Source organism: Hevea brasiliensis, chromosome 6 (genome assembly GCF_030052815.1).
Source record: "Hevea brasiliensis isolate MT/VB/25A 57/8 chromosome 6, ASM3005281v1, whole genome shotgun sequence".
Classification (NCBI taxonomy): Eukaryota; Viridiplantae; Streptophyta; class Magnoliopsida; order Malpighiales; family Euphorbiaceae; genus Hevea; species Hevea brasiliensis.
Window position 1 is genome coordinate 77,129,193 of NC_079498.1, and position 72,089 is coordinate 77,201,281.

At 34.3% G+C, this 72,089-nt stretch overlaps 1 protein-coding gene across 1 annotated transcript; it reads right to left on the reverse strand.

Moving 5' to 3' along the window:
- Positions 1-32,961: 32,961 nt before the first annotated feature.
- Positions 32,962-39,094, reverse strand: LOC110652194 (porphobilinogen deaminase, chloroplastic). The gene is made up of 5 exons (XM_021807749.2): positions 38,755-39,094; positions 35,066-35,471; positions 34,395-34,601; positions 33,383-33,560; positions 32,962-33,273 (listed from the first exon to the last, which is right to left on the reverse strand). The coding sequence occupies exons 1-5, from the start codon at positions 38,994-38,996 to the stop codon at positions 33,161-33,163; spliced, it is 1,146 nt and encodes a 381-aa protein (XP_021663441.2). The 5' UTR covers positions 38,997-39,094; the 3' UTR covers positions 32,962-33,160.
- Between the last annotated feature and the right edge of the window lie 32,995 nt (positions 39,095-72,089).

A 72,089-nucleotide genomic window follows, 5' to 3' on the forward strand; every position in this document is an offset into this window, starting at 1 on the left:
ATAAGATTTCTGTCTATCTGAGGCAACCTTCAGGTTAGCTTTGATTATCTTTACTTTCTCCTCAGTTTGTTTCACCAGGTCTGGTCCTACCAGCTTATCTTCGCCCAATTCAGTCCAACATACTGGGGTTCTACATTTCCTCCCATACAGTGCTTCATACGGGGCCATTTGGATGCTAGCTTGGTAGCTATTGTTGTATGCGAATTCTGCCAGTGTGAGGTATCTATCCCAACTCCCCTCAAACTCAATGACACAACTCCTTAGCATATCCTCTAGGATCTATCACATAATTCACATTGTTACTATCATTTCAATTTATTAATTGCAAAAATTCAATTAGTTCTTAGGTTTATCTGAATTACTCATTCTGACTGTCCATCCGTCTGAGGATGAAAAGCTGTGCTAAAACGGAGTTGTGTGCCCAAGGCTTCTTATAACTTTTTCCAGAATCTCGATGTAAACCTTGGGTCTCGGTCAGATATGATGGAAAGTGGGATTCCATGTAGTCTAACTATCTCACTGATATACAATTCTGCTAGATTCTCCAGTGAGTAGTCAGTCCTAACTGGCAGAAAATGTGCTGACTTTGTCAATCTATCCACTAGCACCCACACTGCATCGTGCTTCCTTTGGGTGAGAGGTAGACCACTAACAAAATCCATAGTGACACGGTCCTATTTCCATTCAGGTATGCTTATAGGCTGTAGCAATCCTGATGGAACTTGATGTTCTGCTTTAACTTGCTGACATGTCAGACACTTAGTCACATAGTCAGTTATATCCCTCTTCATACCAGGCCACCAATAATGAGGCTTCAAATCATTATACATTTTTGTGCTTCCCGGGTGCATAGCATAAATACTAGTGTGCGCTTCTTTCAGAATACTAGTCTTCAGTTCCCCATCATTTGGTACACACACTCTTCCTCTGTAGTACAGACACCCATCTGCTTTCACCTCATATTCAATTTCCTTCCCCGCAGGAATTTTACCCATAATGGCCATTAGTTTTTCATCTGCCATCTGCCCATCTTGTATCTGCTGTAGCAGGGTTGGCCTCACTTGCAACTCAGCCAAAATAGCTCCATCTTGAGCTAAGGACAGATAGGCATTGAGTGATCTTAAATCTGTGATGGACTTCCTGCTTAAAGCATCAGCAACTACATTTGCCTTCCCAGGATGATAATCAATCACACAATCATAGTCCTTCAGGAACTCAATCCATCGCCTCTGCCTGAGGTTGAGCTCATTCTGGGTTGGCAAGTATTTTAGGCTCTTGTGGTCCGTATAGATGTAGCATTTTTCACCATATAAATAATGCCTCCATATCTTCGGTGCGAAGATAATTGCTGCTAACTCCAGGTTATGAGTAGGGTAGTTCTGTTCATGTGGCCTTAACTGCCTGGAAGCATAGGCGACCACTTTCCCCTCTTGCATCAATACACACCCTAGCCCATTATGTGAGGCATCACTGTAGACCACAAAGTCTTTTCCCGACCTTTGGTGTGTGCTGCTGGTGTGCTTCAACATAGCCTTTAGCCTCTCAAAACTGGCTTGGCACTTGTCGTTCCAGCCAAATTTCACATTCTTGTGTAACAACTTAGTCATTGGAGCAGCTATAAGAGAGAACCCCTTCACAAATCTTCTGTAATACCCAGCTAGCCCCAAGAAACTTTTGACCTCAGTTGTATTTCTAGGAGGCTTCCATTCCATCACTGCTTCTATCCTTTTGGAATCCACTCTAATCCCCTTAGCTGATACTATGTGTCCAAGAAAAGAGATCTCACTCATCCAAAAGTCACACTTGGACAACTTAGCATACAACTTCTTTTCTCGCAGGGTTTGCAGAACAATCCTCAAATGTTCATCATGTTCTTCCCTGGTCTTAGAATACACCAGGATCATCTATAAAGACCACTACAAACCGATCTAAGTATGGATGGAAGATACGGTTCATAAGGTCCATAAATGCTGCTGGTGCATTTGTTAAACCAAATGGCATCACTAGAAATTCATAGTGTCCATACCGAGTTCTGAATGCAATTTTTGACACATCTGCGTCCTTTACCCTCAACTGATGATACCCTGATCTGAGATCAATTTTTGAAAATACACCGGCTCCTTTCAACTGATCAAACAGATCGTCAATTCTGGGCAACAAATATTTATTCTTCACAGTTACTTTGTTCAACTGCCGGTAATCAATACACAATCTCATAGTTCCATCTTTCTTCTTCACAAACAGCACCGGAGCTCCCCATGGTGACACACTGGGGCGTATGAACCCCTTATCCAGCAACTCTTGCAACTGAGTTTTCAACTCCCTCAATTCAGTGGGTGCCACCTATAAGGAGCAATAGAAATGGGTGCTGTACCCGGCATTACCTCAATAGCGAACTCGACTTCCCTTTCTGGTGGTAAACCAGGCAACTCTTCAGGAAACACATCTGGAAAGTCTCTTACTGTGGGTATGTCACCCAAGTTTGGCTTAGCCTGCCTAGTATCAACCACGTGTGCTAGGTGAGCTTCACAGCCTTTTCTCATCAATCTTCTTGCAACCGTAGTCGAGATAACATTGACAGAAATCTGTCCTTTCACCCACAACAGTAATCTCATTACCCTCAGAAGTTTTTAGAGAAATCCTCTTCAATTTGCAATCAACTATTGCCTGATGACGTGACAACCAATCCATTCCCAAAATCACGTCAAACTCGTGGAAGGGCAACTCAATTAGGTCTGCCGAGAATTCATACCCCTGAATCCTCAATGGGCAACCTTTATACACCTTATTCACTACCACACTGTGGCCTATTGGATTTGTGACCAAAATGTCTTGATCACACTCCTCTACTCGAACTCCCCTCTCTATGGGTAGTTTGATGCAAATGTAGGAATGAGTGGATCCTGGATCCACCAATGCATGTACAGAAGTGTTGTAGAGGGAAAACGTACCCCTAATGACATCCGGGGCATCTTGCTCCTCCTGAGCTCTAATGGCATAGGCCCTAGCTGGTATTCTAGTGTTTGGCCTCTCAGCTGACTCGGATGCAGGCCTCAGTGATGGACCAGCTGCCTCAGGTTTACCAGGTTTCCTACCCCTTTGTGGTACAGGAGCGGGTCTGTCAGTTTGTGTTGGAGCAACAGTAGTAGTCCTCTTTGGACAATTCTTGATCTGGTGTTCTGTCAATCCACACCGTAAGCATGCACCGGTCACTCGCCAACAATCCCCCTTATGCCACTTCTGACAGTACTGACAAGCAGAAAGATGCTGGGGCTGGTCCCCTAAACACCATCCCTAGAGAGCTGCCCATTGATGGTGTGGACTGGCCTCTCTTAGGTGTGAACTGCGGTCTGGGCCCCTGAGACTGGCCCTGACCATGTGGTGGTCCTGAACTCTGAGCAGGAGGACCCTTACTCTTCTTACTAGGAGCAGAAAATGCACTGGACTGACCAGGACCCCTCTTCTGCTGTCTTTCCCTTCTGTTTTGTTCATTGATTCTGACCCTTTCCACTTTTGATGCAACATCCACTAGCTTAGCAAAATCTGTGATCTCCAATGCTGTGATCATGACTTTGATGTTGTCATTGAGCCTTCTTCAAACCGTCTGCACCTCTCTGCCTCTGTAGGGACTATCTCCCTCCCATATCTGCTCAGTCTGACAAATTCACGCTCATACTCAGCCACTGACAACTATCTCTGTCTCAGACTGATAAATTTCCTTCTTCGCTCTTCTAAATACACTTTGCTAATATATTTCTTCCTGAACTCTATGAGGAAGAATTCCCAGGTGATCCGTTCAGGTTGCACCTCACTGGTTACTGTGTCCTACCATTGATATGCATCATCCTGAAGTAGGGACACAGCACCCACCAGGTTTTGCTCGAGGGTGCAATTTAACTATTTCAGCACTCTGATGGTTCTATCCAACCAATTTTCTACAGCCATGGGATCACCTTCCCTCTTCCCAAAAAAGTCTACAGCCCCATGCTTTCTCAATTTCTCCAGATGAGATTTCTGTGGTGCTGGTGGAGGTTGTGGCTGTGGTTGTGGTGGTGGAATTGCCCCCATCATTTGCCGGTAGAATTCAGTCATTTGTTGAAATAGTGTAAACTGAGGTTGGGCATGTGCCTCAGCTGCTGGTGGAGCAGATTCTCCCCTGCCCCTAGACTCAGCCCTTGATGGAGCATGACTCTCCACCTCTTCATCAACTGCTCTTTGCGAAGCAGGATCCATATCCTATTCAAAATAAGAAAAAAAACAGATCTGCATCAGTGTCACCTCAACACTTACAAATGCAATGCAATGGTATGTACTCTATCTAGGCCTAGAAACGCCTAAACCGATGCTCTGATACCACTAAATGTGACACCCCTTACCCGTCTACAGTGTAGCCGAGCAAGTTATGCCACTCAGTGTGCTGGAGCACCAATTTATGTTTCTATTACAATTTATCCCTTTATAATTCATTTATTTCCAATTTTGATAAATCTGAATTTAACCACAAATTTTATAGAAAATCCGGCAGGGTGCCGGCTGTAAATTGGAAAAACAGTTCTTCTGAACCTGTTTAAAAACACTTCCAAAATAATTTCCAAATCCAAACTCCATTATATATATTCAAGTCAATCTCAAAATCTCAATCTCAATCACACAATATTATTTTCAAAACTTTTCTGTTCACTTCATCATTTGAAGCATATTCACAAATAATTCTCAGCATTTCATTTATCAACATATATAATGCAGAAAATCTTAATAATATGAAATTTCATATATTTACATTAATACATAATTATAGGAGTTTATAGTTACAATCCAAATTAATACTAAATGCCAAAATACAAAATACTCCTAAAATCCTATGTCCTACCATATGCACTGCAGGTGTGAGGTGACTCGGGACTCCGGATGCAAATCTGAAGGCTCACCCGGTCTGATGTCTGCTGGGCTCACCAGCTAGGTCTCCAGTACTTGCGCGTGGCAAAAGCGACGCGCTAAGCAATTCTGCTTAGTGGTGACAATATAAAATAAAATAAAATGAAATAAAATAAAATAAAACAAAGATGCAGAATGTGTGTTTACAATTTTCGGTAGACTTAACTTCTGATACTATTTGCATTATTATTCAATTAAAATTTTGGTAAGGTTCTTTAACATTGCCCGAGTAACCCATACTAATTGGTGGATGGATAAACGGGTAACCGCACTTTGGGTACTAAGTACCTCGGACCATCACACCATCGGTCACATTGTGTCTCGATTGTGCAATGAGCGACTAATAAGTCGTAATAATGATCAGAGTTAAAACCCAAGTATATCAACTCAAATAACATAGCCAAAGGGTATTATTTCACAGAATGGCATGGGAAAGCCATGAAACACAGAATGGCATAAAGCTATATGCGATCGCTATGAGAACCTATTGGCATGCCAAGCTATCCAAACCAATCTTGTTAGGTATACTAGGGCATTTTACACTTTTGAGTTTTATAATTTTTGAATTTCAAGTTTTGGTGTTACTATTCACTTCATTAGTCAACCAAAATGTTGACTTTTGCATAGACAATAGGTACATTGGTTTTAATACTCCCAACATACCACATTTTGCATTCAAAATTTGTTGGTATTGGTTGCCCATACCATTTCTAAGCTTAATGCTAATTAAGCAGAAATTTCAGTTTTCTTGCTTCATTTTTACTGTTCTATTAGTCATTTTTGCAGTGGGAATTTGGAAAAATGATCAACAAGAAAGTTGTTCCTTATTTTGTCTAGTTAAATTTCCTTTTTTGAATCACTCCATTTGGAGTCTTGTAGCTCAAGTTATGGTCCAAAAACCACAACTGGCCGGATTGAAATTTTTCTGGGCTGACCATATCTACAGTGCAGTGAACAGTGACTGCAACTCACTTATTGGATAGGTTCTGGTCATAATTTGGGGTAGGTTTCTTCATGAAAGTTGTTGGTGTATATCTTAGCTTGTTGCTGGTAAAATTTCAGGTCAATTGAACCTTTCTACATTGAGTTATGGCCAAATGAATAATTAATCACTGTTCATTTGGTCATTCTGTAGAATCAGACTGCAGGTCACTGATTGCAACTCACTTATTGGATAGGTTCTGTTCATAATTTTGGGTAGGTTTCTTAATGAAAGTTGTTGGTCTATATCTCATCTTGTTGCTGGTAAAATTTCAGGTCAATTGGACCTTTCTACATTGAGTTATTGCCACTATTCATTTGGTCATTCTGCAGAAATAACCTGCAGGTCACCCGGATTTGAGCAAGCTTTTGGTCCACTTGGTTTGGTTTTATGGGCATGATTTCTTCATGAAAGTTGTTCCATTATGTTTCTAGTTTCATGTCCACTTGGCCTTGCACCAATTGAACCTCTACAATTCAAGTTATGGCTACCCAAACCTGCTGGACTCAAGTCCAATTCTGCAGGTCACTCCATTCTGCAGGTCCCTTTAATGGCAGCCACACCAAACCCAATCCTATCACTTAACACACTTCATTTTTAATTTAAACAGAACTAAATGATCACTAATTGACCATTAAAACTCACTTTCATCATTACATGCTCAAAGTCCCATATTTCCACCCCAAACCCTAACCCTAACATCTCGAATCATGCATTTAACTTGCATTTTATCTATCCACTTAGTAAATACATGCTGTGGGCAGCCATAATAGTCTTTTAATTTCATTAAACTCAACCCAATCAAACCCTAACTATGGCTGCCCAAAATCTAGGGTTTCCATCCAAATGGTATTCAATAATGTTTCTTTGCAATTTACACTTATTCAAGTCCCTAAACATGTATTCAAAGTAAAAATTTAGGGTTAGGTCACTAACCTTTGTTGGAGAGTTTCCCTAGCTTAGAAAACTTCTTGATTTTTCTTTCTTTTTGCTGCCCAAAGTGTCCTCAAGGTGCTAGGTTAATTTTTTTGTGAAGAAGGCTAGGGTTTTGGAGTGAGATTTGGTGAGGCTAGGAGCTTGGGTGAGCTTTAATGGAGTTTTTTCTTCCTCTCTCTCTCTCTCCACGTTTTTGGCTGCCCCAAAGATTGAAGAAGTCTGATTTTTTTGTTCCATTTCCAGCCCATTTGTCTCTTTTAAGTGAGCTTATGCCATGTGTCAACATTGGGTTGGTTGGGAGAATTTTAAATGACCTCATGGTGATGTCATAAATCTATTTTCTTTCATTTTTACTCCATTTCTTGTCTATTTAATTGCAATTAAATTTTTAACAACATTTAATCTATTTTATGTTATATAAATTATTTATTTAACTGAAAAAGTTGGCCAAAAAAATCATCTTTGAAGACGAAATGACCAAAATGTCCACTGTTTGGCTTAATGGGCCAAAATTGTCTTTACCGATTGAAAATTTTTTCTAAGTATTTTCTTGGCATTATAATGCCATAAGAACCTCAATAACCCTTCTCTGGAGTCCCAAAAATTATTTTATAATTTTTTTCCTAGGTCTAGGGCTCTTGGTTGCGAGAACCGCAACTTTTCACTAGGTTACCCATCGCTAGGGCACCGGTTCATTTAACTTGGTTGTATTTTATTTCTAAAATTTTTCCTAAATTTTTCTTATTAATATTTGAGTTAATTATGGTTCCTCACTTTAGTTTAAATATTTTTTTTTTCAGAACGTTCTAGCTATCCGGACCGACACTGGTCACCGGAACAGTAGACTGTACGGACTAGCTAAAATAAGGATGTTACAAATGATGAGGGACAGATGATAGCTGTTTGGCAAGTGAAACCAGTACTGATTGATCAGATGAAAAAAGCTGCACAAATTGATAAAAAGTATCAAAAATTAATGGAAGAAACTTGGATTGGCAAGAAACCAGGCTTTACAGTGAATGATGATGGCTTACTGCTATACCAGGGCAAAATGTGCATTCCAAATAATGTAGAATTACGACAAATCATTATAAAGAAAGCACATGAGCCTCCTTTTGTTATGCACCCTGGTGAAACCAAGATGTATAGAACCGTGAAAGAGCATTTGTCACACCCTACCCCTCTGTAAGGCATAACATGATCCCGTAGTATACCTAATGAATTACCAACTCCGTCTACTGATAATCCATTAAATACACTACAAGGGATTTTAAAAACTTTTCTTACTTCTTTTACAGTGGTGAGCACTATTTACAGGTGTGAAAGACTTTGGTGAACTGAAGTGAAACAACTAACTCATTTGATTTATTTGGAATATCTGTAAAAATTTTGGCAAGGTGCCATTTGTATTTTGGACAAAACAGTTCTTCAGAAAACCTGTAAAAAGCACTTCAATATATTTTCAAATCTCAACTCCAACATTTTTATCAACACAACACATTTCTCAAGTCAAATCTCTGATGATTTTCAAAGACTAAGATACAAAGATATAACACAATTTTTACAAGCCAAATAACTCATAATTATTTTACAACTTTACTGTACAACTTAAATTTACAACTGCTCAAAACCAAGAACAAAATATACATACAGTGAATATACATTCTGATTACAAAATGCCACATGTGGTATACTCACTATACCCAAAAATCTCTCATTGGCGATACTAGCGACCTAACTTTCTCACTGCTCTGTCTCTCTACCTGCGACAGCAATAAAAAGCTATCGCTGAGACAATGTCTCAGTGGTGCACAACATTTACCAAATACAAATTTTAAATCACAATTCATAAATCATATCAATAGTGGATACTTAAAACCATAGTTAAATTCAAGACAATAAATGTCAACAAGAATTTAAACTCCATTTGTTAATATCACAATAATTTTCAATAAGTCAGATCATGGTTGAATTCAATAGACAGTATATGTCAATAAGAGTTTAAATCAATTTCACAATCTCACAATACATAATAACACAATTCGATCAAATAACTGAAGAATACAGTGTTGCCAATCTATAACACAATTTAGGCCATGACACAATTTTTTCCATATATGCCGTGTTGTACACCACGACAAGACATGCTCACCCCAATAATCGAAATCAATGAAGGAGGAAGCTAGCTATATAATGAGAACTCATCCATACTCACCTCAGGTGGAAGTCAAAGAGGAGGAACATAATCATACTCACCCGGACTAATAAGTCAAAGAGGGAGGAATAATCACACTCACCCCATTAATGGAGGAGGAACATATTATCGATGTCATGCCAATTGTGAGTCAAAACAATTCCAAACATTTTATTCAAATGATCCGTAAGAATCCAATAAATTTCCAAAGTTATAATTTCATTCACAAAATGGCAACACAATTCGTAATTCACTTCAATTTCCACAAAAACCATTTCTGATGCTTTTCAATCAATAAGTATCCATCAAATACCATTCAAACAATTTTTCACGATTTCAAACCATTCACAATGTTTTTCAATCAATAAGTGTCCACCAAACACATTTCCACAATTTAAAACAATGATATGCAAATAGTCAATATTTATTTCCATTGAAAATAATTCAAAAGAAACAGTTGTTGTGCACAAACCTCTGATGACTGTCCCCCTGATCTGGACTCAGTGTTTCCTTCCCTTTTCCTGAGTCTTTGGTAACTGAGAAACACAATTTGAAGTGTTTCAGTACTAATTTAAACTGTCTCTATCGATGGTGTTTGGTAAATAATGCACTGAACTCAATTATTCACTTAATCACCTAATATACCGACCCTCGTTGCATTTTAGGTAAATTAGGTTTTAGTGTCGTTAATATGTCACATTTGATAGGGTTTTAGGTTTGGTATGTTTTACCAAAGTCATTTCCTTGCTTAGTGCATTTTAATGCAAATTGCTGGATTCCGGGACACTGGTTTGACCTAACCGGACGATCTAGTTCCCTCGATTTTCGGGTCTCGGTCAAAACTACAAACTTGTAGATCTAGGTCTTATTGCACGCGGGGCAAAATTTCAGGTCAATCCGAGTTAAGTAGACCAAGTTATGGTCATTACACTCTTGCTGGTCAAATGGTACCATTTTAGGTCAATTTTAGGTCAAATTGGTCAATTTTGGTTCGGCCAGTTTTTGGACCCGAACTTGTGCAAGTTGTTTGACTTGCTTATGGTCATTTCTGGGCTTTGGTGTCTTCATAAGACTTGTAGGTATGGGTCTTAACTATTCTTGGTCAAAATTTCAGGTCAATTGGACCTGGTTTGAGTGAGTTATGGCCTAAACACTCACTGCTGCCCAATTGGTCATTTTTCAGGTCCTATTTGCACCTAATCCGAATTGGTCATTTTCTTAGGTCACCTTGCAAGCAGAATTTTGGTATGTTTTCTCAATGAAAGTTGGCACATTTTGTGCCTAGTTTCACCTCAAATTGGTCTCATACCAATTGAGGTTACACATTTAAGGTTATAGGCTAAAATGTGTACTGCCCTCAATATGCTTTTCACACCCCATTCAAAACACATATTTACCTTGCAAAGTTTACTTCCATACCCTACCAAATCAGTTTTGGTACATTACCAAAAGCACTTTCTACTTTACATTAACATTATTTTGGGCAGATTCCAATCAGCCTCAACACACCAATATCATTCACAATTACAATTTCTAAGTACTATTACAAACACACCTAACCATTACAAATTTTACACACACTTTACAAGATCAATCTACATACATATCATCAATCCTTCTAGGTTAATATTCTGCATACATTTCCTTCAATATATACCATTACTCAAGTGTCCCCAAGCTGCCACAAACCATTCTTCAACATCAAAGTGCCGTCCATTTTACAATTTCCCATCCAAGTGCATAAATCACCACATAAACATGAAATAATTCACTAGGTTACTAATTCATCATGATCAACACCATTTCTCATCAATTATATGCACAAATATCTCATCAAAAACGTGACTCATGGCTGTCCAAAATGAAAACAACAATAACCCTTCAAACTCAAAATTTTCTTTCACCAAACTAACACCCATAACATGAACATAAACTTTAACAAAGAAATTCTCAAAAATGCAAACTTACCTTTAATTGTAACTTGCTAAACCTTCATCAAACTTCTCAAAATTAGTATCAATATCTTCCTTGTGATGTGTAGACAAAGTTTAATGAAGAACACTAAGAGGTTGGAGTTGAAAATGGAGAGTTAAGAAAGCTTGCATGAAAAATGGCTATGGAGTTTCCTTCACTCTTCAATTCGGCAATTTGAATGCAAATGAGGAAGATGACTTATTCAGCTGCATTTTAAGTGTACACATGTCCCACTATGTATTTAATTAATCCCCTTAGTGGTCCACTTAGTCACTTAATCATATAATAAAGTAATTATTCATTTATTCCACATTTAACCCATAATTTCCACTATTTATTTTAGGTACCACCAATTTAATTTTTCATTTTATTTTCTAAGTGTAATACTATTTATTTTTAATGAACATTTAGGTCAAAAGACACTTTGGGATGTCAAATGACCATAATGCCCCTGTTCGGGTGGCATTCCTGATTTTTCGGTATTACCGGGTTTTGTCTGTTTTTCGATTTCTCACTTTTCTTTGTACTAATTATTTAATTTTCTTTGATATTTCTAATGATATTTATTCTTCAACAAGGGTCTATTTATGTCCCAAAAATGTTTTCCAGGGTTCCCATGATCCGAGGCAGATCAATGGTCCACGCCGTGACTTCCCAGTGCGGTCACCCATCGTTAGGTTTCCCGGCTCGTTTAACTTGATCACATTTCTTTGCAATCATTTTTCCTTTGTTTTTCTTGTACTTTCTTTTCTTTTATTTCATTATTTTATGTCTCCTCACTCTCATTGAAGTGTGGTTCTAGGCATCCTAGCTGTCCGGACAACACAGGTCCATGGAGCACAAGAAAGCACTACCGAACTTAGGGGTGTTACAATTCTCCCCCCCTTAAATAAATTTCGTCCATGAAATTTTACCCAGTAATCATCTTACAATAGTCATACGTTTATTTTCTCCTTTCTATATGATCGTAAGACTTTTAACAATCTAATACAATGTTTACTTTGTTTGGATAACACCAATCTCCTCTTACTATTATGTTGTCTAATATTTCAGCTCACGTTCCTTCTTGAATGACCCTTGAGGTCATATTAGAATCATTCATCAGGCATTGGTCCTCTGACCATTCTAGTCCATAGTCTTCCTCACATTCGGAATATTTCTTTGTTACATATGAATCAACTGTTCAAGTCTCTACTTCCATAACTCTTTTTATCTGTCAATGTTCTATAACTTACTTCCTTTTGTACTGAACTATAACCTTTCGATATTTTAACTTTTGAGTTTTAGATCCCTAAGTAGGATTTTCAAACTTATTTCTAACAATTAAATTATGTCCTGGCATAACTATGCCAAAACAGATGCCGTTGGCAACTATTCTCATCTAGGTGTACTATCGGTTAGTACGTAGCTCTGCACAATAATCTCAAGTTAGTACTGTAATCTGCAGCTTACAGTATAAACATTAAGAACATTGCATAGTTACTACGATACATCCCAATAGATCAAACTTTGTTATCTTTTATTCTTTTTGAATTCACTGATATTCGAATCTTATTCTGATTACAATATCCATTAGCAATTTCTAACAGTAACCTCTTTGCCCTTATCAAGAGCAATTCCATTACTGCATCTTACTTTTACGTCCTCTTGCCTTACATTAAGTAGGCTCACTAATTAGCTTTATAATTTATGGTGTGTTAGAAAATACTTTTCGCCGATAAACTCTTTCAAAACTAATTTCACTTATTATCACAATCCTTATCTTAAGGGCTAATCACTAATGCGTCAAAATCTATTCCTCTGTAAACGAATAACAACAGAACATATAGTTCTAACACTAATGTAAAAATATGAAAATTCCAGGTCAAACAATACATATATATATCTCAGTTGCTAATTGAGAAAGTACCAGCAATGATGTCAAAAGTCTCAGTCTCTTTTCTGTCGTATAGCGTATACACTCGTTGAAGCATCACACTGTTTTTGCTGATTCACGATGAGTCGACTTCTAGGTGTACTACCCTACCTCTACCTTTGCCTCTACTAACGATGGTGAACTCTTTGGGGTAGAAACTTGGGTTGATCCCTTTGGTGTAGTAAATGATCGAGCGACACGGATTTACACAATCCTTAGCAAAATGACCAGTCTCTCCACAATTAAAGCATGCTCCTACGGCTCTATAACATACCCCACTATGTGGTTTACCACAAGTTTCACAAAGTCGATCTGACAGCGCATTTCTGGGTTTCTGTTGAGTTGGCTGATCGGATCGAGGTGGTTTCTGTCCAAAAGATCTATCTCTACCGGACTTCTTACTATCTCTGTCGTATCCCCCAAAGTTTTTCCTCTTTCCAGTAGGACCACTAGAACTCTGTTCTGCTGACTTTCCCTCTTTTTCTGCCTTCTCTGATTTCTTTTTCTCAAGAGCCGCTTCAGATTCAATTCTTTCTAATTCTAGTGCTTGAGAAATAAGTTCAGAGAAGTTGTTATGTTTGAATCCGACCACTTGTAATCTGATACTAGGCTTCAAGCCGGTTTCAAACCTCTTACATCTCTCCCTACTGGTAGAAAGTAGACTTACTGCATAATGGCTTAGGCGGGAGAATTCCCTTTCATACTCAGCCACTGATGCCCCTGCTTGTTTGGACTTAGGAATTCTTGCGACACGGTCTACATAAGCATCAGGGACATATTTTTGCCTGAATTCCCTGAGGAAGTCATTCCATGTTAGCACTGCAGGTTCTATCAGACTGTGGGGGATGGTTTTCCACCAGTCATAAGCATCCCCCTGTAGCAAAGATACTGAGTACTCAAATCTAAGCTCCTCTGTGCAATGCAGTTTCTTGAATACCCTATCCATCCTCTCTAACCATTGTTCTGCCTCTAGAGGATCTACTGTCCCCTTGAACTCAGAGCCCCATACTTCATCAATTTGTCATATTGTCTAGCGAAGACGTGGTTGTACCACCGGTGTCTGTATTGGGACTTGAGTAGGCACATTACCATCCATTTGTTGGAACATTGCAGCCGTCTGCTGAGCGAACTGAGCAGAGAACTGCGGTACTGCAGGGGCTGGTGCTACTGAACCACTGACATTATGTAGGCATGGGGCATCCCCTTGCACCTCAGCCTCAATAGATTGATCGATTGAACGATCACCCTCTTCCATAGTCAATGCGAGGATTTTAGATCTCCTAAACCAATAACACAAGGAGATTTCCTCCGTTAGTGCATATTTATAATGTAATGTCTTGTATGTATCAAACAATGATATTGAGCGGTTGTACTTGTGAAGAAAGAATATTCAAATAACGGTGAAAACAGAATTTAAAAACTTTGCTCGATACCACTAAAACATGTCACACCCTACCCCTCTGTAAGGCATAACATGATCCGTAGTATACCTAATGAATTACCAACTCCGTCATCGATAATCCATTAAATACACTACAAGGGATTTTAAAAACTTTTCTTACTTCTTTTACGATGGTGAGCACTATTTACAGTGTGAAAGACTTTGGTGAATCAAGTGAAACAACTAACTCATTTGATTTATTTGGAATATCTGTAAAAATTTTGGCAAGGTGCCATTTGTATTTTGGACAAAGCAGTTCTTGAAAAACTGTAAAAAGCACTTCAATATATTTTCAAATCTCAACTCCAACATTTTTATCAACACAACACATTTCTCAAGTCAAATCCACAGTGATTTTCAAAGACTAAGATACAAAGATATAACACAATTTTTACAAGCCAAATAACTCATAATTATTTTACAACTTTCTTGTACAACTTAAATTTACAATCGCTCAAAACCAAGAACAAAATATACATACAGTGAATATACATTCTGATACAAAATGCCACATGTGGTATACTCACTATACCCAAAAATCTCATTGGCGATACTAGCGACCTAACTGCTTTGCCACTGTCTGTCTCTACTGCGGCAATAAAAGCTATCATTGAGACAATGTCTCGATGGTGCACAACATTTACCAAATACAAATTTTAAATCACAATTCATAAATCATATCAATAGTGGATACTTAAAACCATAGTTAAATTCAAGACAATAAATGTCAACAAGAATTTAAACTCCATTTGTTAATATCACAATAATTTTCAATAAGTCAGATCATGGTTGAATTCAATAGACCGTATATGTCAATAAGAGTTTAAATCAATTTCACAATCTCACAATACATAATAACACAATTCGATCAAATAACTGAAGAATACAGTGTTGCCAATCTATAACACAATTTAGGCCATGACACAATTTTTCCATATATGCCGTGTTGTACACCACGACAAGACATGCTCACCCCAATAATCGAAATCAATGAAGGAGGAAGCTAGCTATATAATGAGAACTCATCCATACTCACCTCGGTGGGAAGTCAAAGAGGGAGGAACATAATCATACTCACCCGGACTAATAAGTCAAAGAGGGAGGAATAATCACACTCACCCCATTAATGGAGGAGGAACATATTATCAGTGTCATGCCAATTGTGAGTCAAAACAATTCCAAACATTTTATTCAAATGATCCGTAAGAATCCAATAAATTTCCAAAGTTATAATTTCATTCACAAAATGGCAACACAATTCGTAATTCACTTCAATTTCCACAAAACCATTTACTGATGCTTTTCAATCAATAAGTATCCATCAAATACCATTCAAACAATTTTTCACAGTTTCAAACCATTCACAATGTTTTTCAATCAATAAGTGTCCACCAAACACATTTCCACAATTTAAAACAATGATATGCAAATAGTCAATATTTATTTCCATTGAAAATAATTCAAAAGAAACAGTTGTTGTGCACAAACCTCTGATGACTGTCCCCCTGATCTGGACTCAGTGTTTCCTTCCCTTTTCGTGAGTCTTTGGTAACTGAGAAACACAATTTGAAGTGTTTCAGTACTAATTTAAACTGTCTCTATCGATGGTGTTTGGTAAATAATGCACTGAACTCAATTATTCACTTAATCACCTAATATACCGACCCTCGTTGCATTTTAGGTAAATTAGGTTTTAGTGTCGTTAATATGTCACATTTGATAGGGTTTTAGGTTTGGTATGTTTTACCAAAGTCATTTCCTTGCTTAGTGCATTTTAATGCAAATTCTTTGGATTAGGGACACTGGTTTGACCTAACCGGACGATCTAGTTCCCTCGATTTTCGGGTCTCGGTCAAAACTACAAACTTGTAGATCTAGGTCTTATTGCACGCGGGGCAAAATTTCAGGTCAATCCGAGTTAAGTAGACCAAGTTATGGTCATTACACTCTTGCTGGTCAAATGGTACCATTTTAGGTCAATTTTAGGTCAAATTGGTCAATTTTGGTTCGGCCAGTTTTTGGACCCGAACTTGTGCAAGTTGTTTGACTTGCTTATGGTCATTTCTGGGCTTTGGTGTCTTCATAAGACTTGTAGGTATGGGTCTTAACTATTCTTGGTCAAAATTTCAGGTCAATTGGACCTGGTTTGAGTGAGTTATGGCCTAAACACTCACTGCTGCCCAATTGGTCATTTTTCAGGTCCTATTTGCACCTAATCCGAATTGGTCATTTTCTTAGGTCACCTTGCAAGCAGAATTTTGGTATGTTTTCTCAATGAAAGTTGGCACATTTTGTGCCTAGTTTCACCTCAAATTGGTCTCATACCAATTGAGGTTACACATTTAAGGTTATAGGCTAAAATGTGTACTGCCCTCAATATGCTTTTCACACCCCATTCAAAACACATATTTACCTTGCAAAGTTTACTTCCATACCCTACCAAATCAGTTTTGGTACATTACCAAAAGCACTTTCTACTTTACATTAACATTATTTTGGGCAGATTCCAATCAGCCTCAACACACCAATATCATTCACAATTACAATTTCTAAGTACTATTACAAACACACCTAACCATTACAAATTTTACACACACTTTACAAGATCAATCTACATACATATCATCAATCCTTCTAGGTTAATATTCTGCATACATTTCCTTCAATATATACCATTACTCAAGTGTCCCCAAGCTGCCACAAACCATTCTTCAACATCAAAGTGCCGTCCATTTTACAATTTCCCATCCAAGTGCATAAATCACCACATAAACATGAAATAATTCACTAGGTTACTAATTCATCATGATCAACACCATTTCTCATCAATTATATGCACAAATATCTCATCAAAAACGTGACTCATGGCTGTCCAAAATGAAAACAACAATAACCCTTCAAACTCAAAATTTTCTTTCACCAAACTAACACCCATAACATGAACATAAACTTTAACAAAGAAATTCTCAAAAATGCAAACTTACCTTTAATTGTAACTTGCTAAACCTTCATCAAACTTCTCAAAATTAGTATCAATATCTTCCTTGTGATGTGTAGACAAAGTTTAATGAAGAACACTAAGAGGTTGGAGTTGAAAATGGAGAGTTAAGAAAGCTTGCATGAAAAATGGCTATGGAGTTTCCTTCACTCTTCAATTCGGCAATTTGAATGCAAATGAGGAAGATGACTTATTCAGCTGCATTTTAAGTGTACACATGTCCCACTATGTATTTAATTAATCCCCTTAGTGGTCCACTTAGTCACTTAATCATATAATAAAGTAATTATTCATTTATTCCACATTTAACCCATAATTTCCACTATTTATTTTAGGTACCACCAATTTAATTTTTCATTTTATTTTCTAAGTGTAATACTATTTATTTTTAATGAACATTTAGGTCAAAAGACACTTTGGGATGTCAAATGACCATAATGCCCCTGTTCGGGTGGCATTCCTGATTTTTCGGTATTACCGGGTTTTGTCTGTTTTTCGATTTCTCACTTTTCTTTGTACTAATTATTTAATTTTCTTTGATATTTCTAATGATATTTATTCTTCAACAAGGGTCTATTTATGTCCCAAAAATGTTTTCCAGGGTTCCCCGCAGTCCAGGGCCAGTCAATGGTCCACGCCGTGACTTCCCAGTGCGGTCACCCATCGTTAGGTTTCCCGGCTCGTTTAACTTGATCACATTTCTTTGCAATCATTTTTCCTTTGTTTTTCTTGTACTTTCTTTTCTTTTATTTCATTATTTTATGTCTCCTCACTCTCATTGAAGTGTGGTTCTAGGCATCCTAGCTGTCCGGACAACACTGGTCACTGGAGCAGCAGAACGCACTACCGAACTTAGGGGTGTTACAGCGTTATTGGTGGAGCGAGATCAAGAAAGATATAGCAGAGATTGTAGCCAAATGCTTAACTTGTCAGCAAGTGAAGGCAGAACATCAAGTGCCAGCTGGGTTATTGCACCCATTGCCAATACCTGAGTGGAAATGGGAAAGAATCATGATGGGCTTTGTGATGGGACTTTCGAGAATACAGAAAAACCATGATGTAGTGTGGGTTATTGTGGATAGATTAACCAACTCTGCTCACTTTTTGCCTATGAGAATGGATTATAGCTTGGATAGATTGGCTAAATTGTACCTGGATGAGATAGTGAGACTTCATGGGGTGATGATATCGATTATATCAGACAAAGATCCAAGGTTCACTTTTAGATTCTTGGGTAATTTGCAGAGAGCCCTAGGAACTAGATTGAACTTCAGTCCGGCATTCCAAACAGACGGCCAGTCTGAGAGGGTGATTAAGATATTGGAGGATATGCTACGGGCTTGTGTGATTGAATTTGAAGGTAGTTGGGACACACACTTACCTTTGATTGAGTTTTCTTACAACAATAGCTATCAATCAAGCATCGAGATACCTCCATATGAAGCCTTGTATGGTAAGAAGTGTTGAACTCCTCTGTGTTGGGATGAAGTGGGTGAAAGGAAGTTGATAGGCCCAGAGATTGTTCAGCAGACAGAGGAGAAGATTAAACTTATCAGAGATCGACTCAAGGCTACATCAGACCGACAGAAGTGCTATATTGATTTGAAGAGGAGAGATATTGAGTACACAGTGGCTGATAAAGTATTCTTCAAGTGTAACACCCCTAAGTTCGGTAGTGCGTTCTACTGTTCCGGTGACCAGTGTTGTCCGGACAGCTAGGATGCCTAGAACTACACTTCGATATGAGTGAGAAGACATAAAATAATGAAATACAAGAAAAGAAAATACAAGAAAAACAAAGGAAAAATAATAACAAAGAAATGTAACCAAGTTAAGCGAGCCGAGAACCCTAACAATGGGGGACTGCACCGGGAAGTCACAGCGTGGACCGTTGACTAGCCCTGGACTGCGGGGAACCCTGGAAAATATTTTTAGGACTTAAAGAGACCCTTATTGAAGAATAAATATCATTAGTAAGATCAAAGAAAAATTAAATAATTAGTACAAAGAAAAGTGCGAAATCGAAAAACAGACAAAACCCGGTGTTACCGAAAAATCAGGAATATAACCCGAACAGGGGCATTATGGTCATTTGACACCCCGAATTGTCTTTTGACCTAAATTTCCATTAAAAATAAATAATATTACGCTTAGAAAATAAAATGAAAAATTAATTTGGTGGTACCTAAAGTAAATAGCTAAAATTATGGGTTAATGTGGGATAAATGAACAATTAACATATTATATGATTTAATAAGTGGAAGTGGACCACTAAAGGAATAAACTAAGGATAATGGGGCAGGTGTACACCCATTATACCATCTACATTTCATCTTCCTCATTTGGATTCAAACTTGCCGAAATGGAGAGCTAAGGAAGAACTCCATGGGCGTTTTCATGCAAGCTCCATCTAACCCCTCACTTCACTTCCAATCACTTAGATTCCTTCATTAAAGTTTGTCTACACATCATAAGGAAGAGCTTGATACCAAAATCAAGAAGTTTAATCAAGGTTTAGCAAGTTCCAACCATAAGGTAAGTTTGTATTTTTGAAGATAGCTTTGTTAAACTTTGTGTACATGTTGTGGGTGTTGGATTTGTGAAGAAAATTTTTAAGTTTGAAGAGTTATTGAGATTTTCATTTTGGACAGCCATGGAGTTATGTATTTGATGAAATATTTGTACATATATTTGATGAGAAATGATATTGGTTATGGTGATTTAATATCCTAGTAAATTATTCCATATGTATATGGTGATTTTTGCACTTGAATGGAAATTGATGAATTGTAGGACACTTTGGTGTTGAAGAACATTTTCGGCAGCCTTGGGATTCTTGGATAAATGTATGTGTTCATGAAGGTGTTGGCAGAAATATTGACATTAAGGTTGATGGATATGTATATAGATTGATAGTGTAAAGTGTATGTAAGAACTAGTAAGGTTTAGGTGTATATGTGATTGTACTTAGACTTTGTAAATGTGAGTGTTAATTGGTGTATTAAGGATGTTTGTAATCTACCCAAAGGGATGTTAATGTAAAGTGGAATATGGTTTTGGTAATGAACCAAAACAGAATTGGTAAGGGAAGTGGACATATAGTAATGTAAGTGTGTAATTGATGTATGTTTAAGTAAGGTAGTTAAGGGCAGTATGCATTTTAGTCAATAACTTTAAATGTGTAACCTCAATTGGTATGAGACCAATTGGAGGTGAAACTAGGCACAAAATGTGCCAACTTTCATTGAGAAAGCATACCAAAATTCTGCTTGCAAGGTGGCATGAAAAATGACCAATTCGGATTAAGTGCAATTGAAACCTAAAAACTGACCAATTGGGCAGCAGTTAGTGTTTAGGCCATAACTCACTCAAAACAGGTCCAATTGACCTGAAATTTTAACCATGAATAGTTAACACCCATACCTACAAGTCTTATGAAGACACCAAAGCCCAAAAATGACCATAAGCAAGTCAAACAGCTTGCACAAGTTCGGGTCCAAAAACTGGCCGAACCAAAGTTGACCAAATTGACCTAAAATTGACCTAATTTGATGCCATTTGACCAGCAATAGTATAATGACCATAACTTGGTCTACTTAACTCGGATTGACCTAAAATTTTTCCCCGCATTCCATAAGACATAGATCTACAAGTTTGTAGTTTTAACCGAAACCCGAAAACCGAGGGAACTAGGTCGTCCGGCTAGGTCAAACTAGTATCCCGGAACCCAGCAACTTGCAAGAAAATGCACTAAACAAGGAAATGAGTTTGGTAAAACGTACCAACCCTAAAACCCTATCGAATGTGTCATATTAATGACACTAAAACCTAATTTACCTAAAACGCATCGAGGGTCGGTATATAAGGTGATTGAGCAAATAATAGCCTTCAGTGAATTAATTATCGAACATTATCGTTAGAGACAATTTAATTTAGTACTGAAACACTTCAAATTGTGTTTCTCAGTTACCAAAGACTCAGGAAAAGGGAAGGAAACACTGAGTCCAAACCAGGAGACAATTATCAGAGGTTTGTGCACAACTAGTTTTCAACTGATTTTACTCTGAATAAAATTTCATATGATTAATTGTATGTTATTGATTTAAATTGTGTTTGTGCACAATAGTATTTCTTTTGAAATTTTCAATTGAAATGAATTATGACTATTTGTATATTATTGTTTTAAATTGTGGAAATGTGTTTGAATGGATATTTATTGCTTGAAAAGCATTGTAAATGATTTGATGGATACTATTGATTGAAAAGCACTGTAAATGGTTTTTGTGAAAAATTAAAGATAATTATGAATTGTGTTGCCATTTTGTGAATGAAATTATAACTTTGGAAATTTATTGGATTCTCACGAATCATTTGAATAAAATGTTTGGAATTGATTTTGTGTTCACACTTAGCGTGACAGTATCATATCATTCCTTCTCCTTTTATGGGGTTGTGATCGTTTATTTTCCTTCTCCATTTATGGAGTCGTGATCGTTTATTTTTCTCCCTCTCTGGTTTACCAGTTGAGGTGATCGAATGAGTACTCATTATATAGCTAGCTCCCTTCCTCATTGATTTCGATTAGTGGGGTCGTGATTGCTTTGTCGTGGTGTACAACGCGGCATTGATCGGAAATTTGTGTCATGGCTTAAGTTGTGAATGAATTGGCAACACTGTATTCTTAACTTATTCGACTAAATTGTGTTGTTATGCGATTTGATAATTTGTGAAATGAAGTTTAAATTCTTATTGACATTTACTGTCTTTCGAATTTAACAATGTTTTGATTATTGAGATTTATTGTGATATTGTGTTAAATTCCTTATGACAGTATTGTCTTGAAATTAACTATGGTTTTTAAGTATCCACTATTTATTTGAATTATGAATTGTGATTTAAATTTGTATTTAGTTAATGTTGTGCACCACTGAGACATTGTCTCAGCGATAGCTTTATTCTTGTCGCAGTAGACAGACAGAGTCTGTGAGACTAAGAACTAGGCTGCTAGTACCTCCAACGAGAGACTACCGAGTATAATGAGTATACCAATATTTTGTATTTTGTAATGTAATGTATGTTCATTGTATGTACATATTGTTGCTGGTTTTGAGCAGTTGTAAATAAAAATTGTAGATTGAAGTTATAAGGTAAATTATGAGATATTTTGACTTGTAAAAATTGTATTATATTTCTTTATCTCAGTCCTTGAAAAATTACTGTGAATTTGACTTGAGAACTGTGTTGGGTTGAGAAAAATGTTGAAGTTGAGATTTGGAAATTTATTGAAGTGTTTTTCACAGGTTTTCTGAAGAACTGTTTTATCCAAAATACAGATGGCACTCTGCCAAAATTTTTACAGAAACTCCAAATAATTCAAATGTGTTAGTTCTATCACTTCAGTTCACAAAAGTTTTTAACACCTGTAAATAGTGCTCACCACTGTAAAAGAAGTAAGAAAAGTTTTTAAAATCCCTTGTAGTGTATTTAATGGGTTATCAGTAGACGGAGTTGGTAATTCATTAGGTATACTACGGGATCATGTTATGCCTTACAGAGGGGTAGAGTGTGACATCAAGGTTTCCCCTTGGAAGAAGATTATTAGATTTGACAGAAAGGGAAAACTGAGTCCTCGCTTTATTGGACCATATGAGATTCTAGAGAGAGTGGGTCCTCTGGCATACAGATTGGCACTACCTTCAGAGCTAGAAAGGATATATAATGTCTTCCATGTGTCTATGTTGAGGAGGTATAGATCATACCCATCTCATGTTCTACCTGTTGAGGAGATTGAGGTGAATCCAGACCTCACATATGAGTAAGAACCTATAGAGATTCTAGCACATGAGGTAAAGCAGCTGAGGAACAAGCAGATACCATTGGTTAAAGTATTGTGGAACCATCATTCAAGCCAGGAGGCTACTTGGGAGCTCGAGGAGGATATGAGGAGGCAACACTCATAGCTATTCAGAGATTAATATCAGGTAAAATTTTGAGACGAAATTTATTTTAAGGGGGGGAGAATTATAACACCCCTATAGTCATTAATTCTATACATTTTACCGTTCCGGTGACTAGTGTCGGTCCGAACAGTTAAGAGGCTTAGAATCATAATTAAGTCATCTAGAAAAGCCATAAACCAAAATTAATAGAAATTATATGAAGGTGAAATGAAAATAAAGAAAACAAAGCATAAAAGGTTAAATGAGCCAAGGCCACAGTGATGGGTGACCGTATCGAGAAATGACTGCGAGATCAGTTGTTGCCCAAATTTCGTGTGGCACACTGTGACACCTCAGGCCTAAGAATTATTGAGAAGTTAGTGAAACTATGAAAACCACAAAAAAGAATTGAGAACAAACTCAAATAATTGAATCAGAGTTCCATAAGCAATTTAGCACTGTTGAAAAAACGAATCAAACCGGTAAGGGGCAATTTGGTCAATTCACCTTTAGAGGTGACTCTTAGCCTGAATGTCCATTAAAAAGTAGGAAATTAAATTTATGGAAAATTGATTTAAAGTGAAGAGATTATGGAAAGAAAAGAAAAAGAAAATAGAAATAAAAGCATTATGACATCACTAAGGCGAGGTAAGCATGACACAATTAATCATTTTAATTTTTAATTATGTAATTATGTGGATAAATACACATAAATAAAAAATTAAATTTAGAAAAACAAAAATTGCTTCTTCTTTTCTTCTCCTTGCCGTCACCTTCTCTCTCTTCTCTCTCTCATTTCTCCAAATTCCACCATTGTTAAAGCTTTGCAAGCTTAAATTTCTCCAATTCTCTCCCATAATTTCCCTAAGTCCCAAAACTAAAACTCATCCTTAGACCTTGCTAGACAATTTGGGAACAAAAAGGAAGAAGATAATTGAAGAATTGAAGACTTGGGAGATCCAACAAAGAGGTTAGTAATGAATCTTCCAATTTTCTCTCTATATTCATGCTTAGGCAAGTGAACTAAGTTAGAATTTGTTGAAAATGAAACAAAAATGATGTGTTAGGGAATTTTAAGAATTTCAGTAGCCATGGGATGTTGGGGAAGATGATATGTTTTATCTCAATTAACCATGTATATAAGTCTAATTGAGTGAGTAGATGCTATTGGAATACTTTAATTTCATGAATTATGGTAAATGTATAATTAGGGTTCTTGACAATTGGAAATTTGGAGGAAATTTTGGGGATTTGGTGAATTGATGCAAATTGACCTAATTGATGCTTAAATTGGTCAATTGGTGTAACATCCTCCCGGTAGCAACTCCGTACATTCTACTGTTCCGGTGACCGGTGTCGGTCCGGACAGCTAGAACGTCCGGAAAAATATTTAAATTAAAGTCAGGAACCAAAAATTAACTCAAATATAAATAAGAAAAATTTAGGAAAAATTTTAGAAATAAATTACAACCAAGTTAAACGAGCCGGTGCCCAAGCGATGGGTAACCAGAGGTAAGTTGCGGTTCTCGCAACGAGGAGCCCTAGACCCGAAAAAAATTTCATAAAATAATTTTTGGGACTCCAGAGAAGGGTCATTGAGGTTCCTATGGCATTAGAATACCAAGAAAATATTTAGAAAAATTTTTCAATCGGTACAGACAATTTTGACCCGTTAAGCCAAACGGAGGGCATTTTGGTCATTTCGCCTTCAGAGACGATTTTTGGCCGACTTGTCCAGTTAAGTAAATAATTATTATGATCTAAAATGTGAATAAATATTACTAAAAATTGAATTGAAAATGAGTAGAAAAGAAAAGAAAAAAAAATGAATTAAATGGGAATTTATGACATCACATGATGTCATTAGTGTACCTTCACCCAATTATATGGTGACACATGGCTATAACCCATTTAAAATCAATAAAATGGGCAGAAAATGAGACAAAAATGCAGCTTTCTTCTTCTTCCCAATTTCCATACGTGAACCTTTCTTCCTCCATTAAAATTCATTTCATTTTCTCTCTTCCAAACCTTGAATTCTCACCACTAAACCTTAAATTCTCTTCATTAAAACTTGTCCACTCATCTTGGGAAGGTGTTTGGCAGCCTAGAAAGTGAAGGAAAGGGAAGTTTAAGCTTGGAAAATTTTGCCCTACAAGAGGTTAGTGCTTACTTATGCTAATATTCCTTTACTTCCATGTTAAGGACTTGAATTTAGTATGAAATTGTAAGTTAAATGGACTAAAACTCATGTGTATGTGTACCATAAATTTTGGCAGCCCTAAGGAAGGAACAATGATGGAGTATTTTTGATGGTTTTAATGGACTTAAAATGAATTAGAGATTATGTTTAAGATGCATATACACATATGTGATGAATGAAAGTGTGTATCTAAGGTGTATGTGTGAATCATAATGGGAAATTAGGGTTTGGGAGTGAAAATGTGGACTTGGCTTATGAAATTGTTAAAAGACATTTTAATGGTCAATTAGTGACCATTTGAGGAGATTTGACCATAATATGGATTGAAAAATAGCATGGTAAAAGGGAATGACTATGCTGCCTAGGGACAGCAGCAATGGACTGAGATTTCAGTCCAATTACACAGCCATAACTTTGGCTGTGTTAGTCCAATTGATATTTGGCCAATTGTACATGAAACTAGGCTTATAATGGCACATTTTTGCTGAAGAAACCATGCCCAAAAGACCAAAGCAAGAGGACCAAAAGTTGGCCCCAATCCGGATACCCTGCAAACAGCTCCTGCAGAAATGACCAAAACTGTTCATTTGGCCATAACTCACTGTAGATATGGTCAATTGACCTGAAATTTTTACAGCAACAAGTTAAGACATATAAAAACAACTTTCATGAAGAAACCTACCCCAAATTATGACCAGAACCTAATCAAATCATTGAGCAAAGTGAAGTTTACTGTACTGAGATTTCCAGAATTTTCATTTGAGCAGCAATGTTTGGAGGACTATAACTCTCTCTAGAAAACTCGGATTTAGGCGATTCTTGAACCGATGGAAACTTAATGCATAGTAGAATATTTCATATGAAGAAAGTTAGATCAAATTAGGAACTTAACTTGATCAAATTACTGACCAAAATTGGATCAAAATCTGCCAGAACCCATGATAGCAGCATGAGCGATTGCGTGAGCGATAAACTTATTTTGGCCATAACTTGAGCTACAAAACTCCAAATGGAGTGATTCAAAAAAAGAAATTCAACTAAACAAAATAAGGAACATTTTCTATGAAGGAAGTTTTGTCAAATTCCAATAGTAAATCGACCAATGAAACAGTGCAACTTCGGAGCACCAAAACCGAAAATTGGCAATTTTGCCAAAATGACCTAAGCTTTGAGAAAGTGACCAAAACCAACAAGTTTTAAATGAAAAATGTAGTATGTTTGAAGTGCCAAAGTCAATGTACATATTTTCTATGCAAAAGTCAACATTTTAGTTGACTAATGAAGTGAATAGTGACATGAAAACTTGAAATAAGCTTGGAAATGGATTTGGTAATTGATTCCAACAAGTTTTAAATGCAAAATGTGGTACATCGGGAGTGTTAAAACCAATGTACCTATTATCTATGCAAAAGTCAACATTTTTGTTGACCAATGAGGTGAATAGTGACACCAAAACTTGAAATTCAAAATTTGAAATTAGAAATGCATCTAGGAGACTTTAAATTGCAATTGGCAATTAATACTAGTAAATGTAAAACTCAAAATGTGGGATCTTGGTGTAATTAGAATTAATATATCCATTAAGTATAAAAAGGTCAACATTTTGGTTGACTAGTATGGTGAATAGTAATCAAAATGATTAGTGAATTAAGATGAAGACCTAGAACCAATTCTAAGCTTAAATGCTTAGAATTGTATGACAAATATGGACTATGCATCCTAGTCAAAATTGTTAAAAAGAAATTTAGGCCATAAATTTGAAATCCATGAAATATTCATGGATTACTTAAAACATGAAAAATAAGTCACCTAATTGATGTGAATAGATAGTTAGGTCATATATGCCCATCACAAATGGAATTCATAAAATATTAGTAACTCAACTTGAAATATAAAATTTGTAATTACATAAATAGATTCTTGAATGTATAAATGAGAAAAGAAAAATGTTTTGAATACAATGGTACATGTGAACCATTGCTTAGAATTGTGATCAATATGAATAACATAATGAATGAATAAATGAACCATATTAATGTATGAATGAGACATTAGTTCTCATTATTGTAGAGAGGAGAAATATTTTGAGTACAATGGTATATGAATACCATTATTGTGAATTGTGATCAATAGGAATGATGTAAGGAATGTATGAATATTATGATCAATGTACAAATTATGAAATTTATCGTGAAATAATAAAGACATAAAACACAACATATTAATATTTGATGATATTATATGCCCTTGTATTGCCTAGACGTGTGTGTCAGATTGGATAGTTTGGCATGCCAATAAGGTATTGTTTTAGCAGTACTGCGAAAGGCTTTATGCCTATATTCATGGCTTTATGCCCGTATTCATGGCTTTTATGCCAGTATTCATGGCTTTCATTCCCGATCATGTGATATCATGGCTTTTTAGCCATACTGACTGCATACGTGGTTGACGTTCTGCGTCCCATGGTATGACGGCCCGAGGCACAGCGGTGTCCAGTGCCAACGACCCGTTATCCAGTTTAGTCAGCCTGTCGTAGGTCACTTGGGCAGTGTAATTTATTGAAATAAATTAAGACTATTAGTAATTAAAAACATTAGAGATCAAATGAATGAGTTAATAAGACTTCAAAAGAATTAGTTACAATTATGAAATGATCCAAACCACATAAAAATTGTTAAGTAAAATGATAAGAGAGTTGCAAAAATAGGTATAACTTAACTAAATATTTTAAATGTACCTTCTATTGCCATATGAATATAAATTGAGTATTTTTATTAATTCTGTATATCGTACATTATCACTGTGAATTTCGGAATTAAATGCTTCCAAAGCGAAACAAATGAGAATAAAAGATAATTAACATTAGACACATTGTATTAAATTAAATTGATTCTTAAGCATTCAAATTATGCTCTGTTCTTTCTTTATTTGTATATATTATTTCTTGTTATATTATTGCACCACTAAGCAGAAATGCTTAGCGCGATGGAATTGCTTCCTCGCAGTCTTGAAAAGGTAAAAACCAGTGGGTATCGACTAAGATTTTTGGAGTCGGATCTGCGAAGTGTCGGAAGAGTTCAAGATTGTCACCTCCTCAGCAATGCATGTAGATAGGGCTCATTTTATACATGTTATGTATATTGTTCATTCCTAGCACATTGTAAATTATTTGTATATCTTGTACAAAATAAACTCATGTAATTAACCTATGAATTATGGAAGCTATTCAAAGTAAGTATTTTAGTATGTGAATTGAATTTGAGTTATAATGAGATTATACTTGTGAATATTGAGATATTGAAAATCTAATGAGATTTCTGAGAAATCTGGATACTGTATTGAGATACATTATGTTTGAAAATTTTTGAGACTATTAAGTTTGAGAAATTGAGTATATATTGAAATTGTCTTTGGCAGGTTCAGAAGAACTGTTAGTCCAAATTACAGCCGACACTTTGTTGGATTATCATTAAAATTTTTGAAATTTCCAATTTAGTTAGATTTTGATAAAAGTAAAAATAGCCTAAATCTTCAATAAAGTTTTTGAATAAATAAATCAAGGGCTGTAATGAAATCAGATAAAATAGAGTGCTCCGGCACACTGAGTGGCATAACTTGCTCGGCTACACTGTAGTCGGGTAAGGGGTGTCACAATTGGTGTGGTTAGGAGTGTGATTGAATGATTGAAATTGAAAGGGAATTATGAATGTGTAATGTCCAATTCTAGACAGCCTGACCATAGTCTACTCAAATAGCCATAATTGAAATTTTGTTACTCCAATTGGTATGAGGCTAATTGGAGATGAAAATTAAGACCCAAAGCAACAATTTTCATGCAGAAACCTTGCCCTAAAACTGACCATAAGTTAGTGTAAAATTTGGTTAAATCCGGATTTGGTACCCTGTCACTGTACAGAATTGACCCAATGAACAGTACTTATTCAAATGGTCATAACTTAGTGTAGAAAGGTCCAAATGACCTGATTTTTATACCATTGGAAAGCTTAGACATAGTATAACCTTTATGACGAACACAAATCCAAATTTTTACCATAACCAAGTCAAATTGCCAACCAAACTTAGGTCCCTAAATCTGCTAGAACCAGAATTGGCCCAGAATTCTGGATTTTTTATCAATCTGGCTAGCCTTAGAAAAAGTGGCATAACTTGAGTTACAGAACTCCAAATGGAGTGATTCAAAAAGGAAATTAAAGCTAAGACATTAAGGAACAACTTTGATGAAGAAAAGTTGGTCAATTTTCCACTGTAGAAGGTCCAATAGAACAGTAAAACCAAGTGACCCAAAACTGAAATTTTGGAATTTTACTTAGGGAGTTTGGAATTTCAATTGGCAACCAATGCCAACATAATTGTAACCCCAAATGTGGTATATAGGTGCAATTAAAACTAATATACCTATTAAGTATGAAAATGTCAATATTTTACCCAATTGGTCAAATGAATAGTAACCTTCATAACCAAGAATTTAAAGAGCTTTACTTACAAGACCTTATAAGTCACTTTCAAATGCACAATGCAATTAGTAGAATTATGGTTAGACAAAATTTGGATAAATATTAAAACACCTTAATATTGTATTTCAGTGGAGAAAGGGCCTTCCGAGGAAGGAACTAGACGGGAGTGAAGTAAGGAAAAACTCATATACGAGGTTTGTGCACAATAATTTTTTATTTCTTATTTTCTACTTAAAAATTTATTTGAACATGTATTATGAGCGATTTATGTTTATTATAGCTTTAAGAAATGTGGTGTTGCCTATTTTGTAAATGGAAATTTAGAATGAAAATTTATTAGTGTTTTGTATGAAATATTTGAACACTATGATTTTGAATTTGGTTTTAGATTCACACTCGGCATGGCAATATCACTATGTTCCTCTTTCATTTATAGGGTTGAGATTGGTTATATTCCTCTCTCTCTGGCTTGCCAGTTTAAGGTTGAGATTGGATGAGTACTCATATAGCTAGCTAACTACCTCCCTCATTGATTTCGATTAGTGGGGTTGAGATTGCTTTGTCGTAGTGTACAACACGACATTGATTGGAAATTTTGTGACATGGCCTAAGTTGTGTATTGATTGACAACACTATGATTTATAAATTATTTTGATAAAATAATATTGTAAAAGTTGATATCCATTTCATTAAGTGTGATTATGAAAGGATTTAAAAATGTGTTTATCGATATATGCTTTTTATGCTCAGCTATTTTAAAATTTTATTATGCACCACTTAGTGTTTGCTCAGCGATGGCTTTTTATTGCTATCGCAGATAGGGAAAAGTACAAAGTAGCAGAGTGAGCTGCTACAGTGATAGGGGAGCATCGTTTGAGAGTTTTTGTACGGGTATATTATTTATACCATTTGTAATTTAGTTTAATGTTGATTTTTTGTTCATATGTATCTTTTGTATTAGTTGAGCAGTTGTACAGTATAAATTGTAATGATATTATTTTTGTTTTCTTTCTGTAAAATTTAAACTTTTGTGTTTATATTGAATATATTAATTAAAATTGATGTTTATTTTAAAATGTGTTGAATTAAGTATCGATGAATATTGAAAATGTATTGAAATTGTGTTGAACTGAGGAATATTAAAGTTGAGATTGAGAAAATTTTGTTGAAAGTGTTTTTTTTTTCAGGTTTTGAAGAACTGTTTTCTCAAATTACAGCCGGCACTCTATCGAAATTTTTATAAAATTTGCAGAAAGTTGGATTAACCAAAATTTTCACTTATAATTTTAAACTCCAATTAATGACTTTTAAATAATATTTTAACATCATTTTACAATTGTAAAATGAATTGAATTTGTTTAAAATCCTTTGTAGTGTATTTAATGAGTTATCGATAGGTGAAATTTAATAATTTATTAGATATACTATGGGATCATGTTTATGTTGTACGGAAGTGTAAGGTGTGACAGCACATGTGTCTCTGTTGTATTGAAGAATTTTTATGTTATAAAGTTTAACTTATTAGAGTTAATCACATTTGACATTTTGAAATATGAATGATTTTTTTTTATAAAAACCCTCAAACCATGATGAGATATATATTCCAAATTATAGTGAGGCATAGTTGCTTTAATTTTTTGCAATAGCATTCTTATTTTGTTTTAAATTCATTCGAACAAAGTTAATATATTGGGTCATATGCAGATGAACGATTCCAACTATCAAATTTGTATAATTAAAAAAATAATAATTTTATTTAAAAATATAAAATCATTATTAGATAATACCAAATTGAGTTTAAAATTTTATTTAACTTTTATATATATATATATATAAGCTAAAGATTAAAAATCAAATTTTAACAATTGTTTCCACTCTTAATTAAAAAAATTATTTAAAAATATAAAATATTTAAAATTTTATTTTAAAAGTAAAATTAGTTTTATTAGATAAGATCTAATTGAGTTTATATATCATTTTAATTTTTTTAATTATAAATTTAATTATTAATATTAGATAATGTTTAACTTAATAATTTTATTTTAAAAATTATTGGTGTTTGATTAAAAAAACACATTTATCCAAAATTAAGGTAATAAAAGTAGAATTGTCCATGAGAATGCATTCCCATTTATGTCTCTTATCATCCAACGATGGGCCTAATATACCACGTTTGAAATTTTAATAAAATTTAATTTGTATTTAATATAATTAATTAAAAATTTTAATATTAACAAAATTTTAGTATGATTTAAAAATATAAAATATTGAAAACAAATATTAAATTATATTATTAAAGTAAAATAAAATTCGGGCAAAATTACAAGTTGAAACTAAAATTACAACGTTAAAACTAAAATTACAACTATACAAAATCTAAATTATAAAGAGCATTAATCCAAGTACCCCCAGCAACGATCAACAGCCAGCAACCGATTTGATCATGTATGCACTCCTTGAATGAAATAATTTCATAACCGTAGTAAAATGTCATTTCCTTTTATTCTTTTATTAGCTCAAACAAATTAAAAACATTCAAGCACAGGATATTGAGTCAAGGAAAGAGGTAATGCTCATATTCAATATTTAATCTTCGATAGGTCAATACAAACATAAGAGACCAATAATGGATATAATTTTTAAACTTAAATGTAAATATATTTCATTTATAATTTAAATTTTTTTAATATTCATTTTTTATTACTTAAAAAAAAATTTAAAAACATACACTAATTTTTTTTTTTTTTTTTTTTGTGTTACTGAACTCATAAATTTTTTATTTAATATAGTCAATAACATATATAAACATTTTAAAATTTTGTTAGAAAATTCTTTTTAAGGGATCAAATATCAGCCTACTCCCAATTGAAAAATTAAATTTTATGGGAGAGCAGCGACCGCCACCAACCCCTTGAGTACGTCATTACTCACGTTTTGCAAAGAATACACGCATATGTAAAACATATTCGTGAGAAAGAGCAAGCAAAAATTGGCTTTTCACAAATTATCAGCCTCCAAACATTCCCTTCTACTTTACAACAAATCAAACAGCTATTCCTCTTAATTATATGATGAATAATAGATCAAGAGGGATCAAGGAACAGGAAGCCTAAAGTGCTACGCCTAAAAATTAAACCATGCAGCCTTCTTAAGCTGCTATTAAGCTCTTCAACTATCAAAGAATCCTGGGCCTACCCGCGAAAGAAGTTCCTTGCCAGCATCCTTTCCCATCATAACCATATCGTCAAAAGTATAGGGACCTTTTCTAGAAGTTTCTAGTACTGAAATACAACAGAAATTTAGCTGTTGAGGGGCAAAACTCAATTGCCATAAAAGAGCAAAAGGTAAATGAAATCAAGCATCTTCTTTTCGAAAAAAATATAATCATACCTTGGGTTCCATCTGGAGAAGCCACCAGCCCTTTGAATATGCAATCACCGTCCTCACCTTTACAAGCATACCCAGCAATTGGAGTGCGGCATGATCCATCCAAGGTTTCAAGGAAGGCCCTCTCACATGCAACTGCTAGTCTAGTGTCCTCATGGTTCAATGAAGCTAGGTAATCAGCCTGCAAATAGGCAATTATAAAAATTGGAAAAAGAAAAGAAGATTAAACAGGCCAATATGAGAACATCATGTAGAAAAAAATTTGCTGCAACAAGAATGTTGGCATGAATGAACAATTTTAATCGGTAAAAATATCATGTTTAATTCATACTTGATTGCAATGTCCTTGAGATTCAAGCTCACAAAGAGAATGATTGCACTATCCTATAAGATTCATTGCTGCATCATAGTAATAGCAGCCACTAAACAAAACAGCCAATGCAAGCCAATAACTGTAAAGCTAATATATCCCCTGCAAAGCTGATATATTAACAACAAGAACTGGTTTTCAACGCTTATATGACACATCCTGCAGGTTTTCAATTGTTGACACCATTTCCTTAAGTCTACTGTATGAGTTTATCCATTACCATATTTTACCCCGTGTATACAATTTTTGAATTGATCAAGTTAGGAAGTATAGAATAAAAAAAATAACTCATTTGACCCATGCCCATCAGTTCCAACAGTCCTCTTAATCTGAATTAGGTCAAGTCATTCACTTGCTCATCTGCATTTATCTGTTCACATTGCTTTTTTTTTTTTTTAAAAGTATCTGTACACATTTCAATTCATAGCATTGGATTTCTACATGTAGCTTGGGGAATAAATAAGAATAGTATGGCAACAAATCTGGTGAGCAACACCTAAATGGTCAGCCACTATCACAGAAAGTTCAGGTAATCAGTATTAATGCATACCTTGTGGCATATATTAGACATGTTGATTTTTAGATAATTAGATAAACTACATCATGCATTCAATTGGTCTAGGGATATACAAGAAAAAAACTCACCATTTTATCATCATCACTTCGACAAGCAATTCCAATTGCCCCTTGGGCAACTGCTGGTAGCATGTCATCAAGTGAAAGAACTGAAGTCACATTTTCTGTCATATTTAAGCGTTTAAGTCCAGCTAATGCCAATAGCGTTGCTTGGACCACTCCTTCATTAAGTTTTCTCAGCCGTGTCTGAACATTCCCTCGAAAATTCTCTAAGACCTGGAATATGAAATTAACCAAAAGGATAAAAGAGAAGCAACAGAAAGATGTCACCCACCAAGAATATCAGAAAAAAAAAAATTAACTGTTTTTAGCATAAAATATAGGAAAGGACAAAATCATGCACGAAAAATAGCGTTCTATTTTTTTTTTACCCTGTACATAACAGTAGATAATCACTATACTAGGGATGGTGGTAATTGACGGCCAAAATCCATCACATTGCTGCATTATATTATGGTAGCAACTGATATTTAATTCTGTGCACTGCAATATAACATTTTCTAGGAACAAGATGTCACAGCTGCATTGGCACATTCGAATGAATAGTCAATGTTAAATGAACCTAGAAAATATGATTTTATAGATATATTAAGCAGCTTTCCCTGCAAAAAGATTCTGTAGAAATTCATTATCATGGTCTTAGAAGAATAACAATAAAAACAGGTCACCCTATCGCTTACAGTGAGTGATGGATATCTGTTGAGTATTTGTGACTTTCTTCTGAGGGAAGCAGTACCAATGACACTCCCAGCAGGAAGCTCAGCCAGTGAAGATGCACTCAAGGAAATAAATGCATCTCTAACATCCTCCCGCTGAAGGTTACATGGAAGGATTGTCTTCTCTGGTAAATACGTGGGGACATCTTTCATGGAGTGGACTGCAATGTCAATTTCACCACTTATTAATGCCTCATCTATTTCTTTTGTAAACAATCCTTTCCCACCTATATCTGCAAGTGGTTGAGTTAATATTTTATCTCCTGTTGTCTTTATTATCACGATTTGAATAGCCCCTTCTTCAGCTAGCTCAGAATGTATTGCCATGAGTTTGTCCCGTGTCTCATAAGCCTGGGCAACTGCTAGTGGGCTGTCATACATACAAAAAGAATATCAATATCCCAAAATATCTGTAACAAGAATTAGAAGAGTGGGAAGACCAGGGAACAAGGGTTGTGGTGGGAGGTAATTTTAACTCAGACAATAAAATGAAGCAATTTATATTTTCTTCGACATCAAAAAGAGAAAATTACGTCCATTACTTTCCTGATACCATTGTTAACTGTTTCCACCAGAAAATTTTCCATACTTTTGTTATGACTAAGCAGTTAGTGAGCTGAATTGGATTAAGTAGTTATATAGTGAAGTAGGAAATGGGAGTGAATGGTTTCATCAAATCAATAATACAATAATTATTTCCTCTCTCTCTCTCTCTCTCTCTCTCTCTTCTTCTTCTTCTTCTAATTCTGGTATTATGGTGTTCTGAGATTCTGCTATGTAACAAATTGGCAGCAGAGTTGTTAGATCAATGGGCAACAACTGAAACTTGCTTCGTGGGAGTTGCATCCATGGCAGATTACTCTCCCCAAATACTAGGTTCCTTCTATTCTTCTCTCCTCCTCTCTTCTTCCCTCTAATTCTCCTTCTTCTCTGAGATTTCTGCCTTCCCTCTATTCTTCTTCTTCTTCCTTTATCTAATTCTTCTCCCTTCTTCCTCTATTTCTTCTTTCTTCTTCCCTAAAATTTCTTCCCTTTCTTCCCTCTATTTCATCTTCCTTCCTTCTTTCTTCTTCCCGTCAGCTCTTTTCTGGTACAAACCCTGAAATTAGGGTTTTGCTAGCAATTCGTATTTTATTCAATTTTTTGAAATCTTCTTTCTTCCTCAAAATTTCTGCTTTCCAAGAATTAGATCTCTATTCTTTGTTTATTATTATTATTATTATTATTATTATTATTATTATTATTATTATTATTATTATTATTATTGTTTCTTGAAGTTTGAAACTTCATATTATACTGAAACACTATTCATGAAGTTCTTGGGTTTTCACTGCATTACTGTTGCAATAAAGACTAGTCTATAGGGTCTGTGGTGGTTACTTTCGAGTTGGTTAGGGTTGCTGAATTGGAAGAAAGAAGTAGGGTAATGCAGGAGAATGTGGATGGGAAATTTAATTCAATAGAGGAAAGATTTAATGTGCTGGAAGGGAAATTGGATTGATTCTCTGCTGATAGCAATCATTGAAGGAGGATTTGAGATCTTTCATGAATACATCCGCAAAGGAGGAAGGGAAGGAGGTCTCTACTATGGATAAATTGGTTCGAGTCTCTGTTGATAACAATGCATTAAGCGAGGATTTGAGATCCTTCATGATACATTTGTAAAGGAAAAGGCAAGGAGGTCTCTACTAAGGATATTGGAGTCAGGGGAGCCGAAAGTAGAAGCTTGCTAACAGTTCCAAAGGATCCGGCCACAAATGAAAGATGAAAGCAATATTGATAATATTGCTACTGTTGAAGAATTTCTGGGTGCAGAATCTAAAATCCTTGGAGCTAATGAAGACATGATAGATCACCAAGGGAAAGTTTAGCAAAAAATAGAGAAAGAAACAGACGAATTTCTTGAGAATGATTGTGGAATGTTTTCTCAAATCCAAGAAGCAATTGACATTGATTCTGGGATTAAAGATGTTGATGAATAGAATTTTGAAGAAAGAAATTTAAAATCTCTAATTGTGTTGTGAAGAAAGTCCAAAATTTATGTAATGGCCTTCAGCATATGTTAACCAGCTAGGATGAGGTTCTTGTTGCTGGAGTTCGAGAAATGGAGTAGGATGCTATTGAATTGCTTTTCATTTCATGAAAAATTGCTCATCACAGGAAAACCTTGCTGGACAATGCAATTTCTTGGAGCAATGGAGATGAATTGATCTTACCAATTCAAGAGGACCATGATTATAAGTTTTGTTCTTGTGTATTCCAAATTTCCATGGAGGATAAATGGGAGAAATCAAGAAGACTGCAGAAGAAATTAATTTTGAAGGTAGCTGCCTTTGCAATTCTTAAGAAATATGAACTTGAAAGATGGAGAAGGCAAAGAAAGAAAGGCAAATATGAAGGAAGAAAGTCCAATTTCAGCATATTAGTTTTGAACATTACAATTCATTACAGGACTTAGTAGTAGTAGGTCATCTATAATTACAATATGTTTTTGCTTATTGTTGTTCATTTCGTCATTCTTGAGGACAAGAATGATTTCAAGAGGTGGAGAATGTTATGAATAAGTAGTTAGTGAGTTGAGTTGGATTAAGTAGTTACATATTGAAGTAGGAAATGAGAGTGAATGGTATAAATAGCCATTGCATTGTAATTGATAGGCATTCATCAAATCAGTAATGCAGCAATTATTTCCTCTCTCTAACTCTTCTCTCTCTCTCTCTCTCTCTCTCTCTCTTCACCTTCTTCTAATTTTGGTGTTATGGTGTTATGAGATTCTGCTATGTAACAACTTTCTACATGGTAGTGAAGAATATTACCTAGGTCAGTCTACTATATGTAGTAGCAAGAAATCGTATTTAGTTGAAACAAGAACCTATCAACGTTCACTACTGACACAATCGATTTCTTTCAAACTTTTCATTGTTAATACATCTTACTTTACATTCGAGAATTTATCTACTCAAACAACACTTAGAAAAATGAATAGTTTGAACAGAAATTAATTGCATTTAAAAGGGTGATCCAATGCACGAAGATTAATCACATTTAACTATAAGAAAATTATCACAGAGAAAGGACAAGGAAAGATTTGAAGCACAATATCCAAAACAATGAGAGATCCGAGAACAAAAACAAATATGTAACTTACAGAAAAAAAAAATTAATAAATACATATATAGCCACAATTTTTTTTTTTTTACATTAAAGAGAGACCACGATGAATTGCATGAAATAAAAATATGTCAACTTACTAGAAATCAAGAAGTGAGAATAAAGAAGTGCCCAAATTTGACAGTTAGATGCCAGGAAAAAGCAGGAATCAAGTTCACAAAATTAGAACCAATAATTGAAATAATAAAGCAATGTCCGAGCTAAATATAAACTTGAAAAGTAAACATCAAAGCAACATTATCAAATACAGAGAGAAATTTCAGAGATCAAACAATTAAATGCCAATACCTATTTGAATTGAAACACTCTATATTCTAAAGGGTAAGAGAAACCTCATTTCGCAACAAATCACAGAACCCATTTCTAGTTAAAAACACACACACACACACCAACACTCCACATAATTGAGTCTACATTAGAGCTACATCGAAAAGTGGGAAAAGACAAAAAGAATCAAACCCAGAAAACAGATTTGTTTGTACCTTCCTCTTGTGCCAATTCTTATAAGAGCAACTTCGGGTTCTTTGGTCTGCTGTTCAATGGCAACCGAGGCCCTTGGGACCGTCGAACTTTGTTTCCTAATGCAATTTGGTAAAGATCGAGTCTTGAAACGTGGAAGAGAAAACCCAATAACTGAAACAGACCCACCAGTGCGAGAGATGACTGAAGAAGAAGGACATGACATGAGACCTTGGCTTGTAGACAGGGAAGATAGCGTCTCCATTGGCAAGCCTGTGCCTACAGAAAGAGGAGAGAAAGACTAGCAAAAGGAAAGAAGATGATGGAAGTGATGGGTTGGCTTCCAAGGAATGGCTTCGTTGTCACTTTGAGCTGAGTAGGATATTGCGATAACTTGGTTTTGTTATCCTGCAGTTGATCTTATCCAGTTCTCGACTGACTTTGGCGTTGTTGTCTGCCACGTGTATTAGAAGCAAATGAGACCCTGCCAAGTGGCACTGGCATTTATTTGGGGCCTGTAGAGCCTTCTGCTTGGAGCAAATCAGACTAGACGCGGTGGCATTCGTCGTTGTTGCAAAGTCCATATGCACATATATGTTCTCGACTTGATTTAGCAGAAAATTAATTCGGCGCTTAAAATTAATAACTACTTAACATGTATTTATAATTTATTATTTTTATTTTTTAATTTAATTTTTAATTATATTTTAAATAAAATAAATTATTAATATTAAATTAATTTTAAATGAAATTTTTTTATTTAATTTAATTTGAATAAATTTTTATTTATTATAATAATAAATTTTTAATTAATTTATAGTGTAATTAATTAAAATATTTATTTAATTTTTTTATACATATATTAATAATAATTTTCAGAATTATTTTATTTAAAATGTAATAAAAGTGCTTTATTTAAAAAATAATTTAAATATCATCAAATTTTTATATTTTATCTTATAATTTATATAAATTAATATTTATTTTTTATAAATTATAAAAAATATATTAAATTAATAAGAAAAATAATATTATTTTAAAAATATATAAATATAATATTTTTTATTAATGTAATAAAAAAATTAAATTACAGATAATGAATTGAATTATTTAATTTTAATAATAATAAAAATATATAACATTATTATTAATTAAAAATAACATTCTCAACTCAACTCAACTCAACTCAACTAAGCCTTTATCCCAAAAATTTGGGGTCGCCTATATGGATTCGCTTTCTCCACTCTGAATAATTTTGGGTTAAATCCTCAGAAATGTGCAATGCTTCTAGGTCATGTTGTATTACTCTCCTCCAAGTCAATTTAGGTCTACCCCTTTTTTCTTTCTATCCTCTAACCTAATGTGCTCTACTTGTCTAACTGCAGCCTCCGTATGTCTACGCTTCACATGACCAAACCACCTTAATCTCCCTTCTCTCAACTTATCTTCAATTGGCACAACTCCTACCTTTTCTCTAATAATCTCATTACAGACTTTATCTAGTCTAGTATGGCCACTCATCCACCTTAACATTCTCATCTCTGCAACTCTTATCTTAGATGCATACGACTCTTTCAGTGCCCAACACTCACTACCATATAACATAGCCGATCGTATGGCTGTATGGTAAAATTTTCCTTTCAATTTATTGGGAATCTTATGATCACATAAAACTCCCGTGGCACGTCTCCACTTCAACCATCCGGCTTTAATCCTATGACTAACATCCTCCTCACATCCCCCATCTACTTGAAGGACTGAGCCTAGTTATTTAAACTGATTACTTTGGGGCAGTATCACTCCATTCAAACTAACTCCTTCCCTATCACCAGTTTGGCCTTCACTGAACCTGCAATGCATATTCTGTCTTCATTCTACTTAACTTAAAACCCTTTGACTCTAAAGTACTTCTCCAAAGTTCTAGCTTTCTATTGACTCCTTCTCGTGTATCATCTATCAGAACAATATCATTCGCAAACATCATGCACCAAGGAATACTCTCTTGTATATGTTTCGTCAGTTCATCTAAAACTAATGTAAAAAGGTAAGGGCTTATGGCTGATCCTTGGTGTAATCCAATTGAGATCGAAAAATCTCTTGTGTCCCCTCCCACTGTGCGCACAATAGTAGTTGCTCCTTCATACATATCTTTCAATACTTGTATGTACCTAATAGATACCCTCTTTTGTTCTAACATATTCCATAAGACCTCTCTTGGAACACTATCGTAAGCCTTCTCCAAATCAATAAAAACCATGTGTAGATCTTTCTTCACATCTCTATATTTCTCCATCAAGCTTCTAATGAGAAAGATCGCTTCCATAGTAGAACGACCAGGCATGAAACCAAATTAATTGAGAGAGATAGAAGTATCATGACGTAGTCGATGCTCCACAACTCTCTCCCACAACTTCATAGTATGGCTCATGAGTTTAATTCCCCTATAGTTTGAGCAACTCTGTATGTCTCCTTTATTTTTAAAAATAGGTACTAAAATACTCTTCCTCCATTCATCAGGCATTTTCTTTGAGTTTAGAATCTTATTAAATAATTTAGTTAACCATTCCACTCCCATATCTCCCAAATACTTCCACACTTCAATTGGTATTTCATCGGGTCCACAGGCTTTACCCACTTTCATTCTCTTAAGTGCTTCCTTTACTTCTAAAGATCTAATCCTTCTAGTATAATTCACATTCTTTTCTATTGTTCTATAATCTATATTCACGCTATTACTATTTTGACTATTATTAAAGAGATCATTAAAATAATTTCTCCATCTTTCTTTAATGTCCTCATCTTTCACCAACACTTTTTCTTCTTTATCCTTAATGCACTTAACTTGATTGAGATCTTGACATTTTCTTTCTCTCCTCCTTGCTAATCTATAAATATCTTTCTCCCCTTCTTTAGTTCCAAGTTTCTCATATAACTTTTCAAAGGCTTGTGCTCTTGCTTGACTAACTGCCTTTTTTGCCTCTTTCTTTGCTATCTTGTACTGTTCATATGCCTCATTATTATCACATTTAGGTAATTTCTTATACCATTTCCTTTTTCTCTTCACTGCCTTTTGTACTTCCTCATTCTACCACCATCTCTCTTTTGAGGGTGGTCCATGTCCTTTAGACTCTCCAAGTACTTTTCTAGCTACTTCTCTAATCTTTGATGCCATCTGTATCCACATATCATTGCCTCCATATCCAGCTTCCATACTTCGGGCTCGAGAAGCTCGTTTTTGAACTTCACTTGCTTTACTCCTTTGAACTCCCACTACTTTGTTCGAGCTACACTATTTCTTCTGACCTTACTTGAATTGTTCCTAAACTTGACATCGAAGACCACCAACCGATGTTGACTTGTTAAAGTCTCTCCTGGAATGACATTGTAATCCTTGCATAGAGCTCTATTTGTCTTCCTTGTTAAGAGGAAGTCGATTTGGCTTCTATGTTGCCCACTTTTGAAAGTCACTAAATGTGACTCTCTTTTTATAAAGTAGGTATTTGCTAGTATTAGGTTGTATGCCATAGCAAAATCCAGGATGCTTTTTTCCTCTTCATTTCGACTGCCAAAACCAAAACCTCCATGAACATTCTCATAACCTTGTCTATCACTTCCTACATGCCCATTCAAATTTCCACCAATGAAAACATTCTCTTCATTCGGTATGCTTTGTATTAAATCATCCATATCTTCCCAAAACCTTTGTTTACTCTCACTGTCTAGTCCTATTTGTGGGGCATAAGCACTAACTATATTTATTGTTTCTCCTTCTAGTACTAGCTTTACTAGTATAATTCTATCTCCTACTCTTTTCACAGCTATTACTGAGTCTTTCAATGTCCTGTCTATGATTATGCCCACTCCGTTCTTGTTTCTCTCCTTTCAAGAAACCACGCTTGTACTCGAATTACCCACTTCCTTACTTTTCTCTCCTACCCATTTAGTCTCCTGAATGCAAGCAATATTCACCCTTCTCCTTTCCAAGGTATCCACAAGCTCCATTAATTTTTCCTGTAAGTGATCCAACATTCCAAGTACCAACCCTGATCCTCCTCCTATCCTGCTCCTTCCTAATTGGTCTCCTTCTATGATATCTTCTATTGTTTTCTATATCTATCTTGTGTTCTGTTCCACTATTTATTCTACTATCTGTCCTATGGACTAACTTCTTTACCTACACCCGTCTATGATGTGGGAACCCTTGCTCACTTAACACCACACCCGGGCGCCAGCATGGCGAGTCGCTTTCGGTGAAAGCCCTACACCCTTGCATATTTCTCACTACAGCTGGGCTCTGGTGTAGCGCGTCGTTAGTAGAGGACGCCCCAACGTTTATATCATCTAAATCCATATCATAGGGTGTGACGAATTTTTTATTAATATAATAAATATCAAATATATATATTATTTTTTAAAAGACAGATTCTATAATTTTAATACAGTAATTTTAATTTTTTTTAATTATCTTTATTTGTAGCTAAATTTTCGATACAATCATATTTATAATTTATCTTTAAAATTCTATTTCTATATAGAAATATAATCGAGAGATAATTTATATATAAAAATATAAATATTTAATTAAAATTTAAAAATAAATTTATTAAAAATTAATAATAAAAATATGAATAATCAAAATATTAATTATAATTGTATTAGATATATAATTATAATGAAATAAAATATTCAAAAGTTTAAGAAATATTAAATAAGAATTTTATAAAAAAAATTAATAATTAAATATATATTAATTAAATATATTTAAATAAATAAATTTTAAGAATGATAAGTAATAACTTTCAAAAGAAATAATAAAAAAATAGCCTAAATAAAAAAAAATTTTGAGAGTATTTAGGTGAAATAAAAATACTCGATGAGTGTTTGATGCGTATCATATGTCTTATATAACATATTATATACAATAAATAAATGAAAACTATTTAAATAAAAAATTAATTTATAATTAAATATTATTTAATTAAAAAATGATAGAAAAAGTATTAAAATTTAATTTTTATAACAATAAATATTTCTTATTTATTTGACCATTTTAATTAAATGGTCATAATAATAATAATAATAATAATAATAATAATAATAATAATAATAATAAGCATTAATTAATTTTAGGAAAGTGCAACAAAAAAATATTAAATTATTAATATAAAAAATAATACATACTAATTATAAATAACTCAAATCTATATATTTTATTTTTATAACTTTTTATGTAGACTATATTTTTTGTCTTTTAAATTTTGTAACAAAAATTTCTTAATAAAAAATATAACAATATAACAAAAATATTTATTAAAGATGTGAAATAATTTAAAATTGATTAAATTATATAATAGTTACTTGTGAGATAACAAATTAATGGCCAAGTTTCTTTAAATTAATAGCCATCAATGACCTTTTATTATTATTATTATTATTATTATTATTATTATTATTATTATTATTATTATTGAGGATAACATACGATAAATAATATTTTTATACAAAAGAATTTATAAAAAAATAATATAAATAATTTTTAAATATTATATTTAATCATAAAATGTCTTAATTTTTAAAAATTAAAATTTAAAGAAAATGATAATTTAAATTATAAATGTTAAGGCAGTATTGTAAATAATAACGATAATTAAAAGATAAATAAAAAAATTAAATAATAACTAATATAAAGAATATTATTTATAATTGATTATGATATCATAAATTAATAGTCAATTTTCTTTAAACTAATGGCCATCAATAATAATAATAATAATAATAATAATAATATTATTATTATTATTATTATTATTATTATTATTATGGAAAGTAATATGTAATAAATAATATTTTTGTATAAATAAATTTATAAAAAAACTAATTTAAATAATTTTTAAATATTATATTTAATCATAAAGGTCTTAATTTTAAAAAATTAAATTAAAAAATAATAATTTAAATCATAAATGTTAAGGTAGTATTGTAAATAATAATGATAATTAAAAAAATAAAAAAAAATTAAATAATAATTAATATTTATAAAATAATATAAATAAATTTGTAATATTACATTTAACCACGAAAAGTCTTAATATTTTAAAAAATAAATTTTAAAAGAAATAATAATTAAAATAACAAATGTTAAGATTTAAAAGAGAAATTAGAAAATTTAATAATAATTAGTATAAAAGAGAATATTTATATAATGTAACACGTAGTAATCTTTTCAATGAAAGTGTTACGTATTATTTTCTTGGCAATACCTCTTTATTATATATATATATATATATATATATATATATATATATATATATATATATATATATATATAAATAAAAAAAATTAAATAATAATTAATATTTATAAAATAATATAAATAAATTTTTAATATTACATTTAACCACAAAAAGTCTTAATATTTTAAAAAATAAATTTTAAAAGAAATAATAATTAAAATAACAAATGTTAATATTTAAAAGAGAAATTAGAAAATTTAATAATAATTACTATAAAAGAGAATATTTATATAATGTAACACGTAGTAATCTTTTCAATGAAAGTGTTACGTATTATTTTCTTGGGAATACCTCTTTATTATATATATATATATATATCAAATTTTTTCTTGTATTACCACATAAAATTTTAAAACTGTTATATTTAACCAAGTGACAATATTAAATTGAATTTATTACTAGCAACTTTTTCTTTGTCACATATATCAATTTTATTAATATCAATTTAAAAAAAAAAAACAATTGAATTGATATACTATAAATAGCATATGTCAATAAATTCAATTCAACTAGTTTTTTTTTTTTTAAATTGATATTAATTGACATATGTGATAAAAGAAAAATTGCTAGCAATAAATTTAATTTAATATTGCTACTTGGTTAAATATAACAGTTTTAAAATCTTATATAACAGCACAAACTTAACTGCTTTAAATATTGTCACGTTATATAAATATAATAATTTTAGAATTTTATGAGACAGTACCAAGAAAAAATTTGTCTACTTTATATATATAGATAGATTACTCTAATCGTTCATTTTTATTTGCCATATTTGAATTTAGAACAATGATTAAAGAGATAATTAATTAATTTTATTTTTATAAAAATATATTAGTAATTGATTAAATTATTTTTTATTTTATGTAATTATTTTTTTATAAATATTTATTATATTTACTAGAAATAAAGGGTAAAATTAAAAAAATATATATCTTATAAATTTGATATATAAATTTTGACAAAAGAAAAATTTAAACGTAATAAATAAAAATGGATGAAAGATGTGATTATTTTGCTCACGCAATTATTATTTTATTTTAATAATATAATTTTATATTTTATATTTTATAGTTTTAAAATCATACTATCTTGTTAAATATAGTAAATTCAATTCAAATATTTTTAAAATTTTAAATATTTATATATCTATCTAAGTCAAATTAAATTTTATTATTTAAATAATTATTAATTATTTTTCTTAAAATATTATTTTATTATAATGTAATAATATAATATATTACAATATAAATGCAATTAAAAAAATATCATGTATGATTTAAAAGAATATATTCATAATAGCAAATATAATAATAAATATGCTAAAAAACTTAGTAATCAATATTTCAACTCTTAAAAAATTGAATCACCATTGAAATTGGGACATATAAAAGTTGTCATTACTTTTCTGCTGTAAAATTTTCAAGAAACCACTCATATAATTAAATCAATAAATGCAAAAGAGAAAATTATTAATACCCATAATAGAAAATGAATTATAATTTATAAAAAGATTTAAATTATTAGTTAAACCTCTAATGTACAAAATAAAAAAAAAATCATATAGATAGGGAAGAAACAAAAGAAAATAGCGAAGAATAAAAAGAGATAAATAGCTACAATGTAATATCCCAAATTTTTATTTAATTATGGGTGTAAATTAAGATATTTTAATATATATATATATATATATATATATATATATATATATATATATATATATATAAATTATGGGATTTAATTAGAATTTTCTAGAATTTTTTTAATTTTTAATTTCCTAAAAATTTAATTTCAATATTTTTTTAAATTATTCAAAGACCACGTGACACGTTCTAAAATATTTTTTTCTTCTAAAAATTTTTCTCACTGCCCCCTCCCGGTAACTACTCCGTACATTCTACTGTTCCGGTGACCGGTGTAGGTCCGGACAGCTAGAACGTCCGGAAAAAATATTTAAACTAAAGTGAGGGACCATAACTAACTCAAATATTAATAAGAAAAATTTGGTAAAAATTTTAGAAATAAAATACAACCGAGTTAAACGAGCCGGTGCCCAAGCGATGGGTAACCAGAGGGAAGTTGCGGATCTCGCAACGAGGAGCCCTAGACCCGGGGGAAAAATTATAAAATAATTTTTGGGACTCCAGAGAAGGGTTACTGAGGTTCCCATGGCATTAGAATGCCAAGAAAATATTTAGAAAAATTTTTCAATTAGTACAGACAATTTTGACCCGTTAAGCCAAACGGAGGGCATTTTGGTCATTTCGCCTTCAGAGGTGATTTTTGGCCGACTTGTCCAGTTGAGTAAATAATTAATATGACATGAAATATGAATAAACATTACTAGAAATTAAATTGAAGATGAGTAGTGGAGGAAAGAAAAGAAAGTGAGGAAAAAGCTTATTTATGACATCATGGAGATGTCATTAAGAACACTATGACCAATCACAATTAAGTAACCATTTGACTAACAAATAAAAGAGATAATTGAGACTAAAAAAATAAAAGAAAAACCAGCAGCCACCTCTTACAATTGCAGAAGAAAACCTTGCCCATATCGAACCTGCATTGACAACTTCCTTAATGCTTATTTTCTCTGTTCTTTTTACCATAAAGCCTAATCCCCTTTCATTAAAAGTTGTCCACTCATCTTGGGAGAGTGTTTGGCATCCTAGATAGTGAAGGAAAGTGAAGATTTAAGTTGGATAAAATCTGCCCTATTCAAGGTTAGTGCATTTGATACCTAAAACTCTTTATTTTTATGTTTTGTAACTTGAATTGAGTAAGAATTGTAACTAAAATGAACAAGAATTATGTGTATACATACTATGAATTTTCGGCAGCCCTTGTGGAGGAATTATTTTGATTGTTTGATGAGCTTTGAGTGAACTAGAAACCATGTTTGAAGTTTATAAACATAAGAATAGTGAATTAGTAGCTAACTAAGGTAAATTGTAGAAATCATGACCTTGAACTAGGGTTTTGGGAGTAAAATGTGAACTTGGTTTATGCAATTGTTAAAGAATATTCTAATGGTCAATTAGTGACCATTTGAGGAGATTTGACCATAATATGGACTGAAAAATAGAATGGTAAAGTGAATGACTATCTCGCTTAGGGACAAGAAGAATAGACTGAAATTTCAGTCCAATTACACAGCCATAACTTTGGCTGTGTTGATCCAATTGGTGTTTGGCCAATAGGACATGAAACTAGGCTTATAATGGCACATTTTTACTGAAGAAACCATGCCCAAAAGACCAAAGCAAGAGGACCAAAACTTGGCCCCAATCCGGATACCCTGCAACTGATTCTGCAGAATGACCAAATGAATAAGAATCGTTCTCATTTGGCCATAACTCACTGTAGATTTGGTCAATTGACCTGAAATTTTTACAGCAACAAGTTAAGACATAGAAAAACAACTTTCATGAAAAAACCTACCCCAAATTATGGCCAGAACCAATTCAAAAATGCAATCACAGTCACTGTTCATGTTACTGTAGATATGGTCAATTCTGCAGATTGGCAATCCGGCCAGCTGTGGTTTTTGAGCCATATCTGAAGCTACAAAACTCCAAATGGAGTGATTCAAAAAAATAAATTCAATTAGACAAAATAAGGAACAACTTTCATGTTTGCCATTTCCTCAAAATCCCACAGTAACAGTGTCCAATGGAACAGTAAAATTGAGTTACAAAAACTGAAATTTCTGCTTCTCTTGGTTTAAACTTTGAAATGGTATAAATGCTTAATGCCAACAAGTTTTGAATGCCAAATGTGGTATGTTGGGAGTGCCAAAGTCAATGTACATATTTTCTATCCAAAAGTCAACATTTTTGTTCACCAATGAGGTGAATAGTAACACCAAAACTTGAAATTCACAAATTGAAGAATTTAAAAGTTTCAAATGCCCTAGTATACCTAACAAGATTGGTTTGGATAGTTTGGCATGCCAATAGGGTTCAGTTAGCAGTACTGCACATGGCAATATGCCATTCTGTGATTTTATGGCTTTTAGCCATTCTGACCTTGCATTGAGATTTGGCCTTGTGCCTGAGATTATTCTGACTTGGTAGCCGCTCATTGCACACCGGGAGACGCATATGTGACCGATGGTGTGACGGCCCGAGGTACTAGATACCCAGTTCCAATTTACCCGTTATCCAGTCCAGTCATCTAGTGTAGGTTACTTGGGCAACCAAATGAATAAAAGTGTATAAAGTTAATGATATACAAATTCAAAACAAATGAAATATATACATTCACCACATATCTATTTTCTTGCTATTTCTTTTATTTTATTATTGCACCACTAAGCATTATTGCTTAGCGCGTTGCTTTTGCCACGCGTAGGTTCTGGAGATACAGATCGTGAGCCCAGTAGACCGCAGACTGGGTGAGTTCATCCTGCAGCTCTGCACACTGTCCGTGTCACCTCACTACCTGCAGTGCATTGGTAGGGCACTAGGTGTCATTTTGTCATTTTGTAATTAAATTTTTATTTTCTCATATGTATTTGGATTTATGTAATGTATTTTGAGGTTCATGTAAATAATAAAGATTTATGGTTATGTATGGAAGTAATTTGAGTATTTAATTGTTGTTTATATATGAGAACCCTGAGAAATGATGATTGAGAACTGAAATTGAAAAAAAAAAATGTTGAGATTTTGATATTGAGATTCTGTTGATGAATTGAAGTTGGGATTGTTTGGAAATTATTTGGAAGTGTTTTTTAACAGGTTCCGAAGAACTGTTTTCTCCATTTTTAGCCGGTACTCCGCCAGATTTTCTATAAAATTTTCGGAACCTCAAATAAATAATACTTTAGATAAATGGCTAAAATAAATTATATTTCATAAATTATATTCACAAGCATGATATAAATTAATTAAGGTATATTAGAATGTGCCGGTACACCGTGTGGCAGTACTTACTCTGCATATCAGACACTAAGGGGTGTGTCACATTTAGTGGTATCAGAGCACAGTTTAGGCGTTTCTGGTCCTAGATTGAGTCCATACCATGCATTGCATTTGTAAGAGTCGAGGTGACACTAACGCAGATCTGTTTATCTTTCTTATTTTGAATAGGATATGGACCCTTCATCTCAGAGAGCCGTCGAGGAGGAAGTGGAGAGTCATGCCCCACCTGCAGCAGCTGAGACTGGGGGTAGGGGAGAACCTACTCCACCAGCTCAAGCAGAGCCTGCTCAGCCTCCACAGGCCATGTTCCAACAAATGGCCGACTTCTTTAGACAAATGGCCGGAGTAATGCCAGCACCACCACCACCACCAGCTCCACAGCAGAAATCACACTTGGAAAGGCTAAGAAAGTTTGGGGCGGTGGATTTCTTCGGCAAGAGAGAAGATGACTCTGTTGCAGCCGAGATTTGGTTGAACAGAACGGGCAGAGTTCTAAAACAACTCCACTGCACCCCAGAGCAAAACCTAGAGGCTGCCATATCTTTATTGCAAGATGATGCCTATGAATGGTGGGACACGGTGTCTAGTGAAGTGCAGCCAGAAGCTGTAACTTGGGACTTCTTTCTCTCCGAGTTCAAGAAGAAATATGTGGGTACTGTATACCTGGAAGAGAGAAGAAGAGAGTTCATTAACCTGAGGCAGAGACAGCTATCAGTGGCTGAGTATGAGAAGGAATTTGTCCGATTAAGCCGCTACGGAAGGGAGATAGTCCCTAATGAAGCTGAAAGGTGTAAGAGATTTGAAGAGGGACTAAATGATAACATCAAGATCCAGCTCACTGCCTTGGGAATCACAGAATTTAGCAAGTTAGTGGAAGCTGCAATAAGGGTTGAAAAAGTAAGAATAAGTGAGCAGACCAGAAGGGAGAGACAGCAGAAGAGGGGCCCGGGTCAGTCTAGCTCATCTCCTGCACCTAGGAAGAAGTTTAGAGGTCCACCTGCATAGAGTTCAGGTCAGCCACATGGTTAGGGTCAGTCTCAGGGGCCCAGGCCACAGTTCATCCCTAGGAGAGGTCAGTCTACACCATCAGTGGGCAGCTCTCCAGGGATGGGGTTCAGGGGACCAGCCCCAACATCTTTTGCATGTCCACACTGTCTGAAATGGCACAAGGGAGAGTGTTGGAGAGTAACTGGTGCCTGTTTAAGATGTGGGTCGATAGAGCATCAGCTGAGGAACTGCCCACGTAGAACTACTACAGCTACTCCAACACAAGCAGATAGACCTGCTCCTGCACCACAGAGAGGTAGAAAATCTGGTAAGTCTGACGCAGTGGAACCATCACAGAGGCCTGCATCTGAGCCAGCAGAGAGGCCGAGCAATGTACCACCTGCCAGAAATTATGCCCTGAGAGCTCAGGAGGAGCAAGATGCCCCGGACGTCATCAGGGGTACGTTCTCCCTCTACACTACACCTGTGCATGCATTGGTGGATCCAGGATCCACTCATTCCTACATTTGCATCAACTTACCCGTAGAAAGGGGGATACTAATAGGAGAGAGTGACCAAGACATTCTGGTCACTAATCCATTGAGCCACAGTGTAGTGGTGAACAAGGTATACAAGGGTTGCCCGTTAAAGATTCAGGGGTATGAATTCTTGGCAGACCTGATTGAGTTGCCCTTCCACGAGTTTGACGTAATTTTGGGAATGGACTGGTTGTCACATCATCAGGCAATAGTTGATTGCAAATTGAAGAGAATTTCTCTGAAAACTCCTGAGGGTAATGAGATTACAGTTGTGGGTGAAAGGACGGATTTCTTGTCCAATGTCATCTCAGCCACAGTTGCAAGAAGAATGATGAGAAAAGGCTATGAAGCCTACCTAGCACATGTGGTGGATACTAGGCAGGCTAAGCCAAACCTGAGTAATATACCCATAGTGAGAGACTTCCCAGAGGTATTTCCTGAAGAATTGCCTGGTTTGCCACCAGAAAGGAAAGTTGAATTTGCTATTGAGACACTGCCGGGTACAGCACCTATTTCCATTGCTCCTTATAGGATGGCACCCACTGAATTGAGGGAGTTGAAAACTCAGTTGCAAGAGTTGCTTGATAAGGGGTTCATACGCCCCAGTGTGTCACCATGGGGAGCTCCAGTGCTGTTTGTGAAAAAGAAGGATGGGACTTTGAGGCTATGCATCGACACGGCAGCTGAATAAAGTGATCGTGAAGAATAAATATCCGCTATGAATTGATGATATGTTTGATCGGTTGAAGGAGCAAGAGTATTTTCTAAGATTGATCTCGATCGTGGTATCATCGATTGAGGGTGAAGGATGTAGATGTGCCCAAGATCGCATTCAGACCCGATACGGGCATTATGAGTTTCTGGTGATGCCCTTTGGCCTAACAAATGCACCAGCGGCATTTATGGACCTTATGAACCGTATCTTCCATCCATACCTAGATCGGTTCGTAGTGGTCTTTATTGATGATATTTTGGTGTATTCTAAGACCAGGGAAGAACATGATGAGCATTTGAGGATTGTTCTACAAACCTTGCGAGAAAAGGAACTGTATGCTAAGTTGTCCAAGTGTGACTTTTGGCTGAATGAGATTACATTCCTTGGACACATAGTGTCAGCTGATGGGATTAGGGTGGATCCTAAGAAAATAGAAGCAGTGATGGAATGGAAGCCTCCCAGGAATACAACTGAGGTCAGAAGCTTCTTGAGGCTAGCTGGGTATTACAGAAGATTTGTGAAAGGATTTTCCTTAATAGCTGCTTCAATGACCAAGTTGTTACACAAGAATGTCAGATTTGACTGGAATGACAAGTGTCAGACCAGTTTTGAGAAGTTGAAGGCTATGTTGACAGAGGCACCAGCAGCACACACAAAGGTCGTGAAAGGACTTTGTGGTCTACAGTGATGCCTCACATAATGGGCTAGGGTGTGTATTGATGCAAGAGGGGAAGGTGGTCGCTTATGCTTCCAGGCAGCTAAGGCCACATGAACAGAATTACCCTACCCATGATCTAGAGCTTGCAGCAATTATCTTCGCACTGAAGATATGGAGGCATTACTTGTATGGTGAAAAGTGCTACATTTACACGGACCACAAAAGCCTGAAATACTTGCTAACCCAGAAGGAGCTCAACCTTAGACAGAGGCGATGGATTGAGTTCCTGAAGGATTATGACTGTGTAATTGACTACCATCCTGGGAAGGCAAATGTAGTTGCTGATGCTTTGAGCAGAAAATCCATGACAGCCTTGAGATCATTGAATGCCCGTCTATCTTTGATTCGAGATGGAGCTATTTTGGCTGAGTTGCAAGTGAGGCCAAACCTGCTACAGCAGATTTTAGATGGGCAAAAGGCAGATGAAAAGTTAATGGCTATTATGAGCAAGATCTCAGAGGGAAAAGCAACTGATTATGGGGTGAAAGCAGATGGGTGCCTGTACTACAAAGGAAGACTGTGTGTACCAGATGATGGGGAATTGAAGACCAGTATTCTAAAAGAGGCACACACCAGTGTATATGCTATGCACCCAGGAAGTACAAAGATGTATCATGATTTGAAGCTCCAATATTAGTGGCCTGGTATGAAGAAGGACATAGCTGACTATGTGACTAAATGCTTGACATGTCAGCAAGTCAAGGCAGAACATCAAGTTCCATCAGGTTTGCTACAGCCTATACGCATACCTGAATGGAAATGGGATCGGGTCACCATGGATTTTGTAAGTGGTCTACCTCTCACCCGGAAGAAACATGATGCAGCATGGGTGATAGTGGACCGATTGACGAAGTCAGCACACTTTCTGCCAGTTAGGACTGACTACTCACTGGAAAAGTTAGCAGAATTATATATCAGTGAGATAGTTAGACTGCATGGAATTCCACTTTCCATCATATCTGATCGAGACCCAAGGTTCACATCGAGATTTTGGAAGAAGTTGCATGAGTCCTTGGGTACACAACTCCACTTCAGCACAGCTTTCCATCCTCAGACGGATGGGTAATCAGAAAGAGTAATCCAGGTAAACAATTGAACCAATTGAATTAATACAAATATTGAACTGAAATGATAACAATAACATGAAATATATGTCAGGTCCTTGAGGATATGCTGAGGAGTTGTGTCATTGAATTTGAGGGAAGTTGGGATAGATACCTCCCACTGGTAGAATTTGCATACAATAATAGCTACCAAGCTAGTATCCAAATGGCTCCATATGAAGCACTGTATGGGAGGAAATGTAGAACTCCAGTGTGCTAGACTGAATTGGGCGAAGACAAACTGGTAGGGCCAGACCTGGTGAAACAGGCTGAGGAGAAGGTAAAATCAATCAAAGCCAACTTAAAGGTTGCCTCAGATAGACAGAAATCCTATGCCGACTTGAAGAGAAAAGAAATAGAATACACTGTTGGAGACAAAGTGTTCCTCAAGGTGTCACCGTGGAAGAAGGTATTGAGATTCGGAAGAAAAGGTAAGCCCTAGGTTCATTGGCCCATATGAAGTCATTGAACGTGTGGGTCCAGTGGCCTATAGGCTAGCTTTACCACCAGAGCTGGACAAGATCCACAATGTGTTCCACGTGTCCATGCTTAGAAGATACTGCTCAGACCCTTCACATGTCATCTCCAGAGAAGAAATTGAAATACAACCAGATTTGACGTATGAAGAAGAACCTCTACGGATGCTGGCTCGGGAAGTGAAAGAGTTGAGGAACAAACAGATTCCACTGGTGAAAGTGCTTTGGAGGCACCACAACACCGAGGAGGTAACTTGGGAAAGTGAAGAAACGATGAGGCAACAGCCTCTTAACTGTTTAGATCGTAAATTTCGAGGACGAAATTTAAATTAGAGGAAGATTTGTAACACCTCCCAGAACTACTCAGACATTCTACTGCTCCTGGACGGTGTCGGTCCCATACTAGAACGTCAGGAAAAAAATATTTAAACTAAAGTGAGGGACCATAACTAACTCAAATATTAATAAGAAAAATTTGGTAAAAATTTTAGAAATAAAATACAACCGAGTTAAACGAGCCGGTGCCCAAGCGATGGGTAACCAGAGGGAAGTTGCGGATCTCGCAACGAGGAGCCCTAGACCCGGGGAAAAATAATTTTTGGGACTCCAGAGAAGGGTTACTGAGGTTCCCATGGCATTAGAATGCCAAGAAAATATTTAGAAAAATTTTTCAATTGGTACAGACAATTTTGACCCGTTAAGCCAAACGGAGGGCATTTTGGTCATTTCGCCTTCAGAGGTGATTTTTGGCCGACTTGTCCAGTTGAGTAAATAATTAATATGACATAAAATATGAATAAACATTACTAGAAATTAAATTGAAGATGAGTAGTGGAGGAAAGAAAAGAAAGTGAGGAAAAAGCTTATTTATGACATCATGGAGATGTCATTAAGAACACTATGACCAATCACAATTAAGTAACCATTTGACTAACAAATAAAAGAGATAATTGAGACTAAAAAAATAAAAGAAAAACCAGCAGCCACCTCTTCCCATTCCAGCCGAAACCCTTGCCCATAGCCAACCTCCATTGCCAACTTCCATCAAGCTTATTTTCTCTCTTCTTTTCACCATAAACCCTAAACCCCTTTCATTAAAAGTTGTCCACTCATCTTGGGAGAGTGTTTGGCAGCCTAGAAAGTGAAGGAAAGTGAAGATTTAACTTGGAAAAAATCTGCCCTATTCAAGGTTAGTGCATTAGATACCTAAAACTCTTTATTTTTATGATTTGTAACTTGAATTGAGTAAGAATTGTAACTAAAATGAACAAGAATTATGTGTATACATACTATGAATTTTCGGCAGCCCTTGTGGAGGAATTATTTTGATTGTTTGATGAGCTTTGAGTGAACTAGAAACCATGTTTGAAGTTTATAAACATAAGAATAGTGAATTAGTAGCTAACTAAGGTAAATTGTAGAAATCATGACCTTGAACTAGGGTTTTGGGAGTAAAATGTGAACTTGGTTTATGCAATTGTTAAAGAATATTCTAATGGTCAATTAGTGACCATTTGAGGAGATTTGACCATAATATGGACTGAAAAATAGAATGGTAAAGTGAATGACTATGCTGCCTAGGGACAACAGCAATAGACTGAAATTTCAGTCCAATTACACAGCCATAACTTTGGCTGTGTTGATCCAATTGGTGTTTGGCCAATTGGACATGAAACTAGGCTTATAATGGCACATTTTTGCTGAAGAAACCATGCCCAAAAGACCAAAGCAAGAGGACCAAAACTTGGCCCCAATCCGGATACCCTGCAACTGATTCTGCAGAATGACCAAATGAACAGTAACTATTCATTTGGCCATAACTCACTGTAGATTTGGTCAATTGACCTGAAATTTTTACAGCAACAAGTTAAGACATAGAAAAACAACTTTCATGAAAAAACCTACCCCAAATTATGGCCAGAACTAATTCAAAAATGCAATCACAGTCACTATTCATGTTACTGTAGATATGGTCAATTCTGCAGATTGGCAATCCGGCCAGCTGTGGTTTTTGAGCCATATCTGGAGCTACAAAACTCCAAATGGAGTGATTCAAAAAAATAAATTCAATTAGACAAAATAAGGAACAACTTTCATGTTTGCCATTTCCTCAAAATCCCACAGCAACAGTGTCCAATGGAACAGTAAAATTGAGTTACAAAAACTGAAATTTCTGCTTCCCTTGGTTTAAACTTTGAAATGGTATAAATGCTTAATGCCAACAAGTTTTGAATGCCAAATGCGGTATGTTGGGAGTGCCAAAGTCAACGTACATATTTTCTATCCAAAAGTCAACATTTTTGTTCACCAATGAGGTGAATAGTAACACCAAAACTTGAAATTCACAAATTGAAGAATTTAAAAGTTTCAAATGCCCTAGTATACCTAACAAGATTGGTTTGGATAGTTTGGCATGCCAATAGGGTTCAGTTAGCAAGATCGCACATGGCAATATGCCATTCTGATTTTATGGCTTTTAGCCATTCGACCTTGCATTGAGATTTGGCCTTGTGCACGAGATTATTCTGACTTGGTAGCTATTACATTTGCACCGGGAGACGCATATGTGACCGATGGTGTGACGGCCCGAGGTACTAGATACCCAGTGCCAGTTTACCCGTTATCCAGTCCAGTCATCTAGTGTAGGTTACTTGGGCAACTAAATGAATAAAAGTGTATAAAGTTAATGATATACAAATTCAAAACAAATGAAACATATACATTCACCACATATCTATTTTCTTGCTATTTCTTTTATTTTATTATTGCACCACTAAGCATTATTGCTTAGCGCGTTGCTTTTACCACGCGTAGGTTCTGGAGATACAGATCGTGAGCCCAGTAGACCGCAGACTGGGTGAGTTCATCCTGCAGCTCTGCACACTATCCGTGTCACCTCACTACCTGTAGTTCATTGGTAGGGCACTAGGTGTCATTTTGTCATTTTGTAATTAAATTTTTATTTTCTCATATGTATTTGGATTTATGTAATGTATTTTGAGGTTCATGTAAATAATAAAGATTTATGGTTATGTATGGAAGTAATTTGAGTATTTAATTGTTGTTTATATATGAGAACCCTGAGAAATGATGATTGAGAACTGAAACTGAAAAAAAAAAATGTTGAGATTTTGATATTGAGATTCTGTTGATGAATTGAAGTTGGGATTGTTTGGAAATTATTTGGAAGTGTTTTTTAACAGGTTCCGAAGAACTGTTTTCTCCATTTTTAGCCGGTACTCCGCCGGATTTTCTATAAAATTTTCGGAACCTCAAATAAATAATACTTTTGATAAATGGCTAAAATAAATTATATTTCATAAATTATATTCACAAGCATGATATAAATTAATTAAGGTATATTAGAATGTGCCAGTACACCGTGTGGCATTACTTACTCGGGTATATTGTACACGGGTAAGGGGTGTCACACTTCTCCCTTCTCTTTGGCCAGCAGTGTCTCACGTCTTCGAAAACCCCTTTCCCCCTAATTCTCATCGTCAGTAGCCTTCCTTTTCACGGGAAAATTGTGACAAATGCACAACAAGCCCAATTTGATTTTTTTGTTTGTTTCTTTGTTGTTTAGACACCATTGTTAGTGATCTTGGTTTTAAAATACTCCTCTCCTAGTATGGCTTCACGTAGATACAAAACTTGTGCGATATCATTTTCCTGTTTATGTGAATTGAGCTTTGCAAGTTTTAGCCTATTTTGAATTTTGGATGAAATTTCTCTCAAAATGGAAACCTAATCGAAAATCCGAGATTACTAATGTGTTGTATACTCCAAGAGCTTTGAAATAATATGAATTTGAGAATTTTTTGATACTGAAAATTTTTTGAAACTCGTAAACTTCTCAGTGAGTTTTTATTTGCTGGTTTACAACTCCGCAAGTGCATGGATTGCAAACAAGTAATATAGTAGTAAGTACAGTATCATTTCCACTAAGAATTTATAGGAGTAAGCACTAAGCTAGACAGCAATTTTGACTGCTTAAACTATCAAAGTTGTGGGGAAATTAATTCTAAACTACTCCTAAGAAATTTAAGAACTAAAAAGAAATAAAGCTGTAGACTTAATTTAGAAAATCTATGGACTAAATAATTCCAGAATTAAGATTTTACACTTTAACTTAATTATGGATTCAATATTGCATAATTAATAGGCCGGGGATTGTTGCTTTGCTAGAAATTAATTCTAAGATATCGTAAGTCCTCTCTCAAGATACCTAAGGTATATTTTAATTAACCTGAACCCTGCTTTCGTAGTGATCAATATTAATTAAAATCCTTTAATTTCTTTGATTAATTATGGGATTCCACAGAGGATGTCAGTCTATTTCTAGATCAGATTTTTTAGGTTTAAGATTATGATTTTTCAATACTAATATTCACCTTTTAATTCTTCAACTAGTATCTTATATCATGGCTAAGTGGGTACAATACATAGCATGCATTAAGAACACAAAGTAATGAAGCAAAGAACAAAACTCAAATCTATTAAATAAACATAATATATATCCATAAAAGAAGTTAAGATTGCTACTCCTCTAATTTCAGAATTAAACAAACTACTCACTCATGGTGAGTTTAACAAACATACCGTAATTAAAATAAAAGAATATAAAGCAATTTGAAGAAACAGAACAAAGACATTCTGCAGCTTTGGACTTTTGAAACTTTGGCTGAGGGCTCTTCTCCCTGGTGCTGATGCTACTTCTCTTCAAACAGCTTAAAAAACTAGGGTTTGTAAAACTAAAACTAATATGAAAGACTTCTTTCAAAGGTAGGTTTGTAACATCCTCAATTTACCTTAAAAGGTATTCATATAAATTATAAAATTTATTTGTGTGTGAAATTGCCTCCATGCATACCTAGAAATCTGGCCACTAAAGGTTAGAGGACCAAATTGAATTAATTAATAAGTTAAGAGGTAAACAAAAGATTGGAAGACTAACTTGAATAAATTATAAAGTTTTGGGAAAAGATTAAAAATAATAGAAAAAACCTCTTGGACCAATGGGTAAAGGATAAAGGACCAATAGGTAAAACTAATAAAAATCAGCCTTATCTTCTGCCTCCCAAAGCTGACGGCTATTCATCCTTCTTCCTCCTTTCTTTTATTTTCTTTCAATAGCCCAAATTCTTTCAAATTTGAAGAGGGAATACCCAGCAAAAACCCTTGATCAACCCATTTTTGAAGGCTTAAGCAAGGGAGCAAGAGACAAGGTGAATCAAGCTTGAAGAACCCTAACTCCTTAAAGGGTTTAGTAGAGATTTGAAGGAAAAGGCGCGCGCGCGTGGGGGTTGGGGGTGTGGGGGTGGGGGTGGGGGGAGGGGGGGTGGGTAACAGCTGGTTCACAACTAAGGTTAGTATTATAACTTATTTTTTTTAATCATATTTGAGTAAGGAGTTCATTAGGGATAAGAAATAAATGCAAATTAATGGAAATAATAGCTTGTGTGTGTGTTGGAGATTTGAATCTACCAGTAGGTTGCAGGATCAGTCACATTTAAATTCATAACTTGAGTTAGAAAAGTTGGATTGCTGTGATCTTTATGTCTATGAAAACTTTGATGAATACCTAAAAACTTTGTAGTTTCATGTTGGACCTAATTCCCATGTTAAGAAGGTGTTTGAAGGCAAAACTTTTTATTACTTAAATCTGAAAAACTGATCTGATGGTTTCTAGAAGTAGGACAACCAATTTTAAAAATTCATATCTTGTGAACTAAAAATGGGGTGATTCTTGAATCGTTGGAAAACTTAATGAATGCCTTAAAATTTTGTAGTTTTGGCCAAAAATTGGTTTTTCTGGCTGCATAGTGATATTTTTACATTTTCTATTACTACTCTGGATGTGATTGAAGTCTAGAACAGGTTGCACATTTTTATTCATGACTTGAGATGTAGACCTAATTTTGATATGATTCAAATTGAAGATTGAAATAGACATATGGAAGTTAAATTCTGGAAACTATGACAATAAAACCCTTGTGACATCCTAAATTTCTGAGCTTTGAATAATACTATTTTCAGTCAATGAATAGTACCATTTTCAGTAAGTGAATAGTACTATTTAAAGCCAGTTTGAGGACTAAAAATAAAATGAAAATAAATTGAAATAAGCGAAATAAAACTCAAAGTGACCATCGGGTTATGGACTTAAATGTCATTAATGGAAAAGATAGACTATAACCCGTTGTAGGGGATTTTGGTCAATTCACTCCCATAGTTGACTTTTGACCTAAATGTCAATTAAAATGAGAGAGATTAAAATATTGAAAATGAATTCAAAATATGAAAGTTGTATGGAAAATTAAAAAGGATACATAAGGAATTAAGTGAATTGTTATAATTATATTAATTATAATTAATATTGAAATTATTTAAAATAGGACAAAAATATATACAAGACAAAATGAAATTAATTCATTCTTATCACAACTCATCTTCTTCTTCCCATTCATCTTGGCCGCCCACCCTTCCCATACTCTTCCACCATTGTTAAGCTTCCAAATCTCCATTTCCCTTAGTTTTCTTTCATATTTCCCATAGCCCCAAATATTAAAACTTGCTATTAGACCTTGATTAAGAAACTAGTAGCAAAAAGAAGAAGAGAAATTGAAGTTTGGCAAGCTTGAAAATTCACCTAAGTGAGGTTAGTGCTACTTCTACCCTTCTTTCTTCTTCTACTAATAAAATTAAGTTGAATAGTGAGGGAATTGCATGAGAAATGATGAGAATGATGCATGATTGGAAGGCCATAATTTTAGCCAGGTTTAGCATGGGGAGAATTTGAGTGGTTTGATTCAATTGACCATGAATCTTAGCTTATGTGAGTTCATAAACATGAATTATATGTAGAGTTGTATGAGATTTGTATGAAATTGAGAATTGTGGAATTAGGGTTTTGATGCCATAAAGTGTAATTGATGTTTTTGAGGTCAAATATTGACCAATTGACGTGGAATAATTGAGCATTGAAGTTGGTTGTTGTGTGGAATTAATGAATTGGAAATTTGGTCAATGTGCTGGAATTCGGGACACTTGTGTCCAGAGTGTTTGAATGGCTATAAGTTGAGCTACATAACTCTAATTAGTGTAAAACCAATTAGAGATGAAACCTAAGACATAATGCTCCAATTTTCATGGAGAGAGCCTGCCCAAGAAATGACCATAAGTTACCATAATTAGGCCTTGAATCTGGGATGGCAATTCTAGACCTGGGCAGAAATGATCATATGAACAGTAGTTGGTAAAATGAGCATAACTCACTCTAGGAAACTTTAATTGACCTGATTCTTGAACCTATGGAAACCTGAGACATAGAAAAACATTTCATATGAAGAACTTAAAGCCAAATTAGGACCCTAACTCAACCAAATTGCTAGAAAAATTTATTCTATAAAATTTGTCCTAGTTCTGGACTAAACCTGAAATCCTGAACATTTAAGTATCCGACCAGTTTTGGTAAAATTACCATAACTCAATCTATAAAACTGCAAATGTGGTAATTCCAAACCCAAAATTTCCATAAGACATATAACTACAACTTTTCTCTTTTGACCTAAACCCAGATCTTAAGGCAACTTAGGGATATTGTTAGAAAAATTTAGAAATGACAATGCTAAAAATTCTGCAATCCAGCAAATTTGCCTTATGACCTCTAAATGGTTATTAGGCCATAAATTTCTCCAAAAAACATCAATTGAAGTGATTCAAAAAGATTTAGAAACCTAAGACAAAGGCCTAAAACTTTGTTTTAGGGACCTAAAGCCAATTCTAAGCTTAAGGTGCTTGGATATTAGTTGCAAAACTTGGTGAAATTCTGGAAATAAGGAAAGTGCAGAGTTTAGTACCCTGAAACAGCACTTGGTAATTTGACCATAACTAGAGCTAAAAAACTTTAAATTGAATGATTTAAAAAGGAAATTAAAGTTAAAACACAGGGGAACAACTTTTATGAAGAAAGTGAGGCCAAACTGAATTTACATCTTGGCCAAATTGCTATGAAAATTTAAAGCATCAATTCTAGAATTCACCAAACTTGCACATGACTTGAAATGTGACATGTACCGAACATAAATGATTTGATGAACACATATGTCATATGAATATGAAATTGAGACTTATGTTCCCATCATGAATGAAATGAATATGCTATGAATATGAATAACACATGAAATGAAATAATAAGTATAAAGATGTTAAAGTTGCCCATGTATTGCCTAGACATCAATGTATAGGTTGGATCTATTGACACCTCAATTAGGGACCATAGATGCAGTATTGCCCATGGCTTTCGAGCCACTTCATGAGTGATCTTTGATAGACAATGTATGTCTGATATGGTTATTCTTTTAGCTTTTATGCCTGCCCGATGGCTTTATGTCTGACATGATTTACTGGCTTTTATGCTTGCCTGCTGGCTTTATGCCTGACAGATGTATACTTGATAGGCACATAAGGTGTCTAACTAGTATACTCCCCAGTATCTAGTCTTAATAGTCTGTTATAAGTTGCTTGGGTAATAAAATGTGTTAATTTGATTGGATATTAAATAAATGAATGGAAAAGATAAATAAATTGTGAATTACTCATAAATTATGAAAATACATTTCTTTTATGGTATTAAACACATGAAACATATACTTTTATTTATTTAATTTATTTTCAATTTTATTATTGCACCACTAAGCAATATACTTAGTGCGTTGGTTTGTCCAAGCATAGGTACTGGAGACGAAGACCAATAGTGATCAGATCTGCAATAGGAGAGTTGTCACCTCAGCTGTCCATATTGGTAGGGCCCATGGATACTAGATATATATTCATTTGGATCATTATAAATGGGAAAAGCTTGTAATTAAATTTTGGGATTGTATAAAGTTTTGCAAATTATGTCAATTATGTACATGAGCTTTATAAATGAAATGAGATAAATTCCACATGAAAGATATTGAAAAGTTTATATGAGTGGATGAAGACATGATATGATATTGATATGATGAAATATGAGTTGAAATGATTGAAATTTATGATGAGATTTATAAACAGAAAATTGATTTTAACAGGTCAAATGCTAATAAAACAGGGGAAACTCTATCAGTTTCTCCATAAAAATATGGTGATTTAAAACATGATGGGACTAAAGGTAATAATGAATAAAATAAAATAAGATAAGGTACTCCAGCATAAAATGTGACATTCCTTGTTCAACTATACTATAGATCAGGTAAGAGGTGTTACAACCCTATTTCTATGATTTTTGGTGGAATTTTAAACTTGCTGTCCTATTTACCAAAATTGACTAGAAAATGTAATTGTGCTTTTTTAATGATATTAATTGTGAATGAGTTATGAATAAAAGAGAAAATTAGTAAGCATGTCTTAATTGAATAAATTACATATAATATTGATAATGTGTATGCCCATTACAAGTCTAGAATAGGTGGCATCAGGAAATTGACTAGTCAATTACTAAAATTAGGCACAATAACTTAGCTTTATTCCATGATGTGGATACTTGGTTTTATGCCATGATGAGGATACTTAACTTTATTGTCACACCTTACCCCTCTGTAAGGCATAACATGATCCCGTAGAATACCTAATGAACTACTGAACTTCACCTACCGATAACTCATTAAGTACCCTACAAGGGATTTTAAAATCATTTTCTTACTTTTTAGAAGTGGTGAGCATTTTCTAATAGGTATTAAAACTTTTTTTTTTGAGTTCGAAAACTAGTTAAAATTTTTGTCTCTTTTTATTTTTCTGCAAATTTTAGAAAAATTTCAGCAGAGTGCCGTCTGTATTTTGATAAAACAGTTCTTCAAATACCTGAAAAAAACACTTTCAATAATTTATCTCATCAACTCAACAACTTCAACATCCACCATAATAAATTTCAACATCATTTCTCAAATTCCAAAATTCAAATCAATAATTTCCAATTCAATATCATCCAAAATAATACTAAGTAATTTCATTCAAATTAAAACAAAATAATTTCATTAAAGTTAAAACAATTTACATTCAGCAATCCAGAATTTACATTAGAAAAAATCCAAACTAATATTATTATAAACTTTATACAACTGCTCATGACCAGTTCTACTTGTACGTATATTTACATACATAAAAATAATTATTACAATTAGGGTATTAAATACACCCGATAGAACTTCAGGGAAGGTGGCTCCACAATTCTCAGCAGCTCACTCTGCTGCTCCTCTAGTCTTTATATCTGCGACAGCAATAACAGCCATCGCTGAGTACTATGACTCAGTGGTGCACAACATACTAAAATAACCTTTATGCAGAATTTAAATCATACTTATTCAAAAATTGAACTGAATATGAGAAAAAAAATACAAAACATAATTTATAAGCTTTTAATCCAAACAATTTAATTTCGAAAATCTCAAAACAAATTTCATAACAACACACGATTATATCATGCCATTCGAAACAATAATCATCTCAATAGCCAGAGGCTTATGAGAAGTCACGTCACAAGGCTAGCTAACTCAAATATATGGATATCCATTCAATTTCTTCTTCTACTAGCCAGAGAAGGAATCAAAATTTGAAACTAATTTCTCCTACTAGTCATGCTAGTGAGGTATTCAAATATATGGTCATGACACTGTAGTTTCAAAATATCTTAACAATTTATCAAACATTTATTGCCATTTCAAACACATACAAGTAAACTTTCAACAATTTAAGTCAAAAGCATAATAAACATTTCAATACAATTAAGTCACAATTTAATATCACAATTTATTCAAAACAATTTGTAGAAGAAAATTTACAGAAATTCTATGTTGTGCACAAACCTTAAGCGAGTCGCCTCTTGGCCTTGACTCGATGCCTCGGGTTCTTTCCCGGTATTTTTTTTCACTGAAACACACAGTTTCATAGTGTTTCAGTATCATAATTTATCATAAATCCAAAAATGAATTCAAATCTACTTATACCAAGCTTAAATATGCTAAACTTGATGTTCTTTAAAATTTGTATTTCGGGGTTACTATTCATGATACTATTCAAGTCAATTTGTTGACTTTCTAATGCTGAATAGATATGAGAATTCTAATTTCACCCACATACCACATTTTGGTTACCTAATTTATTGGTTTTGGTTATTTTCTCAAATTTCAAGTCTTTTAGGCACAAATTTTAAATTTTCAGTTTTGGTGTCCTGTTTTGCACTGTTCCATTGGTCATGTTGCTGTTAGAATTTGGCTAAGTTTTCTTCATAGAAATTGTTCCTTATTGTCTTAACTTTATTTCTATTTTTGAATCACTCTATTTGGAGTTTTTTGGCTCAAGTTATAGCCATTTGAACATGGCTGGCCAGATTGGTCTAACCCAGATTTTCTAGGCACCAACTTGGTTCTGGTAGTTTTAGGTCACTAATTTTAGGTGGCTAAATGACTTGGTTAAGGGTATATTTTGGACTTATGTTCTTCATAAAAGTTATAGGGCTATGTCTCAGCTTTCTATTGGTAAAATTTTAGGCCATTTGGACCTGCCTAGCCCAAGTTATGGCCACTGTTCATTTGGTCATTTTTTTACAGGTCAGTTTGCCTAATCCGGATTTGGCTAATTTGTTCACTAAGTTATGGTCACTTTCTGGGCATAATTCCTAAATGAAAAAAGTGCCATTTTGTGTCTAGTTTCATTCCCAATTGGTCTCACATCAATTGGGTTGGTAAATTTTCAGTTTTGGTCCCTGAAAGGGACCTTGGTCATGCTGCCTGTAGAATGGCCATACCCATTCCGAATTCAAACTTAATTCTAACACTTCCTACACATCACAATTGGTCATACATGACCATTTCTAAACCCCAGCAAGGTCAAACACATCATTTGACTAATTCTTACATTTTTTGTCCTAAAACCCTAGGTGCCAAAACCCTAATTCATAAAATTCAAAGCTAATGCATTCTAAACACCTATCCATAGTCTACATACATAATTCAACCTAAACAACCATTCAAATGCATCAAATTCACTCATTTCAAGCCCTAACCTACTGCTAGCCAAATTTTTATTTAGTCCCCCAAGGATAGTTTTCTTTTAATTTTAAGTATATTTCTAAGTTAATTGACCTAAGAACATAAACATTTAACTAAAATATTCAAGTTTAGATTACTAACCTCAAACTTTGACTTCCAAATTTTCCAATCTTCAATTCCTTCCTTTTCTTTGTCCTCCAATCTTCTTTTCTACTTGAGTTAGCAAGGTTTTATGAAGAAATTTGGGAGAAATTAGAGGTATGTGCATGGAAATCAAGCTTGAAACTAAGCTTTAATGGAGTTTTTCAATGGTGAATTTGGGAGAGAGGAGCCGGCCAAGCTAATGGAGAAGACAAAAATAATGTTTTTCTTTTCTTTTTTTATGTATTTTAAAGTCTTAATTAATACATAATTATCCTATAGTTTTAATTTTTAATTATTAAGTTTATTGCATGATGTAAGTAACCTTTTTCAATTTTTTTTCTTTTTCCCTTTTTATTTATTTATTTTTCCTTACTTCTTTAATTTAACTCTTAATCTCGAAATTTTCTTTTCTTTGATTTTATTAGACAGTTAGGTCAGGAGTAAGCTCTAGGGGTAAATTGACCAAATTGCCCCTCGCTAGTTCGATCCAGTTTGCAAATAATTCAATATTTCTTCCGGATCCCTGACCTAATTATTTGACACTTAACAATTCTTTTTTGTGATTTTCTCTTTTCCACTGTGTTCGCAATAGTCCTAAGGACTACGACGTCACATTTTACGGTTCGAAATTTGAGTTTAAATCGACCTCACAGTTCTTCCAGAGAAGGTCACCCATCGCTGTGACTCCCGGCTCATTTAACTTTTTATGCTTTGTTTTTCTTCTTTATACTTAACTATTTGGCAATTACTAATTATTTGTTTTCAGGGCTTATCTAGTTGTCTTAGATGTGGTTCTAATCCCCTTAATTATCTGGACCGACACCGGTCAACGGAACAGTGAAATATACCAGGCTATACAAATAGGGGTGTTACATTTATGCCATGATGAGGATACTTGGCTTATGCCATAATGAGGGTTCTTGGCTTATGCCAAGATGGGGATACTTATTACTTGAATTGTTTAGACATTATAATCAGGTTAAGAAAATGAATGAAAAGGGGTATGTGAAAAAGATTATTCATGAAATGCTATGTATTTTAATTGTAAATATTATCAATTTGATCATGCAAGAATTTTATGTAATTAGAAGTTATATTATGTCATTATTAAATTGTGTAGGATTGCACGTGTATTATTGAAATAAAATTTTTAGAAACATGATTCATGAGATTATGCATGATTGGCTTGCATACGTGTTATATGACATAATATCTTTAGGTTATAGCACCACAAAATAAGTTACTTAGCAGAGAGTTGTTTAAACTTTCTGTAGGTAATAAAAGTAAGGATAAAAAGGCGACATAGGAGTGAAGGCGAAAGGAGATGTTTTGCTTAAGACTTGAGAAGACACCTTATTGTTTTGTACACATTAGGAGTTTACAATTTATTAGGCATATGTAATGTAATCCTTTGATGTATAATTATTTAAAATCTACAAACTACATGGATGTTATAATAAGTCTTGTATCTTGTAAACGCTTTCATATATAAATATTGTAAATTTCCCAGTATGAAAATTTATTTTCAATTGATGAGATGTGTGTATACATTATGATTATTATGAGATGGGTTGTGAATGAAACCACATAGGTTTCATATGTATTATTAAAATAATATGATAAATATTAATAGGTATTTTAACAGGTCACTTATAATTACTTATAATTTTAAAGGAAACTCTGTCAAATTTTTTTTTGAAATTTGAAATTTAATTTCATTATTTGAGAAATTTTAAATAGATGGAAAACTTATAAGTTTAGTTTTCTTATGACTTAAATAAATTTAAAATTTTTAAATCTTCCATTATTTTCCCTAATATAAAGCAAAATTGGAAATAAGGAAATCAAGATTTGTTAGAGAGAGTGTCAATCCCTTGAGATATACTCTTGGGTGTGTCTTGGGGGCATGTACACACTACTCTAGCTACAGAGAGGGTTAAGGTGTTACAAGGGTTGTGTTTTCTCTTGCTTTTGGTCTTCTGGCATTTATATTAGGTGTCTCAGGGTCATATTTCAGAGTCCTAAGAGCTTTAGAAGTCTATTTGGTATGCGAAAAGTCGAGTTAGAGTTGTATCAGAAATTTGGCTGCTACAAAGTACATGGCCCGTGTGCCACTATATGGCTCTGCTAGTAGTATGTCCTAGAGCATATCATTTTGTATGTATCTTGTACATATTTTATTAATAAAAAAGGCAATTTCACTTTTCCGTTTACATAATATATTTATGTGTAATTGAAAAGGTCCATTGATATTTTGTTAGAAATTCTATTCTTAAGTTGTTAAGAATATGAGTGACAATATTTCTAAAATAAAGTATCATAAATTGATTCACAATCGAGGATACTTCACAAAGGAGATGACTTATCCAGAAAGATTGTAATCATGTTTGTTCCCAAGGTATTTATATGAGATATAAATAAGATGGAGTGGTGACTCTCATGCCACATAACAAACATGATAGGCACTTATACATGATAAGTAGGCTGAACCAGTGACACTTATGACAAGCACGTGGAGTTTACTCTTGTCAATGCATTGTCATATATCATATTAGTGTACATATCTTTAGACTTAAGATAACACAGTTATCTTGTATATAGGTTGTTTGAGTTTGATACTACTTTCATACTTGTACTGTGTATGGGTATATGGGCATGTGTTGGCTCCTGCTAGTTATATATGGAGATAGGTGTTGATCATGATAGAATCTGTTACCCTCAGTAAATAGGGATAAAATCCTATGTTCATTTAATTGTTCTTGATGTTTCAAGTTCCTAGCCAGGACAGACTGATTTAGTAAAAAAAGAGTTTCTGATAAGAAAATCTAATTAATCAAGAACTGGAATTAAAAGAAAACATAATGTTCATAGCAAATGGGGTTTGACATTAACTATGACGCCAACTCAACTTGGGATTTTGTAATGGAAAGATTCTAGTGCATGGTAACATATGTGTAACACCCTCATTTTCGTACTCTGTACATCCTACTATTCCGACAGCTAATGTCTGCCCTGAAAAGTCGGAATGTCTGGAACTACACTCCAGTGATAGTAAACAAGCATAAGATAATGAAATATGTGATGAAAAAAATTAAAGAAAAATAAAAGAGATAAAATGTGACTAAGTTAAACGAGCCAAACCCGTAGCGATGGGTGACCGCAACGGGAAGTTATGACGAAGACTGTTGACTAACCCTGGACCTCGGGGAACCCCGAGAAATATTTTTAGGACATAATTAAAGGTTTACTGAGATGTAATTGACATTGGAAATGTCAAAGAAAAATTAGTAAGTTAATATAAACAAAAACAAAAATTTAAGGAATTAGCGGTATAAGGGGTAAATTGGTAGCACCAAAAAAGTCTGAATTTGACTCGAAGAGGGGCATTTTGGTCAATTGACACCTAGAGTAGACTTTTGACCTAAATGTCCATGAAAAATAAGTAGTATTAAATTTTGAAAATCTCATGAAAAATAAAATTCTATATATAATGTCATTAAGAGAAATTATGGGATAAAATGTGGGATGATTAAAAGTTTAATTCTAATAATAATTAAACTTAAGTTAGTGGACCTTAGTGGGGTATACAAAGCCACATGAAGACAAGAGAATCAACCATTTCACTCATCTTCTTCTTCATTTCTTCTTCTTGCCAAATTGAAATTTTCTCCTAAAACTCCCATGGCCGCCCCACATGCAACACATCCAAGCTCTTCATCCTCTCCATGAAATCAAAGGCTTCCTTCATTAAACTTAGTCTATACATCATGGGCAGTATATTAGAAGTAAAAAGAAAAGGATTTGATGAGGTTTTGGTCAAGCTCAAAAAAGGTTAGTGCTAGTTTTTCTTCCCTTGCTTAATTAAAGTTTGTATTGAGGTTATGATGAGTAGTTTGGTTGAAAAATTTAAGGAATTGAGTGAGTATTTGGTGTGTGTAATTCTTGGCAGCCATGAAAAGGGAAGGTAAGTGAATTATTCTTATGTGTAATTGATGGTATTTGATGGGAATTAGTGTGGATTAAAGTAATTTGTGATGCTAGTAAGTTAATCTCATGTGTAACTTGTGGTTGAGCTTTTGAAATGGGGATTTGTATTGTTGCTTCATTTTGGGCAGCCATGAGAACATGAGAGATTAATTATCTCATGAATTTAATTGATATTTTGGGATGTTGAAAAGTAAGCAAATAAGAGTTATACTTGGATTGATGAAAATACTTGTGCTAGAAATTGATTGAATGTGAATTGTTGAATTAGAACATTTGAATTAAGGATTTAAAAGTGGGACTTTGATGCTTTGGTAAACTGCCATGTTGGGTAGCCTATAATATCATGAATTTGTGTGTGAGTTTATGAAATTTATTAATGAAATATGATGGTGTTGAATGGTGGGCAGTTTATGTAATTTCCATGGAAGTGTATGTGTGATATAAGTGTTGATGTACATTGAATTTGGGTGGATGTAAATGTTGAACTTTAATGGTGTATTGTGTGTATTGAGCACTTGAGTGTTCTGCCCAAAATGTTTGCTGAAATTGTGTACAATATATATAGAAGTGCCATGATTAAATGTTGAAGTATTGGGATGAGGAGTATTGTCAAAATTGGAAGTGTGATGTTCAAATGCAGGTTGTGTATGTTGGCAGCACCTAAATTAGGTCATAAGTGCAAAAATGTGAACCCAATTGGTATGAGGACAATGGAGGGTGAAACTAGACACCAAATAGGCCAACTTTCATGTGAAAATATTGTCAAAATTCTGCCTAGAAACTGACCTTAAAAATGACCAAATCCGTAATGGCAACCTTGGAAACCCAGATTTTTGACCATATGAATAGTAGTAATTAGGATGACCATAACTCACTCAACACAGGTCCAATTGACCTGAAATTTTTACCATGGATAGCCTAGATATAGAGCTACAATTCTTATGAAGACACCAAAGCCGAAAAATGGCCAGAACCAAGTCAAATAGCCTGCATAAGTTCGGGTACCAAAACTGTCAGAACTAAATGTGACCTAAAATTCACCAAATTTTGCACTAAAGGTGCAATCTGTCCAGCTTTAGTAAATTGACCATATCTTGGTCTATACAACTCAGAATGACCTAAAATTTTGCCCAGAGTGCAATAAGACATAGAGCTACAATTTTGCTTCTTTGACCAGAAGCTAAAAACCAAGAAAAATAGGACTTTAAGCTAGACCAATCTAGCACACAAAAATTGAAAACTTGACATTTACATACAATGATGCTTGAAGTAATTTGGCAATGAATGCCAACTTGTAAAAATGGTAAATTGCACTATATTGGTAGCATATTAAAATGCAAAATGTGATAGATTGGTAACATTAAAATTTATTCCACTAGAGTGCATTAAGGTTCAACATTATAGGTTGACTAAGGAAAGCAATAGTATTAAATAAA

Coding starts and splice junctions, on each gene's coding strand:
- LOC110652194 (XM_021807749.2), bottom strand. CDS start 38,996: ATGGAGACGCTATCTTCCCTGTCTACAAGCCAAGGTCTCATGTCATGT. Junction 35,472..38,754: donor AGAATTGGCACAAGAGGAAG/GTACAAACAAAT, acceptor TATGTATGACAG/CCCACTAGCAGTTGCCCAGG. Junction 33,561..34,394: donor GAAGTGATGATGATAAAATG/GTGAGTTTTTTT, acceptor GCCTATTTGCAG/GCTGATTACCTAGCTTCATT.